Here is a 63,406-nt window from a genome sequence, read left to right on the forward strand (position 1 = left end):
AAGGTTGAATGTGGTTAAAAGCTAACTTTGACACTTTTTGTCCGTACGTCCTCATCAGGTTGTATCAAAAAACATTTTGTTTAATATAATATATATTCTATACATACGGCTATTTGATGATAGCCGATCTACAAGCTTGCAGATCGGCAAAAAAATAAGAAAACTTTAAATAGTGTAAAAACAAATTTACAAACATTTTAACGACTTAATTATTTTCAGATGGATGGATATCAAATACATTAAATGTGAATTTTGGGGGTCCATGAAAATGTTGGAGAAGCGCTGGTCTGAACCACCAACACTCCACCTCAGCTCCCTTCAGCTACAGTAGCTATAATTAGGCATAAGCTCATCGCCAGCACATTTCACTGCAGAGGTTTGAAGAAACTTTATCCATGAATGTAAAGTATGCCCCCCCCCCCCCCCCCCCCTCGACCTCCACCCCCCCCCCCGACCTCCACCCACCCGGCCCCATCTGCCCTGCTGCCACTGACCCCTTCTTCCCAGTGGTGGAAAGTAACTGAGTATATTTACTCAAGTACTGTACTTAATTACAATTTTGGGGTGCTTTTACTTCACTGGAGTATTTCCGTTTTCAATACTTGTACTGCTACTCGACTACATCTCAGAGACAAATATTGTACTTTTACTCCACCAGCACAATTATTTGACAACTTTAGTTACTTTGAAGATTTTGAATATTATTACAAAACATACATTAAGCACTTCAACCCTATACATGCTTTGGCTATTTGAAAAAAGACGATCTACAAGCTCACAACGCGTCGCTTTGCGACGCGTTGTGAGCTTGTAGATCTGCTATTTTCAAAAGATTGTCACACAATTGAAAAATTGTGAAATGCGACATTCTCCACAATGAGTACTTTTACTTTTGGTGCATTAAGCATATTTCGATGCCAATACTTTTGTACTTTTACTCAAGTAGATTTTGAATACCGAACTTGGACTCAGAGTAACAGAGTATTTCTACAATAGGGTATTGATACTTTTGACTTAAGTAAAACATGTCAGTACTTCTTCCATCACTATCCCGTCCCTTCCTTCCGTGCCCTGACCTCGCTGCGTCACTCTGCCCGCTGTCTCCGGGCAGACAGAGCAGAGGGTAAGGGGGCTCTAGTGGATTCAGGAGGTTACTGCATTGGTCCCTGCAGTGGTCACCTCATAATGCTGTTGACCGTGTGAGACGCTATAAGCGACACTCTTCCTGTTAGAGCCTGATTATCTCCGCCATGTTTTCACCCCTGTGTGTGTGTGTGTGTGTGTGTGTGTGTGTGTGTGTGTGTGTGTGAGCCAATCAGCACTAGTCTTTTTGCGCAGGCAGCCAGTGGGCTAAGGAAGACACTCGAGTTTTTGAAATCGGCGCCTCATGGTGGCCCTAAACCAGCCTGCTTCACGGTTTTGGTTATATAACTCTTGAACCGTATAGGTCACGTGCTCATTTCCGCTAACTAAGTTTTATGTCATTTTGCATTTTCTTCAAAATACGTTTTTTGCTAGTATTCATATTGGGCTTCTCTAAACAACTCATGTCTGTCTGTCTGTCTGTCTATAAGGGTGTTCACTGACTACAGTAAAAGTGAAATGAGACTGGCTGCTGTTGAAGGCCCAATAACACTCAACAGCTCAGTTCACACACATGCACACACGTGATAATGGAAATTCAATTGTGCTGATGATGGTTTAAGATCAAAATGTTCACCTTATCTTTTTCACTGTATCACCCTTCTTTGTAATTAAATGTTCTATCTTTGCATCTGATGAACCTCTCCATGGATTTTGTCAGTGTGAGGGCCTTTTCTCCATATTTTGGCGCACGCACGCAGGCAGACACACACACACACACACACACACACACACACACACACACACACACACACACACACACACACACACACACACACACACACACACACACACACACACACACACACACACACACACACACACACACACTTCATCTTGTGATGAGGTGTGATCTTTTAACGTCACATCACAAGTTCACACTGTGGGTATAAAAGAATGGGTGAATTTATTTTGTGCAAGCAAATTGTGGTTAAACTTTAAATAAGAATAAGAGTGAAATAAAGAGATATAGCAGCAGTTATCATAACCCCTCCAACTTGAGGAGGGCATATGAGGTATGCGGTCAGCTCTAGGGTTGGCTCAGGGAAGAGGACGCCCCTGCCTTGCACAGTCCCTTGGGATGTCAGCCACTTAACAACTAGGCACATCTTAATGATTGGGCATGGGACACAAGCTAAGGCTTGATCACCCTGTAGCTGGCCACCTTTGATGAGGGTGTATAGTGTTTGAAGGCCGAAACACCCCCTGATTCAAAGGCACACTACTGAGGATGTGTCCCGAAATTGACATCTTACCCCAGACACCTCCCATGCCACTCTCGTAAGATCAAAACAAATCTCATGTGAGTGCACACCATCCAGACGCGTCGCTAGGTCTCTACTAGGTTGGGGGCTTAGCCCCGCAGGCAACGGGCACATGCACGCGCGCGTTTTTTTTTTTCGCGGATTTGGGTGCTTTTTTCCCCGTTTTTTTTTAACTTTATTTCGGTTTTAGGGTTAGGGGTAGGGTTAGATTAGGGTGATAGATATATAATTAAAAAAAAAAAAAAAACGTTTCATTTTTTATTTATTTTTATTGCTGGCTTTGGATAAAACATTGGTGGCTATAGCCACCGCAGCCCCCGCCTAACGACGCCACTGACACCATCTATTGGCACAATGGACAGTATCAACATCACGTCCCGTGTTTTATGATTCTAGCTTAATAAGATGTACAATAATGTGAAAAAAAAATATCAGTGAGAGTGCTTGCATAATGGCCAAAAAGTTTATTTTAGACGTGAGGGGGGTGGCTCAGAGTGTTCCCACTTACAGTAGTAGAGTTGGCTTTCAACTCCATAAAACCGTCTTTGTTTTGGTGAGTAGCGAAAGTGTATTTCTTATTTTTACTCCCGACGACAGGTTATGTAGCCCGTGGTGCGGTCGTATTAGGCTCATCGGTACCATAGCCTTAAGGGGAGAGGAACTCCACTGTCTAGGCTATGGACCAGAGCTAAATGGGATCATGTAAGACAGACATGGTGACAGAGCTCAGCGCCTGGTCAGCAGCCAGGCGGCCTGGCCGTGCAAATTGTCTGAAGTATTAAATTGTCCTTTAAGTGTGTCCACTCCGTTCTACATTTGATACTCCGGGTGTCGCCTGGCGTGACGGGTCGGTAGCAGCGCGAACCAGAGTGTGGCTGGCGGTGTAAGTGTCTTTGATTATCAGCTCAGCCTCCGCTATGCCACGCTTGGCGTACATGTACAGTATTATGTCCTCCTGTCCTGAAGCTCATGCACCTCCGATGCCGTGCTGCGGGTCCGTTTACACCAACCAATCTGTGGCGCTCTGCGGTCGAAGGTGATGCAGCAGTGTTGATTACGTCGACTAAAACTATGACGAAAAATGTTGGTCGACTACCTTTTTTTCACTGACGAAAACCAAATAAAAACTAAATAAAAACTAAGCTACGATGACTAAAACTAAGACTAAATATATTGACAATTTTGTCAACAAATAAAAACTAGACTAAAATGTTAGTGAGGGACTAGTGGAGAAGAGATCCAGTAGAACTAAAAGACAAGTAATTTTATGTTTGGTTGCGCTCGGGTGTTGCGCTCTGAAAATAGCCGATCTGTAAGCTCACAACGCGTCGCGCTGCAACGCGTTGTAGTTGTAGAGCTTGTAGCATTTTAGTCGACTAAATCAACTGTAGATTTAGTCGACTAAAATATAATCTTATGATATTTAGTCGACTAAAATTAGACAAAAACTAAAACATTTCAGATGTACTAACATATGACTAAAACTAAATGGAACTCTATTCAAAAGACTACGACTAAAACTAAATCAAAATTTGCTGTCAAAATCAACACTGGATGGCAGGGGCTTAGGAGGTTGAGCTTGGCTGCATGGGGAAAACAGAAGGTTTGTCGTGTCGTCGGCATACTTGATAAGGACCTGTGGAGCGTGAGTGTACAGGCAGTAGAGAGGAGAGTAGGGCTCAGCATGCAGACCTGAGGCGCTCCTGTATTGAGGGGTCAGTGATTCTGTTGTGGTGTTGTCCATCATTCTGATCACCTGGACGACAGGAAGTCTCCACTATCCAGCTGCACATGGTGGGGTGCATGGCCCCCGATCGCTGAGCTTGGCAGGAATGCTGAGCTGTTTAGTCCACAAACAGCATTCACGCAACAATTACTCCCCTCCAGGTGGGGTAGTGTGAAGAGCCATGGAATTGCATCGTCAGTAGTATATTTGTTGTTGTTGTTTTCCTTTCATTTCAAGCGGTATTGAAAATAACAATGAAAACCGCATTAAATAAAAAATATCTCATTCATACAATATGCAATAGCTGCCATCCTCACTAAGCCCCCAGTATTGTCATTTTTGATAGAGTTCAATAACTCCTATTCGTAATTTTGAAATCAATTTGGCGTGCCTGCAATTGTCTCATGTTATGGACATCCCTCCATGCTAGATGTTTTTTGATATCGTCTCTGTTGGGTGGAAACCTCATATGTCCCAATCTCGGAACCCAGAGACAACTGAAAAGGAAAAACAGCGACCTCTGCTGTTCGTTCCTCCTCAGTTATACTCTGGGACAATGCCGACGTAGCACCAGTGCGCAAGGAAACCGGGGTTTAAGTCTGCCTTCACCGCTCCACTTCCGGGTGGTGCGACTACGTTTTCATTCCCACTAACAATATTTCTACACGGAACACTAACACCACTTCTCCCAGAGAACATGGATCGTTTTGGTTATAAGCCCACTTGTTTCTATGATGAAAGAGTAAGTTCAAATGTGAATATCTTTCCGTGGTTTTGTCTGCTCCGCGGACGCTATTGTTAAATTAGTTTCGGTTAGTTTCCAGTACGGAAGGATCGACGGACACGTGAATCCCGCCCACTACTTTTGATTGAATAAAGCGCGGCCTGCTTCCTGATCTGAAGGCACGCCCACTCCCACACAGTGTGTACACGTTCTGACGAACCTTCAGGACAGATTCCAACGCAGTGCAGAATCTGTTCTTGAGAGATTACATATGTCCAAAATTATTACTTTTTAGGATTCAAATAAAAAAATAGCAAAAGTAAGCAGATCGACAAGCTCAAAACGAGTCGCTTCGCGCTGCGTTTCGAGCTGTGTTTCGGGCTGCGTTTCGAGCCGCGCTTCGAGCTTGTAGATCTGCTATCGATGCATTTTTGTGACGCTGTAGTATGATCAAGTTTACGAAAAAACACAAAAAGGTTGAAACATGGAGATAAGAGGTTTCTGCCCGACAACAACGACATGCAAATTGCCATGCATGCGGGTCCAGTCCAGCGTGGCAGGTCAAATTGTGAACAAATGGAAGCCCCTCCCTCACCAGCCGTTTCAAAGTATCCACTGTCAATTGAGGTGAGGGTGACAGCTTGGGGACAAGGCTATAGCCTGATTATCAGCCTGAAGCTGCATTCAGAGAGTGGGCGGAGTCTATGGGCTGGAACCAGGCTAGGACAAGGCACAAGGATGGACATCTTTAAGCCCGCAGGGACCCAAGTTTGGTAGAGGAAGGAGGCTGAAGGAGGTTGAAAATATCAGCAATTAACCCCCCCCCCCTCTCCCGCCCGCCAGCTGGACCACACACGCTCTGAGGACCCAGCCCGGGATGCCATCAGGGCCTGCAGCCGTACAGATGTTCACCCACCTAAAAGCTCTCTGTGTGCCAGCCTCAGAGATGTTTAGTGCCGTGGTTCTCAAACTTTTTTAATTGAAAGGACCCCCAGTTTGAATTAATTAGGCCATGCAGACCCCCCATTTGATACCATTTAAATCTCTGAGACCGGGACCCTAATCTACACTTTAAAATCCTGAGTGTACAAATGACACCAAATGAACCAAATGGACCTCTGTAAGGGTCTATTAGGTTCCTAACTACCGTATCGATCATGTAACAGAGAGGTCCTCTGACTGTTACCACAGTAGCCTATATTTGTAACCCAATCTTTATTTTTTCTTCTGGGGGCACCACCTCCCTGTTTTGTGTAGAAACAGGAACTCGGTAAGTCCACTTACTCCCGGATGCTTCTGTGTTTATTCGATAATAATTTGTTTAATGGGTCTAATAACAATACTACATGTTTAGGGCAGTGGTGCTGACAGATTCCGCTGTTAGCAGAATCTTTGAGAGATTTTGAGAGATTAATTGTAACCTGATTGATTATTTGCACAGCATATTGGCACTTTAGATTTTTTGCACAACATGATTTGCACAGTCATACTTTGCAGTCATGATTTTATTGTTGATAGAATACATTGATTTGTTTCCTGTTTAGCTGAGCCACTCAGCCAACGATTTCCACCTGTGGAAATAATTTCAAAGAAATGTTTGGGGAAATCATGACGTGCAAGTAAGTGCAATGTGTATGAGATTAGGTGCAATATAGAGAATATTAAGTTTGATTGGATATTTAACATTTTACACTGCTGTTTTGTGTTCCAGTGTAATTGGGCTGGACCATAGTCAGAAAGGCAGGCGGGGATTGCGATGTGCTTGTGGAATTGCTAAAGTGTAAAGTTGTAGTAGTGTGAAAAAGGTATTAGTTGTGGAGTTTGTGGAGTTTTAATCATTTCCTTAGGGTTAAAGGTACATTAACTGAGCTGATGGTGGGACATGAGGCACCACCATGTCACCTGTGTTGGAGCTCCTGTTTTTGTGTATTTTTGTGTCTGTGAATAAAACACATTCAGGTTGCACTGTACAAGTGCCTCTGTACTGATTCCAGCCGCTAATGGGCCAGCCTAACAGATCATTTTCCTGGGGACCCCCTGGAACACTCAACCCTCACTGAACGACCCCTGGGGGCCCCCTGGGACCCCACTTTGAGAACCAATGGTTTTAGTGGACTGGCCTCCTTAAGGTGGGGCTATCCCCGACCACTCTTTTACCTCAAACTGAGGAAAAAAGGGCTATTCAGATCACCAGGGAGGGAAGGTAGAGGGGCCTTCTATACACAGCTGATGATTTCTCCCTCTTCAGTCTGTAAACCCTGCCACATAACTCCTCACGTTGTTACTGGACTTCCATTCTATTCCTGTACTCCCGCTTGGCCTTTCTGATGGCTCTCTGGAGGTCAAAGCGGGATATCGAATAATAGTCATACACACACACACACACGCACACACGCACACACGCGCACACGCGCACACACGCACACACGCACACACGCACACACGCACGCACACACGCACACACACACGCACGCACGCACGCACACGCACACACATCCTGTATCCTTGAACAGCACACTCACATTTCCCAGCGGCGAAAGACTAAATCCCATCAATGATACGTGATCTTGGCTGTAACGTTATATATATATTTAGAGCTGTTTAATAGTTCTAAGGAGACTTGGTGACGAGTGGCATATGAGCACTTAACTTAACTGTCTGTCTGTGGAAGTGGGCCAGACTAGCCTGGCTCCACCCCCTGAGTCGTTTGCCTCGAATTCAGGGTCTGGTGACGCTGTCGAAGGCGGGTGTTTCTCGGTTGAAAATCTGTACAACGAATCGGGATCGGGATAATCCAGTATGAACCAAAGAGTCTTTGAAAAGAAAACTTTGGCCACGCCCCCATCTCAGACATAGGCTGCATTGAGAGGGCTTTCAGACTGAATAATGGAGTGAAACAAAATGAAAATTCAGGCTGAGTGTCAGGCTAGGGCCAGACACCTCTTATCCTAGAAAACACATCCGCCCGTGAGAAGAAGACACACCACCACCATCAAGAACTAGGTCTCTGGGTGTCTTTTGGAAGGAATGTTGCACACAAAAACTCACTGTTGATTTATTCTGTGTATATAAACCTCACCCCGTCCCCCCGCCCCCGTCCCCCCGTCACCAAATAGTGAATCATCTGGCCCTAACTCATTTGTCTGATGAGAGTTAATAGTTTGCGTTTGTCCTCCTAGTGATGTCATTAGCTAAATGAATGGAGGAAGATTTGCAGCCTGAAAAGCCTCCCTTAGGAATAATTATTATGAACATATCGTCGCTGTCAGGCCGAAGGAAACCTTGCATCTCCGTATTTCAATATTTTATGTCCCCCCTGCTCCTGCAAAGTAATGCCCTACTTTGTCCTACGTGTATAGCGAGTAGCCGAACAACAACTTACAACGCGTTGTGAGCTTTTAGATCGGCTATTTGAAACATTTTGAAAGTGAAAGTGGTGCCTGTGGGTTTTATAAATATCTAGCCAATGAAAAGTATTAACCCATTAAGACCTGGAACGCATCTGTGTCACTTTAGATTTCTTTGGATATTCAAAAATAGCAGATATACAAGCTCATAGCGCGGCACTCGGTGCCACGCTATGAGCTTGTAGATCTGCTATTTTTGAATATCCAAAGAAACATTTATTTTTCCATTTTTTTCAAAAAACTGTTAGGATTTAGAAAACATTTTTAAGAATCGCCTCATATATTTCATGAAAAGTAACAGTTTCAAACATACAAGGTTTCTGCCCAACATTGACGATATATCGGTTTCAAATGACCGAGTTACTTTGCATTGCATCAGTGAGTGCAGTGACTCTGGATTTTTTTTTTTTGGAAGCAAGCAGAAAGCATAAAAAAACGAAATTAAACAAATGATAAACTATGCAAAATCTCTTGAAGAACCGGCTACACTGAAGGAATGAAAATACATTTGTATTATGAGCATATTATGAAATATCTCTTTAACATAACATCAAACGATAAAATGAATGATTCGGCTGAAATTATCATATTGGATTTGTACTGCGAGGAGCTCTAATATGTGTTGTAGAACAAACTTCTTTGTGCCAAGGACCCCCAAATTGATTTATATTTGGCCACAGACCCCCATCTGAAAATGTTTTGTGCCAAAAATAAACGTATAAAAACATTTTCAATATTGTTCAAAAATAGCAGATGTCCAAGCTCGCAGTGCAGCACAAAGTGACACGCTGTGAGCTTGTAGGTCTGCTATTTTTGAATAGTCATAAAATATGGTTAAAGTGGTTAAAATGACTGTGATGCTGTATTAAGTCATTTTGCTGGGGACCCCCTGGAACCGCCCCAAGGACCCACTCTACAACTCTGTTGTAGAATGTGCGTTTCTCTGTGATGGAAGAATTACTTAAAGATGCAGTGCCATGATTTCTTTTCCGCCTAAAAAATGATGATCAGGTATTATGATTATACTAGGAGAAATAATTTTCCCCAAAAAGTGTACAGAAATGGCTAAAATTACGTTTTTATGTGGCCACACCCACCAGGTCATTATGTATGCGTGGTTGTCAGGTGGGTGGTATTCTATCTGAGTTAGCCACACCCCACAATGTTAAGTGAGTTGTGGTAGGCCATCCCCTGTTATTGTGATGTCATCAAAACAGGGTATTTCCAACGGGCATTTTGACTCAGAGGCTTTCAGCTTTCAGGAAGAAACCAAAAGTACACAGGGAAGGCAAATTTGCACATTATAACAACACCTGGAGGTCTATTAGAGTAATGTTAACTTTGTAGACACGTGAAAACCAGAAAAGGCTCAAAACTATGGCACTGCGTCTTTAATATACTCTGTTACAAGTAAAAGGCCGTATTCAGACATTTTACTTGAGTGAAAGTACAAAAGCATTGATATCAATACATACCTAGAGTACCAAAGTAAAAGCAAAATAAACAATGTGTCCAATTCGATTTCTTCAAAAATAGCTGATCCACGAGCTCACAATCGCATCGTCCATGCTTTGTGAGCCTGTAGATCTGCTATTTTTTGAATAGCCGAAGTATAAAACAGGGCTAAAGTGGTTGAATGTGTATTTCGTATCGATAATCTAAATCTGCAAGGTAACTAGTAAGCAAAGTTGATCAAATAATTGTGGCGGAGTAAAAAAAGTAAAGTGCAATAGGTGTAGTGGAGTGGAGAAGTATAAAGTATCGAAACATTTACATACTGTATATTCAAGTAAAAGTGCCCCAGGACTGAGTACAGTATTTGAGTAAATCGTCTCTGTAGGGCGGAAACCTCATTATGTGCAAAACTTTTCAGGATTAAAATTCAAAAACAGCAAAAGTAGCAGATCTACAAGCTCAAAACGCGTCGCTTCACGCCACGTTTCGAGCTTGTAGATCTGCTACTTGCAACTTTTGTGTGACGCTGTAGTATGATGAGCCGGACATCTCTGACAGTATCATCAACCCCTTAAAAAATGACCCTTATCACCCCCACAGCCATAACCCCCCTGTATCATAACGACAAACACACATTCCTACACGGTAAAATCCTCAATTAATTAATTCAATTATAGATTTTACTGTGTACAGTCACACATTTTTCTTTCACTGAATTTGGTCAATTACCTTCAGGGATGTTTCCTCTTTGTAAATTAAATACTAGATTATTTTTTAAAATGTATTTCCAGGGAATATAGTTCTATCTATACATTCAAGGAATCTCTGGTTCAACACTTGGGGTGCCAAAACCGTAAATATGCGGTTTTGCAAAAAGTGACGTTGAGTGCCAAAACCTGGAATCTACGTGCAATCAATCTTTTAGTTCTTTAGTTTTTTTCACAAGGGGGTGGGGGGGGGGGGGGGGGGGGGCTAGCGCAGCTCTGGAATCACCCACGGTGACTCTGAGAAGGAAGGGACAGATGCATCACCGTGCCAAAAAAACGGCCTCCCGTCCGCTCCCATTCTATCTCCTTGCAAAAAAACTCCATATTTCCTTAAAGGGGCTACACCATGAATTAAAAAAATATATATTATATATAAATATTGCCCCCTAATACGTTTTAAACAGGTTGTAAGCCTAAAAAACATCCAGATATTTTTTCTCACAATCTGACTGTCTGTCATTCCAAGCTTTTTCAGCTGCAATACCAAAACGTCCTATTGGGCAGGAGGGAGCTACTGAGCAGTTCTGTCTGGCCGTCGTCAATGCAAAATCCGTGCAAGTGACATCACTTGCACAGCCATTCTGAAATGGCCTGTTCAGACACGCCCATTCAGGAAATCCATGAAATGAGCATGAATGACTGAATGTTAAAAAAAAATATTTTTTTGGGTACAAGAGACACTGGGGAGCCCAAAAAATACTAAAAACCTTAAAAAAAATGAAATTCATGGTGTAGCCCCTTTAACTTTTTACAGTGGGGAAAACCTCTCATTTTCGATCCGAGATCACTCCGCCATGGTGACTCGCGTGAGAGATGTTATTGTTCCAGGCGTTAGCCAAGACCATCCACCATCGTGCACGCATATATATATTATACAATCGGGTGTTCGTCGTGGAGTCTAAACAGCTGTAAACAGCGTAGCGTTACAAACGGTGAGATTCCTGGCACTCAACGTCACTTTTTTAAATCAACTCTGGCACCGAATGTGATAATTTACGAAAAAAAAACACAAAAAGTTCAAATGTGGAGATAAGAGGTTTCTGCCCGACAGCAACAAAACAGTTATTTTCCACCACTGTGTGTGTGTGTGTGTGTCCTTGGCAGGGTGGGTGTCCCTCTAGTGCCTTTGGTCGTCCCACCTCTCATCGCTGCACTGCGGTGCCAGTGACCCAGAGGCCCGGAGGTATGGTAATGGCAAGGAATGGCATGCAAAGACTTAATAACAAACTCCCAGTGACCAGGAGGCCCTTCTAAGTCCTGATACTATAGGCCATACATGGGCAACTGGCGGCCCGGGGGCCACATGCGGCCCCCACCTTCACTTAATGCGGCCCGCAGGTTAATATCGGAATACTGATATATAATTGATTTCAGCTGTTACAATTCCAAACATGCAAACATGGCTCGCTTTAATAATTCAGTCTATATTAGTAGCTTAATGACTAGTAGTAAAAAAACATCTATTGTCTTTATGTCCAATGTATTTGTATTTAAGTTCATAAAGTTAACATAAGTATAACTAAATGCATTTGAAAAAAAAAAAAAACATTGTTACTTTTCAGGATTCCAATTCAAAAATAGCAAAAATAGCAGATCTACAAGCTCAAAACGCGTCACACTGCGATGTGTTTTGAGCTTGTAGATCGGCTATTTTTGCTACTGTGTGGCCCGACAGTATATGCAATGTAGCCCTCTGGAGTGCGTGTGGAAATATAGTGGCCCTCTCCATCATCAAAGTTGCCCACCCCTGCTATTATAGGCTCTATGAACAGCAGCCATCTTGGAAAGAAATTCCTTCATAGGTGTTACCAATGATACTAATGAAGGCTCTGTTCCATTCTGGTCAAACAGAGTCAGGATGCTGAGTGGAACCGTCTCAAATTGGGGTCCAGACCCTCATGGTTCCTTGAGGGGGTTCCAAATAGCTCCGTATGGGTGTGTAACTCTGAGAGTGTACAAATGGAACCAAATGGACCTGTTTAAGGTAGGGTTGTCCGATATTGGCTTTTTTACCGATAACCGATATACCGATATTGTCCAACTCTTAATTACCGATACCGATATCAACCGATACCGATATATGCGGGGATTATTGTGATTAGGGTAAGCTCAAATTTCATATCAAACACACCATATACAGTAAGAACTCCTGTAACGTATTTATAAAGCCAAAAAAAAAAAAAAAAAAAAAAAATTCAAAAACCGATACCGATATTTTCCCGATATCAATTTTTATGCTAATATCGGCCGATAATATCGGGAGGCCGATAATATCGGACATCCCTAGTTTAAGGTCCACCTGAACACTCTCAGAGTTATGGGGCTGTCCTTGAAATTGTAACGTTTGAGCACCACTGAGAACCAATGTGCTACACTAAATGGAACAGAGCCTTAATTACCCAGTGAGCCATAGTCGGCTATTAGACCTACGTCTAAAACAGGGTTATAACTGGTCTAACAGTGAAAGTTCTTTAAACGTCTAAAAACGTTCACTGTTTCCTTGATTAGCTGTTTTTTGCTCCACCTCTGAATGTTGTTTTGCAGTTTAATCCAATTTCAGATCAACGCCTTTCTTTCTGCCAACATATTTTCATTAATCACTTTCATTTACAAGCTTGATGTACAAGCTACGAGCTTATACAGTACATCTGCACAATTGGCTTAACCTTTTTGCGACCCTCTAGTTTTTTTAATCAAAGTGTTTGACTGCAGTGTGTATACCTGCTGCATTTCTTCCGTTGTCTTGTTTTAGGAAAGAAACAAACAAAAGACAAGCAGTCTGTGAATATGTCTGTTATTGTTTTCTTTTTTTATAAACTTCGTGCAATACAGTGTTTGAGTTTATCACACATTTAGATAAACCATAATCATTTTTGTCTAGATATATCGATTCTCAACTACATACTAGTCATATTGCCCACATAAATGCTATCTGTGCGCAGTTGTTTTGTCACATTATTGTTGATGTTCTTTTTTTCTTTTTTTTTAAACCTCAAAATGAAAATCAAAAAAATCAAAACAAAAAAAGAGAAAAAGAAAAATATCTGGAAGCGTCTAGTTTTGATCTTTTTTTTTTTCTTCTTTTTTTCTCAGTTCGTCCATGTCTCGTTTTTTGTCCAGTGTAGTACGTAGCAGGGAACACACGTAGACAACCGCTGGTCCGCGCGGTGTGGCTTCGGGGACGAAGTTTTTAGAAGAAAGGGACAGACTAGAGATGGGTCTTTTTTATAGGGCAGAGTGTTAAACACAGGTTATTACATTCTCAGCAACAGAAACAACAGATAAGGGTCAACAAGTTCAACAGGTCAGGGGGACGACACAGGGAGGGGAAAAAAGCACAGTGAAAGAATCTTCCGGGAAGGCTTTGAGGTCAGGGGCTCATGTTCGCTGTGGTGATTGGTCGTTAAGACGAAAAAAGGGGGCGGGGGGACGGGGACACTAGCGACCATGACCAAATATGGGCAAGGGAGGGGGGGCGGGGCCAAGAAGGGAGGAGGAGCAGGGTTTTATGGGACGAGGAAACCCTTCCTCCCTCCACCACCAAGTGAGAGTCCAGAAGGGAGGCCAGGGGGACGGGACGGGGGACCCTCGTCCTACCCCAAAATACCCCCTCAACCCACCCCACCCCGAGTGCTCCCAAAGAAAGTATCTATAGGCTTTTTGCAAATGTATGTATGCCTAAATTACAATGTACATATTAATCATTTCAAAAGATTTCTCTGTAGTGTTTGTTTTTTTTCATCTTCCTTTCTCACCACCCCCCACCACCCCCAACCCCACACCTATAAGTACAATATCGTTTTTTAAAATATTTAATTGGAAAATGTTGCATGATGTCTGCTCATGTGAAATCACTTTGGGACCCTTCGTGTATATATATATATATACCGTATATATAAAAAAGAGAGTTGTTTTTTTTTGTTTTTATTTTTGTTTTTCTGCTCAGTCAAGCGACCTTTTTACCTGATTCTGTACAAATATATTCTCTAGGTCTCTATTTATGCTTTTGCGTGTCTCCTCCGTGACGGAGGGAAAGTTGTCACTTTATAATGCCCAGGAAACAAACGTCTCGTTAACAACGACTAACGGCTACTTAGTACTACTGGTAACACGGAGTAGAACCAAAAAGAAGACTGAAAAAGGTCGATTTATGCCTAGTCGCGCGTCTGTGTCGCTCGCCCGAACATAGGCGGTTTACATAAGCTCGCAGCGCGACGCATTGTGGGCTTTGGTAAACCGCGGCTATGTTCGGCGAGCGGCAACAGCGCTCAACCGCGCTATAAATCAGGCATAATTGAGGCCTCGTAGAAAACTCATAAGACTATAATAATAACAACGACACGGAGTGGGTCGGCCACTCGCCTTTTAAGTGTTGCATCTCGTTCAGTAACAGTATTGGAAGACAATGTACAAATATTCACATGTTTGACTTCATGTTCCAAATGGTTCTAAAATGAAATTAAAGGTTGTTCTAATGAAGTGGTTTTCAACCAGTGGTCCGGGGACCACCAGTGGTCCTTGAGGGGGTTCCAGGGGGTCCCCAGACAAATTAATAGTTAGTAACCAAATTGACCCCCTGTCTGTAACTCTGAGAGTGTACAAATGGAACCAAATGGAGAGTGTACAAATGGAACCAAATGGACCCTTACAGGTCCATTTGGTTCCATTTGTACACTCTCAGAGTTAAATAAACACTGATAATGATACTACAGTGTAGATTGGGACCCCCAAGGAATCAAAATGGTTGAGTCCCTGGCATATCTTTTCAAATGGGGGTCCCTGGGCTAATATGTGTCAATTTGGGGGTCCTTGACACAAAAAAAGGTTGAAAACCACTGTTCTAATGTCATTATTAGTAAGAAATAATAATAATAATAATAATAATAATAATACGCTCTCTCATTCTCTCACATATTGTGCACACTCATGCTTTAGACACTTTGACACAGTTACATAGCCGAAGTGGCTCTGCATGGAAGAAATTTCACAGTTAAAAGTCGTCGAGATCCAAAAAAAAACAAAAAAACTAAAACAAACAAAAAATATCATGAAAAGTAAAATTCTCATTCCGGAACTACAGCGTTGTGTGAAAACGAAGCTTAGTTTGTAATAACGCTTAAGAATAATCACAACAACAATCTCAAAATGACAGGTTTCATCTGGCGTTTGGAAATCAGCGGTAAATATTGCACACACACACACACAGAAAAAAAAAAAAGATTACGTGGAACATTTTTCTTCTCTTCTTCCCTTTCATAATAGCCCCAGGTTAATTGCGTTTTTGGTCGTTAATAAAATAAATCATTTTCTAGCGCATTTTTTTTCTTTTAAAATATCAAAATAGTTTTATTGTGAGAGTTCGTTGTTGTTGTTGTTGTTGTTATTATCGCTCTGTTATTAGGCCTACTCTTCGTCTTGTATTTGTTTGTTTTTTCTCCGTTTTTTGTTTCTCGGTGAGATCGAGCAGTCTATTTATAACAGTGAAACAGGAAGCGTTTTCGCTCGGCTAAGCGGCTAGCCTGACCCCCTTCGGACACCGTGACAGTGCTGCCAAGACCACCCACGCTCCCTCCTCTCTTCCTCTCTCGCTTTTGCCTCCTCTCCCCCCGTCTACTGGCTCTTTTCGACTAGTAAAACCAAGAACCTTCCAAAAAACCTGAAACTTTCCAGAAACCTGTATTTTCCCGCTATTTTTAGAAAACATTTTTTAAAAGACTAAAGTTCTGAGTTCTGTGTTTTTTTCACCCACAGAATTCAGAGTTTAGTACAACCTCCTGAGCATGGGGCCCAAATTAGGCTTCCCGAGAAACCAATTATCTGAAACCCCCCGGAAACGAATACCAGAACCTGTTACAAATACAGTTTCACCGCACGGCACGGTTTCCGCTTATAGGTCTTTTAGTGCAGTGGTTCTCAAAGTGGGGGTCCAGGGGGCTCTCAGGGGTCCTTGAAGGGGTTCTAAATGGACCCTTACAAGTCTGTAACTCTGGCACCGTACACATGGAACCAAATGGACCCGTTAGGGTCCATTTGGTTCCATTTGTATACTGCCAGAGTTAACCCATTATGACCTGAAGCCGATTCTACAAATGTCTCCTAAATCCCAACAGTTTTCTGAAAAACGTATGTTTCTCGTAGTGGTTCTCAATCTTTTTCATGTGAAGGACCCCGCAAAATTATATGTATTTGGCCGCCGACCCCCATCTCAAAATATTCTGTTCCAGGGACCCCCCAGACGCAAAGATTTGAGTTAAAAATGTTCGCTTTAAAAGAATATATATATTCAAAGATTTGCACACATTTTCACGATTTTTCAAAAATAGCAGATCTACAAGCTCGTAGCACGGCGCTCTGTGCCGTGCTACAAGCTTGTAGATCTGCTATTTTTGGATAGCCAAAGTGTAAAATAATGCGTTTTAGCTCAAATCTAAAAACTGACACAGACGCGTTCCAGGTCTTAATGGGTCAAACGTTTGAGAACCACTGTTCTAGTGGAAAAGAGCCATTTCTCTCTCTCTCTCTCTCGCTGTCTCTCTCTCTCTCCTCTCATCTCCCCCCCCTGTCTCTCTCTTCTACACGGGTGTGGTCTTCCTATTCAGGGTGTTGGAGTTGCTCTCCCGGTCGCCCTTCAGCCTGTCCAGGGTGCCCATGCCGCCGCCGCTACCGCTGCCGCGCCCGTCCCGGTCCGCGGTGGACGAGCTGAAGGGCGGCGGCCCGCCGCCCACCGAGTTGACCGCGTTGGAGTTGACCGAGTTGCCCGGGTTGTGCGACTTGAGCGAGGGCAGCGTGCCACTCAGGATCATCCCCCCGCCTCCTCCTCCGCCGCCCCCTCCTCCTCCTCCGTCCTTGGGGAAGCAGTTGTGCAGCTGGTAGAGGGTGGCGCGGTCCACCGTGCCGTACATGGGCGGCAGGCCGGGCAGCTTGGGGTCGCGGGACAGCGTGTAGAGGGAGATGTCGCCGCCGGCCAGCGCCGCCGCGCGGGAGTGCGGGTTGGGCAGCGTGGACACGGAGACGGGGCCGCCCTGCGAGAGGAGCGCCGACGGCGGCATGCCGAAGTTCTTGCCGCTGCCGCCGCCGCCGGGGCCGCCCATGCCCCCCACGCCGCCGCCGACGGGCGAGGGGTCGCGGGAGCGCGACGGGTCGGTGGAGCGCGAGGAGGAGCGCGAGCGGCGGCGGAAGCGGTAGCTGGGCAGGCGCAGCATGGCGTGCGTGGTGCTCTTGAAGATGTCGGTGCGCGAGCGGCAGCGCAGCTCCTTGTTCTTCTCGATGTAGATGTTGACGGCGAGCACGCCCACCATCTCGGCCATGATGAAGGACAGGCCCCCGAAGTAGAACGACCAGCCGTACGAGTACTGCCACTTTTTGTCCTCGTCCTTCTTGGGGGAGATGTCGCCCAGCGCCGCCGAGATGTACACGATCACCCCGATGATGTTGCTCAGGCCTGCAAAACGTATAGGAACGCAGTGGTTAATCTATAGAACACTGATGATCAGCCTGTGGGTCGGCACCCCCAGGAGGTTCCCCAAACGTTTTTTTTTGGGGGGGGCGGGGGGGTCCCCAGATGATTAGCTTATAGCTTTATGTGCAACATTGTTTTCTCACTCAATAATAAACAAACCAACATACAGTATGTAGTGTAGCCTATACAGAGTATCTGCACATTTATGAAGTTACTCAGAGCAAGCCTGGAAATGTCAGTTTTCTTTCTCTTTTATGGCAGTTCTGCTTTGTGGGATAAAAATGATGGCAACAAAGATAGTGGATGTGACACACGCCACGGGTGAAATGAAATAAATCATGACATAAAAGGCCCCATCGGTGACATGGACATAATCTAATGGTAGCTCCACTACCAAAACTAAAATATAGGGACAGGGCTGAGGTTTTTACTATCTGGGACTATAAGCTTTATACCAAGCTACCCTCGCCAACAACATGTATATCGTTGCTGTCGGGCAGAAACCTCTTATATCCATATCTAAACTTTTTGTTTGTTTCGTTAATTAACCCAATAAGACCGGGAGAAGCATCTGTGTCATTTTTTGATTTGACCTAAAAAGCATTATTTTACACTTTGCTATATCTGCTATTCAAAAATAGCAGATATACAAGCTCATAGCGCTATGAGCTTGTAGATCTGCTATTTTGGAAAAATCGTGAACATTTGCGCAAATCTTTGAATATGTATATTTTTAAAGGGAACATTTTTAACTAAAATCTTTGCTTCTGGGGGGTCCCTGGAACAAAATATTTTGGGATGGGGGTCCGCGGCCAAATACATTTTCGGGTCCTTGACATGAAAAAGTTTGAGAACCACTGACATTGAAAGGTTAGGATTTAGTAGATATTTTGTAGAATCAACCTCAGGTCTTAATGGGTCCAAAACAGCCTACTTGATATAGCGTCACAAAAGCATTAAAAGTAGCAGATCCACAAGCTTTTGAATTTGAATCCTGAAAAGGATGGAAAGTTCCGACAGAGACGATTAAAAAACTTTCTAACAGCAAATGAACATTAGTGGTTTTGTAAGCCAGTTTACACAATGCTGTTTCCCATCCAACTGTACTTTCCCCATTTTTCCCCCGTAAATTGTTTATTATGTTTATGACACTTGCTTTGGCAATGAATTGACTAACACTAAGGTCAGATAACAAATACACTATTTATTTTTCTTCTCAAACAGTATTTGCTGTATTTTGGAGCTTTAATAAGTTTGTTTACTTTGGCAATGTTTGTAAACATGGGAGTAAAACCGGAGGGCGGAGGCCTATACTAGGGAGCAGGATTATGCTATGAGCTAATGTTCCCCCCAGAATAGGGATGGTAGGGTTTAAGTGGTGGCATGTAAAATAAGATGGAGCCGCTCCAGACAGCCATAAACAGATGAGACTTACATAGTTGCTGTCGGGCAGAAAACTTGTATCTCCGTTTTTGTTTCCCTCCATAAGTTAATGCACTACTTTGTCGCGCAAAAGCAGCGGAAATAGCAGACCGACAAGCTCGCGATGCGACGCATTGTGAGCTTGTAGGTCTGCTATTTTCATTGGAACACTGGTTATTTCCCCCCCCCCCCCCGTTTCCTCAACAGCAACGGTTTTGGACGTACAAGGTTTCCGCCTGACAGAGATGACATGGCGGTTTACGGCGTTAAAGACCAGAGGTTAGAGCAGGCCAATGGAGAAACAGTGAGCAGGTACACTACAGCGTCAACACATACACACTGTAACTGCACACGTAAACACACTGACACCTAATGCTATCCAGACCACACACACACACACACACACACACACACACACACACACACACACACACACACACACACACACACACACACACACACACACACACACACACACGTACACATGTGAACATGTGTATGTGTGCACACACACGCACACACATGCACATGCACGCATGCAGGCAGGCACGCAGACACACACACACACACACACACACACACATTTGCTTGTATGGAATACAAGCAAATGCACACATCGACTACCACCCACACACACACACACACACACACACACACACACACACACACACACACACACACACACACACACACACACACACACACACACACACACACACACACACACACACACACACACACACACACACACACACACAAAATGGTTGCATTGCTACAGCAACGTGAGCAGAATCCAAGATGTTACCTGCTGCCACAAAGAGGATGCCCGCTCCTAGTATGATGTTCCTCTTGCTCTTGTAGAAGCGGCTGGCGGCAATGCACATGCCTCCCATCAGCAGCAGGATGGCACTCAGGATGGGGAAGATGTTGGAAGCCCTGACCACCCCTGTACCACAGAGAGAGAGAGAGAGAGACACGCTGTTAAAACAACGTTACAATGATCACTAACCCACTAGCCTCGATCTCCAGGCTTTTATTTTCCTTTGCGTTTTTCTCAAAAATAAAGCCTGGACCAAGCCGTTGAAATTTCTGCCATAGGAAGTGGGAGTCAACCTTTAATTTCCCCAACCAACCAGAGTGCAGTGGGCGTCGCTCCAAATGTTGTGACGTCAGGGCTCTCAATGCTGCACATTAGGGGAGGAGGAGGGGCGCGGGGCGGGGCGAGGGCGAGCGCACAGATCGGTGAACCAATAGGAGCCCACGGATGTTTTCTCCAGAGATTTTGAATCCGCCGCTCTAGACCAGATATCAGACTGGCTGAGGCAGGCTACTAACCCACTAACCCTGACCACTCCTGTCGCACACAGGAGAGACACACTGTTAAAACACTACAATTATCACTAACCCACTAAGCCTGACCACCCCTGTCAGACAGGGGAGACACGCTGTTAAAACACTACAATGATCACTGACCCACTAAGCCTGACCACCCCTGTCAGACAGGGGAGACACGCTGTTAAAACACTACAGTGATCACTGACCCACTAACCCTGACCACCCCTGTCAGACAAGGAGAGACACGCTGTTAACACATTCCCTGCCATTGACGCAGATCTACGCCAATTAAAAAAATATATTTTTAGTGATAACGCAAGAGGGCGCACAACGCGCGGCATGATCGCATCGCGACCCGCTGTGAGCTTGTAGATCGTCTATTTTCACTATTTGTGCCACACTCTGTAATGATGAAGTAGGGCATTAATGTATGATAAATATAAAACGTTGAAATATACAGTAGAGATACAAGGTTTCTGCCCGACAGCGACGACAGCTCAGAGAAAGGTATCTGAGAGGCAGCTACAGTAATTTCTCTCTGGTAAGCAACTTTGCTGCAAAAAAATATATATATAATACAATTCTTTTTTTAATAATATATAAAAAGACCAAGGAACATATTGTGGAAAATACCAGCCATGTATTAATAGTATTTGTAATAAATATTAGGTGTATTATTATTATTGTGTGTTTTTGAGTAAAGTGGGAAGCACAAAACATGTATTGTCTTGTCTTGCATGTAGTGTACTGACCTGAGCAACATTAATTTCCCTCGCCGACAATGAAGGACATGCAATCTAATCTAATTCACTCCATTCACCCTTTATAGAGGAGGACAGCAGGGTGAGGCTGGGAGGGAGACGGGATTGGAGGAGACAGACACAGTGTCAAGCAGGGGGGAAGACAGTGCAGAGGGTCTGCTGGGATTTCTTCTTTTTTTCCTTTTTTTTTCTTCATTATTTATTTACCCAGGGTAGTAGCCAGTGATGGAAGAAGTACTCACATCTTTTACTTAAGTAAAAGTATCAATACTGCAATGTCGAAATACTCGGTACTCAACTCCAGGCGACCCCCAGCAAAATGTGTTAATTTATCATCACAATAATTATAGCCACTTATGGATAAAGCCACTTTATCCATTTACACGTTGGCTATTCAAAAATAGCAGATCTATAAGCTTTGGCTTGTACATCTGCTTTTAAAAAAAACCTGGATAAAATCTCGAAAATGTTTGGAAACTTTCAAATATTTTTTGAATTTCTTAACACAAAACTTCTCTTCTGTTGTTAAAATAGCTGATCTACATGCTCACAACGTCTCGCGTTGTGAGCATGTAGATCAGCTATTTTCAGTTGCCAGTTCAAATAGGGGGACTGAAAAGTTTGAGAACCACTGATCTAAAGCATGTCAATAATACAGGGGTCTTCAACAGGGGGTCCGGGACCCCTAGCGGGTCCTCAGAGTTACTACAGGGGGTCCGCCAAATCTTTGTGTGATAGGATTTTTGGTTTACCTTGACCACCTGAACCCTAGCATCCCTTTTCTGAGGAGAACTTTAGCCAAAAATAGCAGATCTACAAGCTCACAACGCCTCGCGCTGCGAGGCGTTGTGAGCTTGTAGATCGGCTATTTTTTGGCAAAGAAGTGTTTGGTGTAGAGGGAAAAAAGAGCAGACCAAGTAAACAAAAAAAGTTGAACCTAAATCACACTGTTATACAATATAGGAGGGGGTCCCTGCTTCATCTCTCTCTCAGCTAGGGGGTCCTTGGCCTGAAAACGTTGAAGACCCCTGCAATAATACATTCACAGTCAGTACAACACTCCTCTGGTCGCAAACTGCAAATGTTGTTTCAATCAGCAATGAACGGGGAAATTATCCTTTGAACAAATTGAAAGAACGGACCCCATACTTTCCCAAATGTATTAGAAGAGCCACTTAACGAATGTCTGATTTCTTTTTCTTTTTTCCCAATCTAAGAAAATAAATGAGGTCTCTTATCCAGTCAGTGTGAGAGAGAGAGAGAAACAGATGATTGGTGAAGATTAATCTTCTAGCCGGTAAGTTGACAAAAACTTCTTCTGGGGAGGGAAGGTAGTGAGGGGAACCAAATGGAATCCAATAATTGTGGATGGATGGGCAAAGCAAAAACATGTAGTTTTGCAGGAGATTGTGGTACCTATCACAGGCTGGTGATCACGCCATCGTGGTTCTCAAAGTGGGGTCTTTATCCATGTATATGTTGGCTATTGAAATATAGCAGATCTACAAACTCACAGCGCTTGTACATCGGCTATTTTTGAAAAAAAATCTTTTTGTAAACATAAATCTTCAATTCTGGACTCCCTAGCACAAAACATTTTCAGGAGGGGGTCTATGAACCAAATAGGTAACCGCCTTCCATTCCGACATCTCGCCACTCCGACTAGTGGCTTCCGCGTGCGGTTAAGGTTAGGGTTAGGGTTAGGTATAGGGTTCGTTAACGTCGGAAAGGCGACATGTCGGAAAGGCGACATGTAACCAACAAAATATTATATATATATATTCAAAGATTTGCACAAAATGTCCACGATTTTTCTATAAAATGACACGGATGCGTTCCCGGTCTTAATGGATTAAAGACGGGGTGCCGTGATTTTCAGTGATCCCCCCCCCCCCTTAAAACATGATCATCAGGAACTATGGTTAAACTAGGAGGAAGATTTTTTTCAAAAAAGTGTACAGAAAGTGTTAAAATTATGTTTTTATGTGGACACGCCTCCAGTTCATCAAGTATACCTGGTTCTCACCTTAGCACCTCCCACCTGAACCAGTCCCTCCGCCTCCTGTCCTAGTCGCTCCTCCTCCTCATGCCCACACCTGTTGTGTTATGATAATGAGGGGGAGGGTATAATTTCTACTGCGTCATTAAAGCGCTGTCTCTCTATTGGCACGTTTGACCCTCAAGGTTTCAGCCTCCAGGAAGAAACTCAAAATAGTCAGAGTCAGAGAAGACATAAAACACCATAAAAACAACACCAGGGGCCTTAATTAAGTTCTATCAACCTCATAGACACATGAAAGACAGAAAAAGTGCAAAACCACCATGGCACCACCTCTTTAAAGTAACAGGAGATGTTTCCAGAGAGTGTTAGTGTCTAGTCCAGTCTCATGGACATTGGACAACCAGGAGGCCTTGGTAAGAAGACCTGGGAGGAGATCTTACACGTTTTAAGCGGATGCAGTCATTCAGAGATGTTCTGTAAAGTGGGGCCAGCAGTGCTTTGTATGGGTGATTAAAAAGGATTTTAAAATCAATTCTACATTCAAAAGGGCAAACCATGCAGTGAAGATCAGGCCAGCACTGTGTGTAATGTGTGACCTCTACTATTTCGTTGCTTTCGGACAGAAACCTCCTATCTCCGTATTCTAACTTTTTGTTTTTTTCCCTGTAAATTAACGCCCTACTTGATCACACTACAGCAGGGGTCTTCAACGTTTTTCAGGCCAAGGACCCCCTAGCTGAGAGAGAGATGAAGCAGGGACCCCCATATTGTATAACATTGTGTTTCAGATAAACCTTTTCTGCTCTTTTTCCCCTCTACACCTATAACTCTTTGCCAAAAATAGCCGATCTACAAGCTCACAACGCCTCGCGCTGCGAGGCGTTGTGAGCTTGTAGATCGGCTATTTTTGGCTAAAGTTCTCCACAGAAAAGGGATGCTAGGGTTCAAGTGGTTAATGTAAAAAAAAACAAATCCTATCACACAAAGATTTGGCGGACCCCCTGTAGTAACTGAGGTCCCCCTAGGGGTCCCGGACCCCCTGTTGAAGACCTCTGCACTACAGCATCACACGAAAGCATCAAAAGTAGCACATCTACAAGCTCGAAATTCGGCGCGAAACGGTGCGTTCTGAGCTTGTAGATCTGCTACTTTTGCAAAAAAAAAAAAAGTAAATCCAGACCAGAAAAGTAACAGTTTTGGACATATGAGGTTTCCACCGGTTTCGACAGAGACAATTTGTAAGATTTTTGGCGTTCACATTTTGGATTAAATGGAGCCGAGAGAGGAGCGACTCCGGGTGGTAATATACTGCAATATAATCCAAGACGGGATGTAACAAAAGCTTGAATGATTTTTTTAATGGATGTTTTTTTTTCAGAGATGCTCTCTGGTCCCATGATAAGGATCTCAGTTTTGTGTCGATTGATTGAGCTGAAGGACGTTCTGAGACATCCACTCATTTAAGCAACGCCGTTTTGCAAGCCTGAGAGCTTGTTAAAGTAATACTAGGTAACTTTTTCAATAAAACTAAAGTTAAATTGTATATCTTTTGTGAGTGGCAAATGTTTCACAACACCCACTCCATGAATTTCACCCCCGAAAGCCTTTTATTTATATATTTTCTATTGAACGCTGTCGGGGTTGACTTTCCCGCGAAAATGACGTCATCTGGCCGGAAAATGGAAGCGGAAATGCACCGGTTTCCTGTTTGGCCAGGAACTACCTCGCCGGTTTCCTGTTTGGCCAGGAACTACCGCGCTATTAACAAAAAGGGAACTCACGCTGATTTTAAGAGATTGTATGATTTGAAGAACGAAAAACAACAGCAAAAACACAGCTCACGGTAACTAAAGCTCCACTGGCTAAGAGAAACGATCCACAGATCGTATAAAACAATTAAAAGAACGCTTTTTGAAACGCTTCCGTCTTCCGGTGAAAACGAATGGAATTCTGGGTAACGCAGTAATAAACGAACGGCCTGCACTGACGGTAATGACCAGCAGAGGCTGCTAAAAATCGTTTTTTCTGATCTGCTATTTTTGGCAAAACGTTCCCCCACCGGAATGGCGATGCTGGGGTTCATATGGTCAAAGCTGCACTATATAGCTTTTTTTTAAATTAATAAAATGTAATTTTGTCCAATCTGTATGGTAGAGTATGCTTATACAATTGGGGTGGTTGTATTTGGTCTCCCTGCTCTTCTAGTGAGACATTTAGATCGTGTCAAAGGTCATGTCTCACCTAGACACAGGTTCTGACACGTATTTTGACCTGATGGTCAAGATTCAATTTATCCCCTGAGCAAGCAGGCAGGCTCTATTAGCTCAATTTGAAAAAAGAATGTCAGCAGTTCTACCCCCCAATCCGGGGTAGAAGAGGAAAGTGATATAAACTGCAGTTCAAAGTAAACAAACACCATAAGGGCCTGGACATTTTGACAACTGAAATTCTGAGAAAAGGTTAATTAAAGGTGCTGTAAAATATATTTTTGGTTAAAACAAAAGGTATTGTTAAAAGGTTAATGCTCTCGTCTATATTCTGATAGTAATCATTGCTATAGAGTGTTTGTTCAGTAACAGGAGTCTCCCTGTCTCTCCAGCTCATTGGTAAACAGAAAATGCATTTTTAGGTGTGATAGGAACTTTTTAAATTTCATTTTCTACATTGACCACTTGATGCCTAGCATGTGTTCCTCAGGGGAACATTCCCCTGAAAATAGCCCAGCTTGTAGATTGTTAAAGATGTTTGGTGTAGAGGGGAAAAAGAGCAGACCAAGTACAAAGCCAAAGGTCGAGTCTACCAAGCAAACTGCACATTAAAACTAACCCAACATTAATAGAAAAGATAATGTGTAAACAAACAAACAAACAAAAAAACATCACAACCATGATGATAGTGCTAATATGTCAGTATCATGGTCAGTATCATGGTCAGTATCATGTCACTATGAAGCTATCTATGGAACATATGAAAGAAATGGAATGTGCAACACAATTCTTATGTAGTGGGGGTCCCTGCATCATCTATCTCTCAACTAAGGGGTCCTTGGCCTGAAAAACATTGAAGACCCCTGATCTATAGCAATGATTGGGAATCTAGAGCTATTTAACAAAAACAGATTTCTGTATTTAATTACTGTGTAGGATTATAGTGGGGATGAAATTCATACCTAATGCCTCATTCTGAGTTTTTTCTTGAACACATTGAGCCAAATGTCTAGTGACCTTGATTGATATAGCAATAAATAAAGTATACTGTCTCTGTCGGGTGGAAACCTCATAATGTGTCAAACACTGTTGTTACTTTTGAAGATTCAAATTCCAAAACAGCAAAAGCAGCAGATCTACAAGCTCGAAACGCGCCGCGTTGTGGATCTGCTGCTTTTGGTGCTTTCGTGTGTGACGCTGTGGTGTGTTCAAGCAGGCCGTTAATTTAGGAGAAAACACAAACAGTTAGAATATGGAGATAGGAGGTTATTGCCAGACGGCGACGATATCAACTGGCTCTCTGAGCAGAAGTGTAATATTAAAATGTACACACAGCGCTGTGTGATAAAAAGTAATTACTCCATGTCAGGCACATGACTGATTGGCTTCTCATGATAGCTGCAGGAGGTTTGCCAATCACACTCTCACACGCACATGCACGCGCACACGCACACAAACACACGCACACACAGTGGTGGAAAAAGTACTCACATTTTTTACTTAAGTAAAAGTAACAATACTGCAATAAAGAAAAACTCTAAAAGTCCGGAATTCAAAATATACTTGCGTAAAAGTACAAAAGTATTGGCAACTATTAACTCAAGTTTTCAAATAAATGTGGTGGAGTAAAAGTACAATATTTATTTATACAATATATGTAGTGGAGTAGAAGTAAAGTATTGGAAATTTGAAATACTCAAGTAAAGTACAAATACCTCCAAATTGTACTTAAGTACATTACTTAGGTAAATGTACTTGTAACTACATTGTAAATGTAGTTACTTTACATCACTGCGCGTGCACACACACACACAAGCGCGCGCGTACAGACGTGCACACGCACATGCACACGCAGACACGCACATGCACACGCCCACACATAAACAGACGCTTCCACCCTTAACACTAGGCTACCTCCTCTCATCTAGGACAGCTCGGCCACAGGAGGGAAATGCCACTTAAATGCCACCCAAATGCCTCAGCAACATCATGGCACGCATGCACAGTGTTGTCCTTGACGTATATACGTACTGCATGCACACACACACACACACACACACACACACACACACACACAGCCACACGTGTGTAGTGTACCACAACGTATGAACAGAGCAGGGACATATCACCGCAGGGCCACCGGACGGACACACATGCCCCCCCCCATCACCCAACAAAAATAGTGTTCGTTCGTCTTTTGGGTTGAAAAGACGTCATGTTTTTTGGTGGAGTGACACTGACACAGTTCATGCAGTGAAGTCTAAATGAAGCCTGAGCTTCAACTAGGGCAGCTCCCGTCTCCACTGTCTTCAATATGCACAAAGCAGCATGTTTAATTCACATGATGCTCACACAATCTGTTGAGGAATGTGCTACATCCGACCATGCCAGTCCGTCCTCTCCTCTCCTCTCCCTAAAACAGTGGTTTTCAACCAGTGGACCGGGGACCACCAGTGGTCCTTGGGGGGGCTACCAGGGGGTCCCCAGCTAAATTAGTTAACATAGCCTCAGAATAATTTTAACCACTTAGCTTTGGCTATTCAAAAATAGCAGATCTACAAGCTCATAGCGCGGCACCGAGTGCCGCGCTACGAGCTTGTAGATCTGCTATTTTTGAAAAATCTTGAAAATGTGTCCAGATCTTTGAATATAACATTTTTTCCAAAGAGAACATTTTTAACTCAAATCTTTGCTTCTGGGGGTCCCTGGCACCAAACATTTTCAGATGGTGTGGTCCGCGGTCAAATGTATATCAATTTAGGGGTCCCTGGCATGAAAAAGGTTGAAAACCACTGCCCTAAAATAACAATAGATTTTCTTTCTTTCGTTCTCCATGAATACATGAACAACAATAACGTCTCCATCGTGCGGCGTTTCACTCACGTAGAACGTATTCTGCTCCGTCGTGGTCAAAGTCAGCGTCCTCTGGGAAGTGGTTGATCTGGGAACACACTCCTCTCTTCACCCCTAAAACAACAGAGAGAGAGAGAGAGAGACACAAACTCAGCGTTTACTGCACACAACATCACATTACCCACTTAAACCCTATGCGGTTGACTGGAGTCCCTCAGGGCTGTATACTAGGGTCTTTTCTGTTTTCTGTTATTGTGGGGAAAGCTTTTGCTTGAAAATAGCCGATCGATCGGTTATTTTCCGCGAAAGCTTTCCCCACAATAAGGATGCTGGGGTTTAGGTGGTTAAAGCTGAAATCTTTATTTTTTTTACCTGTTTTAACTCATTGAGTGCCAGAATTGCCAGAATCATATAGAAAGAGTTTTTTTTAAAGTAAAAAAAAAAGTGCTTAGGAAGCGAGATACAGCCTTTTTCAGTTCTACGTTAAACAAGGAGTGGATGGAGCTGCAAATCTTTAGATGATGATATCTTGGGTTCTGAACATGTTTATAAAAAAAAACATGTTTTTACTATTTTTTCAAAAACACGTCAAACACGTCATTAGCACCCAGCGCCATAGCGGTAAAAACACGTGAAACACGTTAATGGCACTCAATTAATATATGTAATAATTAAATTGTATTTATTTTAACCGTTTTATCATTTTCTTATGTTTTTTTTTTACCCTTTGTATTGTTTGAATCCGTTTTTTAAATCTTATTTTAGCATGTTTATTGAGTGTGTACCACGCTTTGGCTCAATGCTGTTGTTTTTAATATTAGTACATTTTGATACCAATACTTTTGTACTTTTACTCAAGTAAATCTTGAATTCCGGACTTTTACTTGAAAGAGACTACTTCTACTGTACATAGCAGTATTGATACTTTTACTTAAGTAAAACATTTGAGTACTTTTTCCACCACTGAGCGTGACACACGACAACAGAGAAAATCAATTCATACTGGAACACAGATATATCTGATTGTATATTTTGCACAGTGATAATAATGCACACAGTGAAATCCACAGGGTTAATTTAACTCAGAGGGTGTGCACAATGGAACCAAATAGACCCCATTTGTACACATTTTCACTCTGTATTGTCCGGTGCTATTGAACTATGATGGTCAGTGTGACCTTGTTGCTGCCGTGCCATCATGTCAGTGTTAGTATAGGATCATTATGTCACTATATGTCTGTGGATTCATATTCATATCGATATAAGTGTCAATATGTTCTAGACCACTGGCACTGAGGCCATATTACATAAAAAGAGGGGGTTGGGGGACATTTTCTTAACCACTTAAGCCCTATATAGCCTACTTTGTACAAAAATGTGCTACTTTCGCTATAAAAAAAGAAAAGAAAAACTCTTGATAGATTTGGACAATAGACCATTTCACACGGCGGCCATATTGCTATTAACTTGGTTAATACCCTGGTTTCCACGGCATCGAGGTGGCAATTCTTATTATAATGTTTTACATTTGTTCAACATAGGCACACCAGGGTTAATGTGTTTTTTACCATTACATTATTCACCTGAAGCCGATTCTACATGTCTCCTAAATCCCAACAGTTTTCTAAAAAATGTATGTTTCTTTATCAGTGGTGCTCAATCCTTTTCATGTCAAGGACCCCCAGAATTATATGTATTTGGCCACGGATCCCCATCTCAAAATATTTTGTTCCAGGGGGTCGTGGAAGGAAAGATTTCAGTTTAAAAAGTTTGCTTTAAAATAATATATTCAAAGATTTGGACACATTTTCACGTTTAAAAAAAAATAGCAGATACACAAGCTCATAGCGCGGCACTCGGTGTCACGCTATGAGCTTGTATATCTGCTATTTTCGTCAAAGTGTAAAATAATGCTTTTTAGCTCAAATCAAAAAATGACACAGATGCGTTCCAGGTCTTAAAGGGTTAAAAGCAGAGGCATGGATACCCATCCCCTGTCCCAGCTAATGGATCCTTGCTGGTATGCACACTGCTCGGCTCTGCGATTCCACCTCTGGTCACACATTCATTAACGCTTGATTGTTTAACGACATGTTAAATTGAGAGGATGATAATGGACACTGAACAGACAATGGAACACACTGTATGGAGCGGTACAGACTCTCATTCATGCCAACTGCCATCAGACTCTACAATGCTTAAGAACTCTCCCTAAATACATTTGGTCCTGTGTCTGCCCTGGTCTAGTCCATCTGTTTTGTTGTGTTTTTGTTTGTCTGTTGTTTACTTATTTATTTGTTACACTGTGCTGCTGTACACGCTCCTGAGAAGCAGATGGTCCTCCTTGCCCTCTGTGGTGGACGTTGTTTTCTTGCATCTCATCTGCATCTCATTTGAGTAAATAAAAACTGTACATTCTGAGGACATCCTGAGCTTTCCAAAGACACCCCATGTGTTGAGGTGGGGCCATGCTGACATATTCCAGGTTCTTCTAAAAAACTAAGATACTGACCTCCAGAGGTCAGCTTTTTAAAACTTCCACAATAGGCTCTGTGCATAACTGTAGTGCCATGGTTCACAGAAGGTGACACACCCGTTTCCTTTTAGTTTTTTTCACATAGATCGGTAGGGATGAGCATACTGTACGTTCACATTTGAACCAATACGGTACGATAACCGATACCTTGAATTCGATACGTACCGAAAATGGTTACTTAATTTCATCATTGTTAGGGGGGTTTAGTAGCAAAGACAGTACTTTTAATGGTCGGTAGTACCAATCGATTCACGTCGGTACTACCGAGTACCAGTTCACTTAAGAACTAACGTTACCACATTTTAGTACTCTTGAACGCATCCGTTACAGTTAGGCTACTGACATTTCAATGGCCGTGTTACTCGTTACTTTATGTACCTTTACCTTTCCTTTTACCGTTCCAAAAAGGTCAACATTTTGCCGAGCATTGCCCCTCTTTTACACTTTCACTTTCACTTGAGCGAGTGAGTCCCGTTCGTTTTTAAATGAACTGGTACTCGGTAGTACCGACGTGATTCGGTCGGTACCGGCAATTATAGCTACTTTTGCCCTACACCCTTGTATGACAAAGTAGGGCATTCGTTTACGAAAAAGCTAAAATATGAAATATGGAGATTCAAGGTTTCTGCCCGACAGTGTGTTTTTGGTTAAAACGCTGGAGAGCAAACACACGCACGCACACACACGCACACACACACACACACACACACACACACACACACACACACACACACACACACACACACACACACACACACACACACACACACACACACACACACACACACACACACACACACACACACACACACACACACAGATATAACTACCCGCCCATAGGGTCTTGCATCAGTATTGCAGACAGACAGATGGACGGACTGACGGACTGACGGATGGATTGTGAGAAAGATGGAGTGATGGAGCGATGTAGACAAACAGAGGGACAGATGGACAGGTCTCTTTCTCATTATGTTCTCTTAGGTTTCCACTGGTTCTGTGAAGAGAGAGTATTGTACAGTCAGCAGTGGTGGACACTAACAAAGTACATTTACTTGACCAGTGGTGCTCAAACTTTTTCGGTCAAGTCAAGGACCCCCAGATGGCTTGTATATCTGCTATATTTTTGAATAGCCAACCTAACAAATATGGATAAAGGGGTTAAGATTATTGTGACGCTGAATTAACACATTTTGCCGGGGACCTCCTGGAACCCCCTCAAGGACCCCTGGGGGTCCCCGGACCCCACTTTGAGAACCAATGCACTAGTACAAAATGATTTCTTTAAAATTAAGTAAAAAAAAAAAAAGTCATGGTATGTATTTTTTTAAACCTTGAAAAGAGAGTTTTTATTGTGATACTGCTACATTGGAGCTAATGTTTTTGACATTTTCAAGTGGGCCCTGATCCACAAAAGGTTGAGAACCACTGGTTTTAACCCATTAAGACCGGGAACGCATCTGTGTCATTTTTAGATTTCTTTGGGTATTCCAAAAAATACCAGATACAGATACAAAAGCTCATGGCGTGGCACCGATAGCCGTGCTATGAGCTTGTATATATGATTTTTTTTATTTTTTAATCTTGAACATTTGTGTAAATCTTTGAATATATATATATATTTTTAAGCGAACATTTATAACTCAAATCTTTGCTACAAATTCTACAAATGTCTTTCAAATCCTAACCGTTTTTTTTTTTTAACTGTTGCTATGTTGCTATCAGTTTTATCAGTGGTTCTCAAACGTTTTTTCATGTCAAGGACCTCCAAAATTATATGTATTTGGCCACGGACCCCCATCTGAAAATATTTAGTTCCAGGGACCCCCAGAAGCAAAGATTTGAGTTACAAATGTTCGCTATAAAAACATATATTGAAAGATTGCACAAATTTGCACAATTTCGCAAAAGTTGCAGATCTACAAGCTCATAGCGTGGCGCTCACTATAAGCTGATATATCTGCTATTTTTGGATAGCCAAAGAAATCTTAAAAGGACACAGACGCCTTCCCGGATTGAATGGGTTAACGCACAGCTTAAACCAAGCTGTTCCAATATGACGCCCATTGCTTCCATCATGATCCAATCACTAAACAACCAATTACGCTTTCCATCTCTCACGGCTGAGATACCAAGATGAGTTGTGTGTATACACAAGTGACATATTGAAAAATCAATGCATTATTATTACAATCCTTGTTGTCAAGTTGATGGATGAGCTCTCGGAGCCCTATTTCACACACATTGGATGCATTTGAAGGCACACTGGTGCCTGAAATGCATCCAGATGATTGGTAGGCGGAGATATCTTATCGTCTGGCTTATGCGATTCAAGATTCAAGAGATTCAAGAGATTAATTTGTCACTGACATAAATATCTTTGCTGTCGGGCAGAGACCTCTTATCTCCATATTCTAACCTTTGGTATTTTTTTCGTAAATTTAACGCCCTACTTGATCATACAAAGCGTCACACAATAGCATCAAAAAGTACAGATCCGCAAGCTTGAAACGCGGTGCGACGCGACATGTTTTTGAGCTTGTAGATCTGCTACTTTTGCTGTTTTTGAATTGGAATCCTGACTAGGTTTCCACCCCGACAGAGACGTTATACGGGTACAAGCAGCGAAATGTTGTTAGGACCCGCAGATTTTGCTACATAACGAAAAATATATTACAGTACAGTCATTTAGCAGAAGCTTTTATCCAAAGCGACTTACAATAAGTGTATTCAACATCAGTAGGGAACGATATTAAAGCAAGAATATTTAAAAATAGAACAGAATGACAATAATAAAATATATATATATATATACAAATACACAGTGATGGGGCTTTACACTACTACTTTAGGGACTTGTATTAGACAGGCACAGTAACGTATCATAATTAGCAGCGTTTCCGCATGCAGACAATTTCTGATCAAAAACAGCAATGTTCACCCATTTGTGAGACTGTAGGTGGATCTTCTCTGTGGATAATGCCCACATTCTGGTAGATCAAACATAAATTGTTGCTGTTGGGTGGAAACCAAAACCGTTCCTTTTTTAATAATTATTTAAAAAATCTGCTATTTTCACTACTTTTATGTGACACTCTTGTATGATGAAAGAGGAGTAACGGTGTATGTCCAACACCATTACTTTTCAGGAAATGTAAAACAAGAACCTATGTATTACAATAGAAACAAGCTTCGGCTTTTTGTGTGTGATTTGATCCACTTCTGTGTTTTTTATCATTGTTGTATTTTATTGATGCCAATCAAATGTTTCTATTCTATTCTATTCTATTCTACTATTGTATAACGAAGTAGGGCCTGTAAGGGCCTTAATTTACAAAAGAAAACACAAAAAGTTGAAATATGGACGTCACTCAGGAGGTTTCTGCCCGACAGCAACGATATGGAATACTGAATGAGGGCAAAAATAGAGCAAAGAAATAGGTTGTATATCTCCTTTAGGGACGTTCTTTTTTAAGGGCGAAAAACTTGACATGTACATTTATTGAACGGAAATGAAATTTGCTGATGATTTGAAACCGCACCATGGGACGGGGACTTTAATCTTCTTTGTGACTCTGTGTAGGTCTGTGGACATGTGTGTGTGTGTGTGTGTGCGTGTGAGTGTGCGTATGTGTGCATGCGTGCGTGTGTGCGTGCGTGTGTGTATGGGCAACGCTATCGCCAGAAGAAAACGTTGTCATTGATCGTTTCTCCAGAATCGTCCAATGACAACGTTTTTGGACCAAAAAACGTTACTTTTTCACATTTTTACATTTGCGTTGCATTTCAACGTTTTGGTTTAGGGGTTACTGTAGGTTTAGGGGTTAGTTTTAGGGTTAGGGTTAGGGTTTAGGGTTAGGTTTAGGGGTTAGTTTTAGGTTTAGGGAATGGTTTAGGGGTTAGGGTTAGGTTTAGGGGTTAGTTTTAGGTTTAGGGTTAGGGTTAGGTTTAGGGTTTGTTAGTATGCAACGTAAAATTGCCGATTGACCATACATGGTTCTCATCTGCGCACCACGTTCACATGCAACGTTTTTGGGAAAAAATATGTTCTCACTGTCCGTTTCTGCAAAACGTACCATGACAATGTTTTCTCTGGAGATCAGTTCAAAGAGAAGGTTGTGTGCACATCCCACGCCTGTATTTAGGCCAGGTGCTGGACATCAAGGAGTGATCAAGGAAAAGAAGGAGGAGGTCCGCAACACTGTTTCAAGCTCCAAGAAACTCTATTTTTTAATAATGCAACGTTTCGACCCTTTAGGTCTTCATCAGGCAAAATTTATATTACAATGACAGACAAAAGCATCATATATATACACAAACATTCACTAATGAAAATGTACAACACCTGGGAGTCAGGAGGAGCAAAGAAACACCCTTCTCCAATCCCAGGGGCAAAAACACTTGTCTACACCCCTCTGGGGAGTGTTCAATGCATGGCAGAGAATAGACTTTTCACATTTGATTAAACATATTAGACACTAATAGCCAGTCAATACATTTGTGAAAAAACAACAATAAGAACAGTTAAAAGTCATAAATGGTGATATAATGTATTAAAAAATAGAGTTTCTTGGAGCTTGAAACAGTGTTGCGGACCTCCTCCTTCTTTTCCTTTCTCTGGAGATCAGGCTGGTCTGGGGGAGGGCTGCGTGTGTGCGTGCGTGTGATGGGATGCAGGTGTGTTTGGCTGATGAATGAGTGGATGATGTGTGTTTCAGTTGTTCCAGGGATCTCATTGGTTCTGCAGCCTTCAGGCCTCTCTAGTGTATTTTCTCTTTTCTGTTAATGTGGGGAAGGTTTCCGCCAAAAAGAGCGAATGCTGCTCCCCACAATACGGATGCCGGGGTTTAAGTGGTTAAAAGAGGCCGGCTTTCCCCAGATCTCCAGTGGGCTTTCCTCTCTCTCTCTCTCTCTCTCTCTCTCTCTCTCTCTCTCTCTCTCTCTCTCTCTCTCTCTCTCTCTCTCTCTCTCTCTCACCTAAAAATGTATTTTCTGTTTATTAAAGATCTGGAGAGAAGGGGAGACTCCTGTTACTGAACAAACACTCTATAGCAATGATTACTACTGAATATAGTGCTTTAACCTTTTAACAAAAAAACTTTAGTTTTAACCAAAAAATATCACTTACCCTACCTTTTAAGACTGTGTGTGGATATTCTTTTCCTTTTGTTCTACTTTTTTCTACTTTTTATACAGCCCTGCTTGGAATTATTTTTGGATGTGTGTGCAGCTCTTGGGACTGCTTTCTGATTCATGTAATGTTGTAATCATTCATTTATTTAACAGCTGTTTGGAAGGGGTGGGGTAACATTTGTGTTTGACCAGCTTTTCCCTCTAGTAGTTACGTTAGTTTTTGTACTTGGGTTTATTTAATTTGCTAGGTCATATTCAGTTCCTTTTGTTTACTTTGCTGTCAACCCACCCTGAATTCATTATTTAAGGCGGTATATTTACGGGTTGGTGGTGGTGGTTCCTGGGAGCTGGGAAGAAAGGGGACTCTCGGTACCGGTTTCCCTCAGGCCCACAGTATACTATGGCTGAGATTAATACAAGAACGGTCACCCCAAAACACGCTCGCCTCGGGTCAAATCCGGCGACCTTGGCACGGTCAGACCCACTGCTGGCCACCAGAACCTACTCGGCCACGTTTCTAGTCTCGGGGGAACCGAGACTATTGGGGGCTATCGGGACATACTGTAACTCAAACGGCGCTGAATCGGCTATAGTGGGACTTTGCCATGTTCGGCATGGTGACTCGCTCGCCGGTGCCTTTCGTGGCTCCAGTCTGCTTCAGACGGCGTGTCTCCGTCATCGAAACATTTTTGTTTGCCTATACCTCCTATCTTGATGTGGGGTGAACATTCCGCACCGGCGGGGCGAGTGTTCCGCCACTGGGGGCAAGCGATCCACTCACAAAATGGGGGGCGAGCGTGAATTGGGGTGAGGGTTCCGGATACCGTTGAGTTGCCACTGAGCAAGACACTTAGCAATCAACCCCTTAACTAGCATGCTGTAGCAATGGCGCTTCACTATACATAATAGTATATTCCGTAAAGACAGTTTCGCCACACTTCTGAGAAAGGAGACTCATTTCCTGAATAGCCTATACCTCCACACGATGACATGCTTATATATTTAACATGCTTATTCATATTTTTTAGCTTCTATGCGCTTCCAAGCGCTATGGTGTGTGCGTGCGTCCTGCCTGGCACCCAGATGAAAACACCAGACATGCGAAATAGACGTTCACATTGTAAACAATTAAAAACATGAACTAACACGGCCCCTTAGGATACAGGCACATGTATGTGACTGAAGGGCAGTAGCCGCAGCGCGTGTCCAGGCATAGAACCGTCGCACGGTTTGCATCACATGGTTTGCGTTATCTCCACGCGGCCAACAAGCATGCCACAAACCAGACATGTTTTCAGTTGTAGCATGTGTCATCCTATACCAGTGTTGATTTTGTCGACTAAAACTATGACTTTTTTCACTGACAAAAACTAAATAAAAACTAAGCTACGATGACTAAGACTAAATATATAATTTCGTCAATAAATAAAAAACTAAATGTTAGTGAGGGACTAGTGGAGAAGAGATCCAGTAGAACTAAAAGACAAGTCATTTTATGTTTGGTTGCGCTCCGGTGTTGCACTCTGAAAATAGCAGATCTACAAGCTCACAACGCGTCGCGCTGCGACGCGTTGTGAGCTTGTAGATCGGCTATTTTCAGCATGCAACGTGTAGTGTAAAATCAGCCATTACGACACCATCAAGGCACCGCCAAAATAAATTTTAGTCTCAACTGTAGATTTAGTCGACTAAAACTAGACAAAAACTAAAACATTTCAGATGACTAAAATATGACAAAAACTAAATGCAATTTTATTCAAAAGACTAAGACTAAAACTAAATCACAGTTTGTTGTCAAAATCAACACTGCCCTATAGCCTTTTTTACACTTAGTTTGCTCACCTGCGTCGTATCCCAGCAAAAATAGCCGATCTGCAAGCTCACAACTCGTCACACGCGGTGACGCGTCGTGAGCTTGCAGATCGGCTATTTTCGGTGCGTGACACAGGCTGCTCCTCGACCGAGTATAAATCGGGCATAAACAGGAGGCAGAGAGAAGAAGACTGGTCTCTCTCTCTCTCTCTACAGAGCAGCAGTGTGCGCGCACCGCACCGCGCTGCAACACGCCACCCACCCACTGGCATCAATGTTTCAGTGCCCAGCGTGTCCTGAAGCTTCTCTCTCAGTGCACCTGCACAGCTCATTGCACCGCTGCATGGCTACTGAGCCGCCGGACCACCTCAATACCCAGCGGACAGCAAGGATACTTGACCTCCAAATCCACGCCAATATACTGAGGACCTCACTCTCTCTCTCTCTCTCTCTCTCTCTGCACTGCCAATATACTGAGGACCTCACTCTCTCTCTCTCTCTCCACAATATACTGAGGACCTCACTCTCTCTCTCTCTCTCCACAATATACTGAGGACCTCACTCTCTCTCTCTCTCTCCACAATATACTGAGGACCTCACTCTCTCTCTCTCTCTCCACAATATACTGAGGACCTCACTCTCTCTCTTTGCACTGCCGCAACCGTGGAGAAAGAGACAGAGAGACACACAGAGAGACAGCGAGGGAGAGAGAGAGAGAGAGACACGGAGAGATAGGAGGGGAATGAGGGGGGGAGGGAGGGAGAGACAGCGAGAGGATTCAAATAAAATAAAAAATAGCTAAAGTAGATCTACAAGCTCAAAACGTGAGATGCTTCTGCGTGCCTCTGTACCATGATCAAGTCGAGCGTTAATTTACGAAAACAAATACGGAGATAGGAGGTTTCTCCCCGACAGCAATGATATATATATAAAAAAATAGAGCACGGAGAGAGGGGTGGAGTTAAGACAGGAGGGGGTGGAGCTAAGACAGAAGAGGGGAGGAGAGCAGCGGAGGAACTGAAAGATATGGGGACACGATGCAACGTGTTGGAGGTGGTGGTGGTGGTGGGGGGGGGGGGGGGGGGGGGGGCATGGTGGGCACTGCAGCAAGAGCTCCGAGAGGCCAGGAGCTTATCTCTAATAGGCTGCTTTTGTTATCAGGAAGCTTTAGCTGGAGGACAAATTAGCTTTTTGCACGATGACCGAACCAGAGGAGAGGAGAGGAGAGGAGAGGAGAGGAAGCTTCATGAAGCCAGATGGATCATTCTGACCACTCCAAAAAACAACAACAACCAACACACTCTCACTCCCCAAAATGCATACTTTATTGTGACTTCTTGGGACAAATGTGACCAAACGTCAAACGTTTGGCTGGAGGTGGGTACCCTTCCAGGCAAACGTTGTCGTCCCGGGCACTTCCGCACTCCAGGGATGCTGAAGTGCCGTTACTAAACCCAAGACGTAAGGGTGGCCACTAAAAAAGCTGTTAAAACGGCAGAGGCGCGCCGTCTGAAGCGGACTTGAGCCACGAGTTTCGCCGCGCCGAGTGTCGCGAAGTCCGCTTCAGCTGACGAGTTAATCATAAGTCATATCGCCTCTAGTCAACATGTGCTCTAGTCAAAAGTCTTCTCTTCTGGGGGGGTCCCTGGCACAGACAATTTCCAAATATGTCAAATAATAAGAAAGGCCCAAACATTTTGAAAATAGCCGATCTAGATCTATATTTTCACAAAATGTATCTGTGGAACCGAGTCAAACTAACGCCTCACCTCCTACAATTCCGAGTGTTTGTCAGGGGGAATAGGATAATTTTGGGGGGTCACGGCCTGAAAAGGTTGAGAACTACTTCTGCAGAAAACCAGTGGCTTTCGGTGGAGTGACGTGGCCGTGCGACATGCAGACAGTATCAGTGAGAGAGAGAGAGAGAGTCAAAGGGCTGCAGTGACCAGGGACCTTTTTTTCTCTCCATCCTCTAGTCTAGTGCTGCTGCTGCAGCTCTTCAATCAAATGAACAGCAGTGTGAATCAAAGACAGAGACGATGGTTTATTTTGACCGGGGGGGCTATGCTTCAGTATACTGGGATCAGTAATGGAAGAAGTACTCACTTACAGTAAGTGAAAGTATCAACGCCCTATAGTACCAAAAGTAAAAGTACTCATTATGCAGAATATCCCATTTCACAAGTTTTCAAATGTATGACATGTATAAAAAGCCTTTGAAAATAGCAGATCTACAAGCTCACAAGCTTGTAGATCTGCTATTTTCAAATTGCCAAAGCATATACTGTAGGTCTGAGTGGTTTTGTAATAATTATCAAAATCTACAAAGTAACTAGTTTTCAAATAATTACAGTGGAGTAAAAGTACAATATTTGCCTTTGAGATGTACTGTAGTGGAGTAGTAAAATTATGGAAAATTGGAACTACTACAGTATAAAGCAAAAATACCTCAAAATAGTACTTAAGTAGACCTTCAGTACTTGAGTAAATGTACTTAGTTACTTTCCACCACTGATAGTGATTAGAATACATTTTACGGCGAGACAGTTTTCCTTGTCACTACGTAACCGTCAACCCACACGTGGGAATCAATGAAACACATCGCAGAACAACTGCGCTAATCATGGTTTTTATGTAACCACTATAACGGCCCCTATTAAACCACACTGAGTGCTAAGCGTCCCTTTGTTCTGGGACATGTCATAATATATGGGCAAAACGTTCTGTGAAGAATTACCGCCCTGCAAGGTCACAATGTGTCGCCAACACGACATGTTGATTTAATGTTGATGCTCTTATCCAGAGGAACTTAGCAAGTGGGGGTGTCTCAGCGCCTTGCTGTTTTGTTTATTTGTTTGTGTATTATTTTCAGCACATTTTTGATAAAAGACACTTCTTATTTATGTATTTATTTGAATACTTATTTGTTTATTTGTTTATTTTATATCTGAAAAGAGGTATGCAGTAGCATATCCATGCCCCACAATTCCTGATACACCCACACTTGGACCAGAATATAATTTTTAACAACACAAAATGTGTGTATTGGGGGTAGGGGGTCCCTGGCACTAGATACGGGGGGTCCGCGGTGGTCAAGTACATATACATTTGGGGGTGTTCCTTGACATGATAATGAGAACCAGTGGTCTAGTGCATTGATTCTCAAACTTTCTCGTGCCAAGGACCAACAAAATGATATGTATTTGGCCACGGTCCCGCATCGGAAAACCTTTTGTGGCAGGGACCCCCCCAGAAGACAATATTTATGTAAAAACAAATGCAAAATTATTCAGCATTTTCGAGATGTTTAAAAAATGTTCAAAAATAGCAGTTTTGAACGGTGTGAGCTTGTACATCTGCTATTTTTGAACAGCCAACGTACTGTATACATGGATAAAGAGGTCAAAATCATTGTGGTTCGCTGCATTAACTACTTTTGCTGGGGTCCCCCTGGACCCCCCCACCCCACACTTTAAGAAGCAGTGGTCTGGTAGCATATAGTGTATCTCTGGTATAGTAGCATGGGGCACACACACACATCCATCCTGCACTGCATGCACTTCACACTCTGTTATCCAGGCTATTGACTTTACTCTGTTTTTTTCAGCGTTGGGGATATTACAGACGACCGTAGCGCGTGACATCTGGCTGCTCTTTACACATTTAGCAGACAACAGGGGTCAGGATCGCTCCTGTCAACTCGCTCCGACCTCGCTACTACTCAACACAACACCGCCTCCACACGCACGCACACGCACGCACGCACACACACACACACACACACACACACACACACACACACACACACACACACACACACACACACACACACACACACACACACACACACACGCACAGACACACACACACACACACACACACACGCACGCACGCACGCACACACGCACAGACACACACACACACACACACACACACACACACACACACACACACACACACACACACACACACACACACACACACACACACACACACACACACACACACACACACGCACACACACGTTTGTGTTACTGCACTTGTGAGGACATCAACATTTTAGGGCAGCACTTTTATCGACGCCATTTAAAATAAATGTAGATCTTTTTTTTTAACCATAAGCCTAAAGCCGGAAAATAGCAGATCTTTATAGATCAGCTATTTTCCGGTGCATGACACTTGGCAAGCAACCAAGTGTCCGATCATGTTCAACTCTTAATTCCAACCCCCTCAACCTAACCTCTAAATGTCTTATCCTAATCCTTAAACCCCGATTTGAATCTTTTTCTATAATTGTAAATGTATTTTTTAAAATCGTTTTTTTCTCCATAAAACAGTTATTTCTCTTGTGAGAACCAGGAAAAACTGGTCCTCACAATGTCTGTTTCTCAAATTCTACTATACTTGTGGGGACCTGTGGTCCTCACAAGTACGGTAATACACACACGCGCGCGCGCACACGCACGCACGCACGCACGTACGCACGTACACACACACCCACACGTACACACACACACACACGCACACGCACACGCACACGCACACACACACACTACGACCGACAAAAAAAATAAAACGCCCGTCTGAATTATTCCACAGGCTGAAACGGCATGAAAAACCAACAAGCATCCATTCTCTCCTACTTATCACCTGACACAAAGTGTTGTAGCTCTCAGACGGGCTGGCTGCGGCGCGGCACAGCGTGGCTCCACATCACTTCCCTCCTACTCTTTATGTCCTCTCCCTCAACCTCCACGGGTTGAGTTCAGGTTAAAAGCCTTTTTTTTTGTTCCCAAAATGGCCTTGCCGCGAGGTATGAACTATTATGCTCCGGAGCGAAACCAAATGTGCATTAAAAAACATGATGCATAAAAAATAAACATTAACCGATTAAGACCTCGGGCCGATTCTGCAAAATGCCTTCTACATCGGTAGTTCTCAGACTTTTTTTGTGCCAAGGACCCCCCAATTGAAATATATTTGGCCGTGGACCCCCCATTTTGTGCCAGGAACCCCCCCCCCCCCCCAAAAAAAGGGAAGACTTGTGAAAAACAACGAAAAAACAAAATGATTCACATTTTTTCAAACACAACAACAAAAATTGCAGATGTAGGGCCAGGCGCATACCACTACCACTATAGGCTCTAATATAGCCTGACAGCAAGTCAAGGGTTCGATTCCCGAGCCCAACTCCCCGTCTCTCTCTCCCTGTTTCCTGTCACTCTCCACTAATACTATCTAATTAAAGGCAGGAAAGCTCCCACAATATATATAAAAATAGCAGCTCGTTGGGAGCTTGTATTGTAGATCTGCTATTTTCGAATAGCCAACGCTAAAATCTAAAATGACACGGACGCTTTTCTGGTTTTAATGGGTTAAAGCGTTCCAAAAAGAGCCTTGCCGCGAGGTATGAAATATGCTCCATAGCAAAACCAAATGTGCATAATAACATGATGCATTAAAATAACACATTAAGGCCAGCTCAAGAACATGACAGATGGAGTGGGAGTGCATCATGGGCAGTGGAGGGTCTTGTGGGATCTGTTCAGTGGTAGAAAGTATGGTATATACTGTAACTATGGTACATTTACTCAAGTACTGTACGTTTTTTTAAATCTTTTTGATACTTTATACTTTATACTTCTACTCCTTTTCATCTCAGAGGCAAATTATTTATTGGTATATTAAGTACTTTGGTTATTCTAACATAGCAGATCTACAAGTTCACAATGCATCGCATCGTGATGCTTTGAGAGCTTGCAGATCTGCTATGTTCAAAAGATTTTGACCATTTGTTTGTTTTGGTGAACAACACCAAAATACAAGAGGGCAGTGTGTTTCTGCAGGTAAACACCACCACACTACTCCAGTGGCAGATAACTGCTGCTATAGAGGAAAATCATTGGTAAAAAATATATCTATATTTATTGTTTTGTCTACCCACTGAGCATTTTTGGGGCTATTAGATGTCTAAAATACGTCTAAGGGCTAGGCTAAAACCGGGTTATAATTGGTCTAAAAGTGAAAGTTTTTTCAACGTCTATTCTTAGCCTAGACGTTAGACATAGACCGTCTATATCATAGCCGTTGAAATGACGTCTATAATATAAACAGTGTAAATGTAGACGCTTAAAAAACAGCTAATCAATGTCTAGGCTAAGAATAGACGTTGAAAAAACTTTCACTTTTAGACCATTTATAACCCAGTTTTAGACGGAGGTCTAATAGACGACTATGGCTCACTGGGATAAACACAAGACAAACTTAGCTATGCCTTAAACCAAAGAAAGTCAAGCACTCTTCAACATAAAACTTAACAAAAAGCCTTTATTAAAATGCATTGGCATATCCATATACAGGACAGTTAAAAAGTTCTGTGCCGGTCTGCAGATTTCAAAAGAATTAATGAACTCGCTCGGTCCTCAAGGCAAAAAGCCCTAACGTCTACATTGCAGGCACCCATATAAAACTGAGAGCGTAGCAGAAAATGTGATGAAAAAAGGCGTGCGGGTCATCACTTCTAATTCCCTCTGAGATGTACCCCGCGGACCTCCCACGGTAAGAAAAAAAAAATCCCCATAGCTAATCAAGAAAGGTCATATTCCCTCCTCCTGCACCACAACTTCTCACTGAGAGATCTGCGATGCGTGCAGACGTTTTCCTGCACCCACTGTACCTTCCAGGCGGTGGTGGAAAGTAACTAAGTGCATTTACTCAAGTACTGTACTTAACTACAATCATGAGGTAACTACAATCATGAGGTACTTTTCCTTTACTGGAGTATTTACAATTTTCTGTATTTTTACATCTACTCGGCAAATATTGTACTTTTACTCCGCTACAATTATTTGAAAACTTTAGTTACTAGTTTGTAGATTTGAATTATTATTAATTCATTATTATAAAACATACATTAACCACTTCAGTCCTATTTAAACTTTGGCTATTTGAAAATAGAAGATCAGCTATTTTCATACTTTTTTCAAATAACATTTTAATAAAGCCGATCTACAAGCCGACGCCTCGTGTGACACATGACGCAAAAGTAGTGAAAACAGCCGATCTACACGCTCACAATGCACCGCGATGCGACATGCTGTGAGCTTGTAGATCTGCTTTTTTTTTTAAACATTTTCACTTTACTGACTAGCCCAAAATAGAGACGCCAGGTTGAAAGTGGTCAGTGGGTTTTGAAAATATTAAACCAAGTAAAAGTATTAACAAGAACTTGTGATAATACGCTAGATAATAACTATTTCCTGTTTCCTGGAAAGTAACGCGTTTTAGACCATAGACTGTAAACAATATGGACGAGGCGGGGAACGGTGACGTCACCCATTGGTTTCTACAGACCCGTTTTATGCATTTTCTTTGTGTGTGTTTTTTTTTTGTTTTCTGTGAATTCAAATCCACCATCTTCCCGAAAAGCAACTGGAAAACAAATGCTATTGGCTGGAAGGCCAGCAAGGGGCGGGTCTTCACTCAGTAGAGCCAGTAGAAGCCCTAGAAGCATACCTTATCATCCATTTAAAAATGAATGGGACCATCATTTACATGAACACATATATAATGGTAATTGAAAGAAGTCTTTAAACTAGCGACCGAAAGCATAAAGTATTGATGAATGAATGATTAATGTCCAGTCAAATCCCCATTATAATCAATGTTGTGGTAATTGTCCTGCAGCCAGCAGGGGGGTAAATAGGCCTATAGGCCATTAATGCGAACTGCGGTGCTGAAAAGCACTTCCTTATTGGCTTCATATCCAGCGGAGCTTCCTTGCTGCCTGGTTTGGACCAGACCCATAGAGAGAGAAAGAGAGAGAGAGCTGATCTCTTCAGGACAGAAGAGCCTGGAAAGCAACGGCTTTGTCAGTCTGCTGTCGGCCGCTGGATAACACAAATTCTACTGTTGCCAGCAAACTCACAACAACAACAACAAAACCAGATGTTCAGACAACACTAGCAAAACTACATGCATTACAGGCATAGCTGGAAGCATGCATGGGGAGTTTTTTCCCCTTGCTACTGTCGCCAAATAGAATGGAAACATTGGGTCTCTACTGCTCTATAATGCAACGTTTCTTGAGACAACTTGTTGTGGTTTAGTATAGCCTGGTTCCAAACCATAGACCCCGCCCACTCTCTGAGTGGACTGCTCCTCTTGGTCTGGTGTTGAAATGTGAGCCTATGGATCTTCGCGGTAGAAAAAAAAACGTCAAATCAGAGTCGGAGGTGGGGGTGGGTCAAACGACAAGCCAATCAGCGAATATCTGCTAAAACAAGCTGTGCGATGACATCAGATGTAGCTCCACGCGGCTTCAGGCTGATAATCAGGCTAGTGGTTTAGCACCATAACATTACAATGTCAATGATAAAATTGAGATGCGTCCTGCCTATTAGTACAGTATGTATATCGTCTCTGTCTGGTGGAAACCATGTCCAAAACGATTAATACTATTCCGTATGTTGGTTTGTTTATTGTTGAGTGAGAAAAAAAAAGTGTTGCACATTAAGCAGAAAATCATCTGGGGACCCTCCCAAAATCATGTAGGGACCCCCCTGGGGCTCCTGACCCACTGTTTGAGAACCACTGGACAAATGCATAACTGACTGGAGGTCCTTGAAATAAAATATTAAAAAGTTTAAGCCGTTCAATCTGTCATTTTAGATTTGAGCTATAGCCATTACTTTATAATACTTTGGCTATTCAAAAATAGCAGATATACAAGCTCATAGCGCGGCACCGAGTGCCGCGCCATGAGCTTGTAGATCTACTATTTAAAAAAAAAATCTTGAACATTCATTTGGTGCAAATCTTTGAATAGTTCTTTTTTAAAGCGAACATTTGTAACTTTTGTAAAATTTGTAATCTTTGCTTCTAGAGGTCCCTGGAACAAAATATTTTAGAAGTGTTCGCTTTGACACAAATTTCATGATTTTTCAAAAATAGCAGATCTACAAGCTCATAGCGCGGCACTCGGTGCCGCGCTATAGCCAAAGAAATCTAAATTGACAGAGATACGTTCCCGGATTGAATGGGTGAACCACTGATTTAGACGAGGTTCCTTCCACTCTTAGAGAAACCTGAATGCCTGTACCCCCCCCCCCCTTCTCCCCTCTAGGGGCCCCTCCGTACCTTCCAGGCAGCAGATCCTCCACAGGCCGGAGTGCGTGAGGGCCCCGGGGTCCTTCTTGTCCTTGTTGTGCGGATCTTGGTCGGACATGTTGGCCGTGCTGTTGCAGATCATGGCGCGCGAGTACAGCCAGTAGTCCGTCCCGATGGCCACCGTCATCAGGCCGAAGGCGGCGAACGCCCCCACGGTGGTGAGGAGGATCTGGATCCCCTTCTCACACACCATGCCTGGATGACGGAGGAGGAGGAGGAGGAGGAAGAGGAGGAGCAGGAGGAGGAGATGAGAGTGAGCAAGTAAGTCGGTGTTCAATTTCGGCGACTAAAACTTGTGACGCAAAATGTTCGGCGACAAAATAAAAAACAAAATAAAAACCAAGCAATAAGGATTAAAACTATGACTGAATGTGTTTAGTCTAGTTGTTATTTGTTGACAATTTTGTCAACAAATAACAACTAGGCTAAAATGTTAGGGAGGGACTGATAGTGGAGAAGAGATCCAGTACAACTAGGATTCTTTACTTGGTTGTGTGCGGATGTCACACAAAAAAAATAGCCGATCCACAAGCTCACAGCTCACGTTCTGAGCTTGTCGATCCGCTATTTTCGGCACGCAGACGCAGCTAAGTGTAAATCGGGCATTACGACGCCATCACGTCAAAATGCATTTTAGCCGACTAAATCAACTATAGATTTAATCCACTAAAATGGTATGATATTTAGTCAACTAAAACTAGACTAAAACAAAAGAATGTCAGATAACTAAATTTTGACCCAAACTAAATGGAATACTATTTATTCATGCACGGTGTCTTATGCCTTATGACTAAAATTTGAAAATAGTGAAAATAACAGATCTACAGCGACGTTGTGAGCTTGACAGTACTCAACTCAACTCAACTCAAACTCTATTAATAAAGCACATTTTCTACGACCAGAGGTCGATCAAAGTGCTGTACAAGGTCAGAATAGAGACTGACAATGACAAAGAAAAAACAGATTAAGACAAGAAGACAAAAAGAGGCAAAACAAATAGTGCATTACAACGGGCTAAAAACAGTTATACAATTTACACAATCAAACTGTGTCAAAGGCCACGGTGAAAAAATGAGTCTTCAATAAAGATGTAAAGGCCACTAGTGAACGAGCAGAGCGAATATGAAGCGAATATGAAGGGGTCAATAATTATACTTTGGCTATTCAAAAATAGCAGACAATATATACACATTACTCACAAATCGAGGTTAAACGCTTGTTTTATTTGTATTTCATTTTTATCCCACGATTTTGTAACCCATTTTTTCACCCAGTGCCAGTGCCTAAGCTTGTAATCCTGGGCGCTACTCTCCCTCTGCCAGCCTGGGGAGCGCCCCGAGCTGAGCTCATGCTTCCTTCAATGCATGAGGAGTGAGCAGGCCGCTTCTTATCACCTGACAGGGGGGAGTTTCCCCAGTAGGACGTAGCGCATGGAAGGAACACGTTATTCCAACCTGTTCCTTTCCCCTCCATCAGGCGCCCCGGCTGACCAGGGGGAGGCAGTATAGAGAACAGGATTACTGCATGTTTTTTGTGAGGGTACCTACCCTAGGGGACATGGGGAGAACATGCAAACTCCACACAGAAAGGCCCTTTCGCCAACCCCACCTGGGGTATGGGCACTGATGACGCGGGGGAGAGAACACGCCCCCAGCGCCCACAGAGTCCCCCGGCGGGAATCGAACCCAGGACCTTCTAGCTGTGAGGCGACAGCGCTATCAAAGCAAACGCTTGTTTTAAACAGTAGCTAACATTGTTTTAGGTGGTTCTTCAAAAATGTATACTGTAAGGTATACAGAGAGCGGAAAGATTGATCAACGGGGATCATTATTCTACAGTGACCGTCAGGGGTCCAAAAATGAACCCTTTACAGGTCTGTAACTTACATTTAAAATAAAGTTAAATGAACACTGAGGACTTTACGGTGTAGATTGGGGTCCCAGAGATGAAAAGATGGTATGGTAAAATGGTGGTCCTTTGCATAATGCATATTAAACTGGGGGTCCTGGAAATTAAAAAATGTTGAGAATCACTGCCCAGGTATATACGTGTGAGGGGAAGGAAATCCACGTTACGTGAGTGTGCTGGAGGTGCAACCAAAGGCGCTTCTTGCGTGGATTTGGCTTTTCTTGTATTGTGGCTCAAAAAGGAGCTTAAAAAACTGATTTTGGACGTGCCGTTTTCCTCTTTTTATGTTGTAGGTCCCTGGGGTTGTGGTTACGATACTTACTTTAGCGCCATTAAAGGACCTGAATCACTGGATTCTTTCAAAACTGGCCTGAAAAAGCACGTGTCAGAAAGCTAAGTGGAGATAAAACGACCTGCCTGACATTGTGGTGAAGATTTTGAGAGCATCTACTGTAGACCAAAAGGTCCGAATGGACAACTAAGGGGTTCTGTTCAAATGGTTTCATTACATTCTCCAAGTTAAATTAAAAGCATAGATTGGTGCCCCGGGAGATAACAAATTGTATGATGGGGTTCCGTGGACTAATGCATTGACTTTGAGAATCACTGATCTGGACCAGTGGTTCCCAAACCTTTTAGGTAGAGACCTAACAGAGAAAATTGATGTCTCCCCGGGACCCAAACTATTGAAAATAGCAGATCTACGAGCTTGTATATCGGATATTTTCACTTCTTCTTAAAGGGAAGACCACTTTGGTAAAGGTTTGGGTTGTGTAGTTACCTTACCATGATGTAACTCCAAAGATGGACAAGAAATAAAAACATATTTGCTCCAGTGATCAGAAATTGATCATTCTAAATATGCTCCCCATTGACTTACATTTTACACTGAAACATCTCTCAAAGTCACTCTTTTGGCATGTAAACGAACGCAAACAAAGTTGAATCAGACCCCTTAACATTTTTTATAAAATAAATAAACAGCACTGGGTTTGGTGATGTTCTATATCGTCTGAATCAACTTTGTTTGCCTTTGTTTACGTGCTATAAAAGAGGATCTTCATATTTCAGCTGTTTATGTTTTTTTCCCGTAAATTAATGCCCTACATCGTCATACTACAGTGTCTCACAAAAGTAGCAAAAATAGCCCATAACGCGTCGCGTTGTGAACTGGGTAGATCAGCTTTTTTTTTTAAAGTGAAAGCGGTTAAGTCTGTGGGTTTAAGAACTACTGAACCAATGAAAGTATCAACAATACTAAATAATAAGTACGTCCAGTGGAACGCAGGTTCTTTTTTCCCCTCATTTCCTGAAAAGGTTACAGTTTGGGACATACAAGGTTCCCTCTCGACAGCGACCATATCTTTCTTTAGTTTTGATTTTGGATTGTTCATATTTGGCAACCTACACTGTGTATGTACAGTATGCTTTCTCCTGCCAATAAAATCCCCTTCGAATTGAATTGAGAGTGTGGGGGAGGGAATGCAAGTAATAAAGAAGAGAAAGGGAAGACAGGAAGAGGAGGAGGAGGAGGAGGAGGAGGGGAACATTAGATGTGATGAAAGTGTCAGTGGCGGAGGTCAGGTTGAACTCTTCTTGAACGTTGTTCGCATGACGAGCGGAAAGGAAACAGGATTCAGGAAGCCCCAAAAATAGCACGAGCGAACGGGATGGGACGGGGACGGGGGGGTTGGAGCGTGGGGGAGGGAGGGGGGGGGGGGGGGGGGGGGTCATAGGGGCCAAGTGGAGACGGGGACACAAAGAGAGGAGAGGAGGGGATGGTGTTACTCAGTAGAGAAGGTGAGATGGAGAGGAGGAGGAAGGGTGTGTGTCAGTGTGTGTGTGTGTGTGTGTGTGTGTGTGTGTGTGTGTGTGTGTGTGTGTGTGTGTGTGTGTGTGTGTGTGTGTGTGTGTGTGTGTGTGTGTGTGTGTGTGTGTGTGTGTGTGTGTGTGTGTGTGTGTGTGTGTGTGGGTGCTTGTATTACACAGCTAGATTTCATCAAGACTGCATCTTCATCACATGGTAAGGGTGTCGTCGCCCCCCCCCCCCCCCCCCCCCCCGTCCCCCCCCCCTTCCCGTCCCCCCGAAAGATCAAACAAGTTTGAGCGACATGATTACAAGCAAAGTCAATGCAAAGACATGAAAAATTCCAACTGAGGCTAAGGTTGTGTGTGTGTGTGTGTCCCCAACAACGCAGACCACCAAAGTGGAGGGATTCAAGTGAGTAGACGGATATTTGGCGGGAGGAACGTACCTTATAGGACTTCTACACTGTATACACAGTGTTAGTGGCGTTCACGTGATCAGCCAGTTTTGCTATTAGAGATTCATTCGGTTTGAATTTGCCTCATGACTATTAGCCCAGTAATAACAATAATAATGATAATAAACTTTATTTGTATAGCACCTTTCATGACATCAAATACAGCCCAAAATGCTTTACATAAAAAATGTTATTAAAAAAGTATGCGCTCTTACTTCAAAAACAAGCAATAGATTGTTTAACAGAGATTTTGCATGAAAAATAAAACATTCTAAGAGCCACGCATGGTTTCTGACACGTTTTGAGTGACTCGTTGCAGTTTTGGTGTACCATGGTTTGTGAATGACGCCCGTTGTGCCTATTTTCCCTGTCCTCACTCGGGAAATTGACGTTTTATAGTTTCACCTCACCAAAAAGATTACGTTTGGGGTTAGGAATAGGATTAGGCATTAAAGGTTAGGTTCAAGGGTTGGAGTTACGTTGCGTGGGTGAATGCTTGTGCGTGTGCGCGTGCGTACGAGCGTGCGTGTGTGTGTGAGACGGATCCAGGTGGTCTCTGGCATGTCCTTGAAGGAGAAGTTGGGTGCTGAGTCAGCTAGGCAGAAGGCGAAGGCAAGGACTCCATATTCATGAACCTGCACAGCAAAACCCTCAGTGTTCATTTAACCGTGAGTGTGTCAGTTGCGACCTTATGGGATTCGTTTGGGTCCATTAATTTAAGATCAATGAGAATCTTCCCTGCAGATTTTACCGTGTGACGCCTCCCCTCCCTATAGCGCCGGAGGCATGCCTGGAGGGAAGCGCACAAGCGCACCCTGATGAGTGTATACCGCAAACTTATACAGTACTTCCACAATAATTAAAATACTATAGGACATGAAGTCCTGAGTTAAGCGCCACAAAGTGTGCTCTACTGACAGTACTTTAAAGCAGTGGTTCTCAAACTTTTTCATGGCAAGGGCCCCCCAAATTTATATGTATTTGGCTGCAGACCCCCTGTCTGGATAATGTTTGTGCCAGGGACCCCAGAAGAGAAAATGTATGTTTAAAAAATTCAAAATTATTCAAAAACATTTTCCTTTTTTTTATTTTTCAAAAATAGCAGATGTACATCTGGTATTTTTTTGAATAGCCAACGTATACATGGATAAAGTGATTAAAATGATTGTCATGCTACATTAACTACTTTTGCTGGGGACCCCCTGGAACCCCCCAAGGAACCCTGGGGGTCCCCAGGACCCCACTGTGAGAACCAATGCTTTAAATAATTTTGGGCCTAATATAGACCTTTGGCATCCCACAAGGGTTTATATTAGGCCCAGAATTATTTATTTTTATATATAAATGATACATGCAAAGTTTCAAGCATTTTGAAAGTTGTTGTTTATGCAGACGATACTAATATTTGAGGTGGTCTCAGTTGAACTGGGGAAACTGAAATTATGGTTCGATTCAAATAAATTATCACTTAACCTAAAAAAGAAAAAAATTCATGATGTTTGGGAATAGAAAAATAGACTTAAATACACAGGTTGAGTTAATGATTGATAAAGCAATATTGGAAAGAGTTAATGAGAATAACTTTTTGGGAGTTATAATTGACCATAAGTTCAGTTGGAAAGCCCATATAAATCATATACGGACCAAAGTGGCAAGGAGTACTGGGGTACTATATAAAGCAAAGCATATTTTAAATTACAAGTCACTGTGCACTTTGTACAACACGCTAATACTGCCATATCGGACCTACTGTGTGGAGGTGTGGGGAAACACTTACCGCAGCAACCTTCAACCATTATGCACAATCCAAAAAAGAGCAATAAGAATAGTTCACAAGGTAGGATATCATGATCATATACAAACGCATTGTTCTTAAGGTCTAACACATTGAGGTTTCTAGATATAGTTGAATTTAAAACTGCACAAATTATTTACAAGGCAAGGAATAAACTACTACCTGGAAATATACAGAAACAAGGATAGGGAGGGGAGATATGCATTGAGAAGGGAATTTAATGTGAAACATCTTGGTGCTCTCACCGCTCTGAAGAGCACGTGCATATCTGTCAGTGGAGTGAAGGATTAGGGAGTGTTGTCTGCTCTGTATAACATGTTAATACATATAGAATAATAGTTCATTGATGATTGAGGGGTATGGTATGATGTGGTAGTGTTAGTGTTTGTATACGGTATGTGTATTTGAATGTGTGTATATGGGTATATACACACATTCGGGTGTATATTTGTGTGTGATTCTGTGTGTAAGTATGAAGTCTTGAATATTCATATTTTTGAGTGTTCGATTATTATGAACAATGTAAGTACTCTTGGATGTAAATATGGAATATCTTTGAGTGTTCGTTCACTATGAACGTTGCAATTGATGTAACCAACTTAAACCGACAAGTATAAAGGATAGGCATAAATAAGCTTTGAGCTTCAGCCTATGCCTTTTCGATCAACCAGAACAGGAAATGTTGGATAAGGTGTGTAATTTTTCATGATACTGTTGATGTCGATCGAAATAAACTAAACTAAACCTAAAGAATGACGCGTGCAGACTCACAGCAAACAGTCTTAAGAAACATGCCACAGGGGAGCGCTCGGGTGGCGCAGTGGTGTAAGTGCCAGCCCACCACCGCGGAGCTTGGGGGCTCAAATCCACCGCGATGCTTCCGGCTTTGTCGAAACGTCTATACGAAACACAATAGACTCTGTGCACATGCAGCCATATTGGAAAGAAATTGGGCCTCTTCCTTACTTCCTTCACAGCTAGGTGTTACCAATGATGCTAATGAAGGCTCTGTTCCATTTAGTGTGGCACAGTGGTTCTCAATATCAGCACCGTGACTCTGTTTGACCAGAATGGAACAGAGTCTTCATTAGTAATCATCGATAACACCTGTGAAGGATAGTAAGGAAGAGGCCCAAAGTTTTCCCAATATGGCTGCTGTGCATAGAGCTCATCGGCCCGTGTTTGGGTGAGAAAAGCCGGGGTGGGGTGGGTGGGGGAATATTTGTCAAGGGATAGGAGTGTTGGGCGGTAGGAGAAGGCTCTACGAAGTCCTCCCGGTGGGGGCTCCTCACTGGGAGGAGGTGAGTCAGTAGTGACAACACACAGACATGTGTGTGGGGGGGGAATTAATTGGCATAGCGACTACATTGAAAACAAACAAACAAACAAACAAACAAACCAGGGACGTCACAGGCTCTCAGAAGGTGGGGGGGGTGGACTTTCGGTGGACTAAACCCCTTACTTTACACTTTGGCTATTCAAAAATAGCAGATGTACAAGCTCATAGTGCGGGACCGAGTGCCGCGCTATGAGCTTGTAGATCTGCTATTTTAAAAAGCGTGAAAAACATTTGTAACTGTCAAATGTAAACAAATTCTGTATTTTTTTGGCGGATTTTGTTAGTTTTTTTGGTTACTTTATTTCGGGGTTAGGGTTAGGTTATTTAATTCTTATTTTTGCCTGATTTTACCGATTTATTATAATTATTTTTATTTCTTTTCAAAAAGTGGGGGGTATGAAATCACGGATCTGTGAGAGTGAGGGTGTCGCGTCGTACGCACAGTGAATGGCCGTGACGCCCCTGAAACAAACAAAAAGGAAATGTTGCATTTCTAATTAACCGCGGCAGCAGTCTGACAAACTGATGAAGGCCTGAGTGCCTACACACATGCACACACATTCTCAGTGGTGGTAAGTCACTAAGTACATTTACTCAAGTAGCATTTTTCAATTCTTTATACTTCTGTTCCACTACATCTCCACATTACTTGAAAACTTAAGTTACAGTTTATACGTAGATTTAGATTACTATTACAACACATACAATTTTATTCAAAAATAGCTGATCTACATGCATGCTCGCAAGCTACAAGCCCACAAGCACAACGTGTTGCGCGATTGTGAGGCATTGTATTGCATTGAGCTTGTAGATTTTCTATTTTTGAAAAAATGCAGAACAGTATATTTTGATGCTTATTGTTTGTCCACTCATGTAAAAGTTATAATACAGGTCTTTTACTCACACACGCACGCACACATGTGCACACACACGCGTGCACACACACACACACACACACACACACACACACACACACACACACACACACACACACACACACACACACACACACACACACACACACACACACACACTCACACACACACACACACACACACACACACACACACACACACACTCAGTCATGCTATAGGAGTTGTCAAACAACCACAGCCCGCCGAAGCCCTTCAGGTGGAATTCTTACCTGACGCTGTGTTCCTATCCTTCGACTCCATTTTGAAATGTTTGGCTTCCCCGTTAGTGAAGAATGAGCTGTCCCCTCAAGCCGGACAGCATCCATCTACTGTTCTCACTCCAAGCCCCCTCTCTCTCTCTCTCTCCTCCCTCGCCTTCTCTCTCTCTCTCTCTCTCTCACTCTCTCTCTCTCTCTCTCTCTCTCTCTCTCTCTGTCTTTAGCTACTCTCTCTCTCTCTCTCTCTCTCTCTCTCTCTCTCTCTGTCTATCTCTCTCTGTCTATCTCTCTCTTTCCCTCTCTCTCTCTCTCTCTCTCTCTCTCTCTCTCTCTCTCTCTCTCTCTCTCTCTCTCTCTCTCTCTCTCTCTCTCTCTCTCTCTCTCTGTGTTCTCAACGTTGTGCTGGTGGAACGCTGCTGGTTGTGGTGTGGAAGGATGCTTCTTCTGTCAGCAGAGAGTTTGCACCGGAGAGGAGGACATGATGGCCGGTTCTCCTGCACACCAAAAACACACACAAGACAGGAAGACAGTCAGTTTCACAAAACTTTTCAATTGCAATTCATTCAGTGTTGATTTCGTCGACTAAAACTATGAAGAAAATTGTTTGTCGACTACCTTTTGTTCACTGACGAAAACTGAATAAAAACTAAATAAAAAATAAGCAACGATGACTAAAACTAAGACTAAATATATTGACAATTTCGTCAACAAATAAAAACTAGCTAAAACGTTAGTGAGGGACTAGTGGAGAAGAGATCCAGTAGAGCTAAAAGACGAGTCATTTTATGTTTGGTTGCGCTCGGAAAATAGCAGATCTAGATCGGCTATTTTCAGCATGCAACTAAGTTTAAAATCAGCCATTACGATGCCATCAAGGCACCTCCAAAATACATTATAGTCGACTAAATCAACTGTAGATTTAGTCGACAAAAACTAGACAAAAACTAAAACATTTCAGATGACTAAAATTTGACAAAAACTAAATGGAATTTATTCAAAAGACTGACTAAAACTAAAAAAAAAAAAATGCTGTCAAAATCAACACTGATCTCATTTCAGGGCTGTCATTTAGGGGTCCGAGGGGACGATAGTTGCCATGGACCCCCATAACACCGAGAGCGTACGTTTGTACGCTCTCAGAGTTACGGACCGGTGAGAATGTCAACTTCACAATATGTTCAAATTCTAATTTTGTCTCATTTAATTTAATTTAATTTAATTTTGATTAAATTCAAAGGGGCTTCATTGGCATGAAAAAAGCATTTACATTGTTTACATTACCAAAGTGAAAATGAAACAAACCAAACAAAACCAAATAAAAAGAGTAAGAAATGTACGTACAATAAAAAGAGGACAGAAGACAAGACATGTGCAGACACGACTGTGTCGCATTGCATTAGAAAGAACCAGCTTACAAAACCAGAGGAATCGTGCATTCGCTGTTAGTATCAGTTATTGTACATGTCACTTTGTAAGCATGGGTACTTGGTACTGCATAACGCGTTTGGAACAAATAGCAATATTTCACGATTTACCTGTCACTTCGTATAAAACCTTTGAGGCAAATAGCTACAATTTTCAAGTGTATTTAAGATAGTGAAGAGGTAGCAGTGGTTCTTCAAATAGTATTTAAAGGTAGTTGCACGGTTCGTATACAGCGGTTCTGTGCACCGAGATCAACGCGGTACACAGATCAGAGCAGGAGTGCACATTCCATCATTTCAGGGGCATCATTTGGGGTCCCAGGAGACGGCCATTGCCACCCTCTAGCGTTTGCATTTAACCTCAAATTCAGGCTCCATATTCTAATTTTCTGCGTCCTACTTGATCACACTACATCCTCAGACAGAAGCATCAAAAGTAGCAGATCCACAAGCTCGAAACATTTTCTCTGCTACTTTTGCTATTTTTGAATTTAAAGACGGGGTGCTGTGATTTTCAGTGATCCCCCCCCCCCCTAAAACATGATCATCAGGTATTATGGTTATACTAGGAGGAAGATTTTTTTCAAAAAAGTGTACATAAATTGTTAAAATTATGTTTTTTATGTGGACACGCCTCCAGTTCATTAAGTATACCTGGTTCTCACCTTAGCACCTCCTCCACCACCTCAGCACCACCCACCTGTCCTAGTACCTCCCCCTCCTCATGCCCACACCTGTTGTGTTATGATAATGAGGGCGAGGGTATGTTTTTACTGTGTCACTAAAGCGTTGTTTCTCTATTGGCACGTTTGACCCTCAAGGTTTCAGCCTCCAGGTAGAAACTCAAAATAGTCAGAGAAGACATAAAACACCATAAAACCACCACCAGGGGGCTTAATGAAGTTCTATCAACTTCATAGACACATGAAAAACAGAAAAAGTGCAAAACCATGGCACCACCTCTTTAACTGTTTTGGTGCCTTCCACCAGCCGGCTTGTCACACTCTCCCCAGAAATGGACGTGTCCCTGGGACTTATCGGGGTTGGAGGGCGGTCGCACCTCACCAGCGTGTTGGAGGAAGGAGTCATCCACCCCATGGACTTTCGGTGGACTATACCCCTTACTTTACACGTTGTGCTATTCAAAAATAGCAGATATACAAGCTCATAGCGCGGCACCGAGTGCCGCGCTATGAGCTTGTAGATCTGCTATTTTTGAAAAAGCGTGAAAAACATTTGTAACTGTCAAATGTAAACAAATTCTGTATTTTCAAAAATGTGCGTTTTTATGGGCGGATTTTGTTACTTTTTTTTTCGTGTTTTTGGTTACTTTATTTCGCTTTTAGGGTTAGGGTTAGATTATTTCATTCTTATTTTTGCCTGATTTTACCGATTTATTATTAAAAAAAAACGTTTTTTCAAAAAAGTGGGGGGTATGACATCACGGATCTGTGAGAGTGAGGGTGTCGCGTCGTACACACAGTGAATGGCCGTGACGCCCCTGATCCACCCAATAATACTGGACCCAAAACACCCCACCTCCTCCCAGCTGATAATCCATCAGTGTGATGCCAAATGAAGGCACCCTGCAGCCGGGAGGGTGTTTGCCGAGTTGCGTGAGTCAATGTCACCAACATTCCTGCCAAAAGGGAAGAGCCACCCCGACCAGGTGGCAATTGCCACCCCCTAGCTGTCGCATTTAACCTCATATCGCAACTGCTGACGTTGATATTACATAAGTAAGTAAGTACGTAATTAAACTGTATTCATTAAAAACAAAGTCAGAACAAAGTTAAACAGTGCTGTACAAAATAAACTAGAAAAAGTGCTGCTCAGAGCACAGGTCTCCGCCAGGTCAGGTAGGTTATTGTGGGCCAGCAATGTTAAGAATTTGCCAATCAGGCTGGGATATGAAAAATCGGACAGATCCGACTTGATCACTCGACTATAAAGATAATTTGTACTGATTTGCGTGATGTTTGGACACAATCTGTAAGAGCAATGAAAAATTCAGACGTTTTTCCTTGGCCTACAGGGAGTGTGCATACAAAGTTTCACGGTCCAGTTATACAGTAGGTAAGAATGCGAATCTGTCTGTTATAGCGCCATCATAAGGCTGATTTAAAAAATGTAGGGTGGCATTTCTTCCTTGGCCTAGTGGTAATGTGCGTGCAAAGTTTCAAGGCAATTGCACGCTGTGTTCATGATTTGTGGCATTTTGTTCAAAACAGACCACTCATGCAAACTTTGGAAGCCAATCAGGATGGAATATGGAAAATCTGAAAGACCCGTTTTGTTTAATGACTATAGAGATACTGTGTACCAATTTGCGTGATATTTGGACAAAATCTGTAGGAGTTATATCGAAAAATGTGTTTTGCAAAAATCGGCCTCCTGGTGGCGCTATAACAGGCCCATGTGAAACATTTGGGGCAGAGGTGCTGCTCTGGCATCCATGGAGTGTGTGTGTGCACAGTTTCACGTCGATCGGTCCAACGGTGCCGGAGATTAGTTGTCCACAGATGGACAGACAGACACACGGACGGACGGACGGACAGGGTGCAAAACATAGCCTCGGAAGGCATGGGCCTTCGGCCTGGTGGAGACAACAATAAAGTTAAATCTAATTAAATCGGGGGTTGCCGATAGTGGATATGTTGCATACCACTATAGGCTTTGATGCCTGACAGAGAGTCCCGGGTTCAATTCCCAAGCTCAACGGACCTTTGCCACTCCCCAGCTCTCTCCTTCATATTGTTTTGAGCTTGTAGATCTGCTACTTTTGCTACTTTTGAATTTGAATCCTGAAAAGTAACAGTTTTGGACCCGACAGAGACAACATAATTTAAAAAAAGTTAAAACAAGGCACATGGTTAGAAAAAAGGTAAATGGTGCATTTATACAGCATAGCGCTTTTATCCAAATCACTTTGCATAGATTGTGCACATAAGAGCAATAAGAGCAATAACACATAAATAAATCAAAGCAAAAACATTAACCTGCAGAAGTGAGTCAGTCAGGTAAAACCTGATAAGACAAAGTGCTTACGAAACAGAATGTGTTTTCAACATAGACTCTTGAAACAGTCAACTGACTCAGCATTTTTTGTATAACTAAAGGTAGAGAGCGTTCCACAGAGTGGGAGCAACCACTGCAAACTAAGGCCCGGTCACCGTCGTTTTGAGACTGGTCCCGGGTACAACCAGAGGACCTGAGAGACAGTACCGGCCCTGAGCAATTTGGTGCCTTAACCCATTAAAACCGGGAGCGCATCTCTGTCATTTTAGATGTATTTGGCTATTCAAAAATAGCAGATATACAAGCTCATAACTATGAGCTTGTAGATCTGCAACTTAAAAAAAAAAAGTGATTTCTTTATTTAAAGCGAACATTTGTACCTGGCAATAAAGGTCTTATCTTATCTAGTTTGAGGCACTTGTGGTAAAGTGATCATCCTTCACACACTGCAGCGCATGGCTCTAGTCTAGCTGATTCTAATCAAACAGATTGTTAATCTCAGCTGTGCGTGTTTCTTTTAAAGAGGTTTTGCACCCTGAGTGCGCACATCACCCAGTAATGATTGTAAACAAGAAACCTGTCTATACTGTACATCCTCCGTGTTCAGTGGCTGCCTTAGCGATGCTTCTCCCGTTTCAATCGAAAGGGATGGGGGGGTCGGGGGGGGGAGGGGGGGGAGAGATCCCCCCTGCACCGGGGCCTTCTCTCTCTCGCTCGCTCTCCCCAATGCTGTTAATTTACACCTATTTAATAATAACCTGGGTAAAATGTGGGGCATTGGGAGGTACAGGGGAGACACTTTATTGTGAAGGGACGACAGGAAGAGGAGAGGTGTTGTTGCTGCGAAGTTGTCGAGACAAGATGGCAGTGTGCGGTATTGAACAGTCAAAACTATGTTTGTATCAGTTGAAATATGCCACAGACACTTTCAAACGAGAGGGCGATGCACAAGCAAGACGTTAATCATAAAGGTGGACCGTGGACACAATATGTACATTAATGTTACCACTTGAACTGAAAAGCTCTGAGGAGACTATACAATGATCATCACAAATGCTTAAATCAACTTTCCCCCGAAGCTGTCCCAAGCGCAGACGCATGGACGTGCTGTCCACCACAAGTTACAGTACAACCTGTGAGTAGCCTCTTTATTGCCTGAACAGGTCAGCTGAGCAACTTTATAAGGGATACAGCATTGTTATGTTTAAAAGCACATCAACACTGTCTAGCCTATCTCTAGCTCTTAGCTCAAAGCCTGTATCAACAGAATAATGTCATAGACAAGGGGAAGTGGTAATTATTATGTTCCATTCTAAATGATAGAATTTAGCTTTAGAGTTTAGCTTGTTGGAATGGCAGTCTCCGCCGCAGACCTTCTGTGACTCTCCGACGATGATGTGTTTTAGTAGCAAATAATAGAGAGGATATGATATAGATTACTTGTTGTAGTTTAGAGGCCTATAGCTGCTCTGAATGTAATTGTAGCAGAGCTTGCCTCTTGTTCAGCATATTGAAATGCATTGTTATGCTTGTAACATGTATTCCCAGTAACACAGAAGGCTCACATTCTATTGTGACTGGAATGTCTAATACATTTCTGTTTATCTGCATTGCACAAGAAGATGCTGTTCTGGGGAAGCGGCTGTAGCTGTGTAGTGGGCTGTTTGGTGCCTGAAGAGCTGATTGATTAGAACACGGGGAGCATCTTGGGTGGATTGCTATTCTACTGTGGTTGGGTGATTAGAAATCCAAAGGTGGAGTCTGCAGAGTATATAACAGCTCAGTAGGAGTGTATTGGGGAGAGGTTGAGAGGTTGACATGGTTGACACTTCACCTCTCCATTCAAGCTGTTAGAATTTTGAGTTGCATTTTGTTCAGCTGTACAATTTTTGTTTGGTTTTGTTGTCCTGGCCTGGAACCAATTAAAAATGTTTTGTCTTTCTGCAAGCCTGCCTTCCTGGCCCATTTTTGTAATTTTTCACGGTTTTCACTGACTTTGTGCCGAACTCCCACTGATCGGTGACAGTAAACATGTGTTGTAATTGAAAACCGTTGACCTGGACAGCACACCGGCATGCCTCGGCATACCATTTCAGAACCACTGGCTTAACCCATTAAAGGAGAGATCCGCCCTAAAATACATATATATATATATTGTGTCTGCCTATAATCATTCACCAACATACCTATAATCATTCACCAACATACCTGATGCAGTTCATCAATTCATTTTTTGGAGCCCCTGTTGTCTGTTCCAGAGACCCCTCCCGCCGGCACAATGGGAGTACTGAGTATAAATGAAATCTGCCTATTTTAGCAGCTCCAAAGTTCATTTCCCCCCCCCGCTAATCCTCATGTGTCAGTGTCCTGACACTCAGACATGCACTGAATGTCCCTTATGAGCTGCCGTTCATACAGAACGACATGGACCTGGTTGCTTGTTTCTCTCACAGAATCTGGCAACACCGAGGACTAGCTTCCATGTCGTGTATGTTGGTGAATGATACGTGTCCGCCGATCCTTCCCCACTAGAAACAAACCGAAACTCATTTAACAATAGCGTCCTCGGAGCAGACAAAACCACGGAAAGATATTCACATTTTAACTTGCTCTTTCATCATAGAAACAAGTGGGCTTATAACCAAAACGATCCATGTTCTCTGGGAGAAGTGGTGCTTGTTCTGTGTAGAAATATTGTTAGTGGGAATGAAAACATAGTCGCACCACCGGAAGTGAAAGGCTGAAGGCAGACCAAAACCCCGGTTTCCTTGCGTACGTGTGCTACGTCGACTTCCTCCCAGAGCCAAGTGAGATAGTAAAAAACAGCAGAGGGCGCTGTTTTTCCTTTTCATTTGGCGATGGGTTCCCAGATTGCTATATCAGTGGTGCTCAAACTTTTTCATGTCAAGGAACCCCCAAAATGATATGTATTTGTCCGTTTTTTCCTCCACACATTTTCAAGATTTTTCAAAAATAGCAGATCTACAGACACAATGAGCTTGTATATCTGCTATTTTTGAATAGCAAAAGTGGGCTGTATCCCAAAGTGTGCTAAATCTAAAATGACACAGATGCTTTCCCTTTGGTTTAACGGCTTAATGTATCTACAAGCTCACAACACATTGTGAGATTGTAGATCTGCTATTTTCAGCACGCAACACCGTCATGACGACGTGTAAATCAGGCTCAAGAAGACATCAAAGTTGCGTCCAAGTATTATCCAAGGCAACTCACCAGAGAGGCATGTACAACGCTCCTTAATCCTCTGTGGTGTTGCTATTAATTTGGGACTTTCTGAATCCTCGTTTCTATCTAAAGGCCAGAATGAACTGGAGCTTTTTGGATGCAGTGTTG

At 42.8% G+C, this 63,406-nt stretch overlaps 1 protein-coding gene across 1 annotated transcript; it reads right to left on the reverse strand.

The window, feature by feature from the left end:
• Window positions 1–17,059: 17,059 nt before the first annotated feature.
• cacng8b (calcium channel, voltage-dependent, gamma subunit 8b) lies at window positions 17,060–55,653 on the reverse strand (the record flags this gene model as incomplete). Its single annotated transcript, XM_084049131.1, has 5 exons — window positions 17,060–17,928; window positions 20,174–20,314; window positions 28,557–28,640; window positions 47,143–47,367; window positions 55,623–55,653. 5 exons carry the CDS (start codon window positions 55,651–55,653, stop codon window positions 17,060–17,062), a joined length of 1,350 nt encoding a protein of 449 aa, XP_083905257.1.
• Between the last annotated feature and the right edge of the window lie 7,753 nt (window positions 55,654–63,406).

The sequence above is a fragment of the Gymnoscopelus microlampas genome, assembly GCF_963454915.1.
Source record: "Gymnoscopelus microlampas genome assembly, chromosome: 3".
NCBI classification, from domain to species: Eukaryota; Metazoa; Chordata; class Actinopteri; order Myctophiformes; family Myctophidae; genus Gymnoscopelus; species Gymnoscopelus microlampas.